At 36.8% G+C, this 72,089-nt stretch overlaps 1 non-coding gene across 1 annotated transcript; it reads right to left on the bottom strand.

The window, feature by feature from the left end:
- Positions 1-39,359: 39,359 nt before the first annotated feature.
- LOC130952867 (small nucleolar RNA R71) lies at positions 39,360-39,463 on the bottom strand. The gene has a single exon (XR_009075042.1). It is a non-coding gene; the product is annotated as a small nucleolar RNA R71 (small nucleolar RNA).
- Positions 39,464-72,089: the final 32,626 nt, after the last annotated feature.

Below are 72,089 nucleotides of genomic sequence, written 5' to 3'. Positions count from 1 at the left end.
TTTCTGGACTTTACTATGAGTTTGTGTATTTTTCTGTGATTTCAGGTATTTTCTGGCTGAAATTGAGGGATCTGAGCAAAAATCTGATTCAGAGACTGAAAAGGACTGCAGATGCTGTTGGATTCTGACCTCCCTGCACTCGAAGTGGATTTTCTGGAGCTACAGATACGCAATTGGCGCGCTCTCAACGGCGTTGGAAAGTAGACATCCTGGGCTTTCCAGCAATATATAATAGTCCATACTTTGCCCAAGATTTGATGGCCCAAACCGGCGTTCAAAGTCACCTCAAGAAATTCCAGCGTTAAACGCCGGAACTGGCACCTAAATGGGAGTTAAACGCCCAAACTGGCATAAAAGCTGGCGTTTAACTCCAAGGAGAGTCTCTACACGAAAATGCTTCATTGCTCAGCCCAAGCACACACCAAGTGGGCCCGGAAGTGGATTTTTATGTCATTTACTCATCTCTGTACACCCTAGGCTACTAGTTTTCTATAAGTAGGACCTTTTGCTATTGTATTTGTACAAAATCTGGGTAGCTATCTTCTAATTTTATGCTATCTTAGATCATTTGGGAGGCTGGCCATTCGGCCATGCCTAGACCTTGTTCTTATGTATTTTCAACGGTGGAGTTTCTACACACCATAGATTAAGGTGTGGAGCTCTGCTGTACCTCGAGTATTAATGCAATTACTATTGTTCTTCTATTCAATTCCGCTTGTTCTTTGTCCAAGATATCACTTGTTCTTCAACTTGATGAAGGTGATGATTGACACTCATCACCATTCTCACTCATGAACAAGGTGACTGACAACCACTCTTGTTCTACAAGCATCTGAGGCTTAGTGAATATCTCTTGGATTTCTGATTACACGATGCATGGTTGATCGCCTGACAACCGAGTGCTCGCCTGACAAACGAGCCAGCCATTCCGTGAGATCAGAGTCTTCGTGGTATAGGCGAGAACTGATGGCGGCATTCAAGAGAATCCGGAAGGTCTAACCTTGTCTGTGGTATTCTGAGTAGGATTCAATGATTGAATGACTGTGACGTGCTTCAAACTCCTGAGGGCGGGGCGTTAGTGACAGACGCAAAAGAATCAATGGATTCTATTCCGGCCTGATTGAGAACCGACAGATGAATTCCGCTATGACTGTGACAGGGCATATGCAATCGCTTTCAATGAGAGGATGGGAGGTAGCCACTGACAACGGTGAAACCCTACACAAGCTTGCCATGGAAAGGAGTAAGAAGGATTGGATGAAGACAGTAGGAAAGCAGAGAGACAGAAGGGAAGGCATCTTCATACGCTTGTCTGAAGCTCTTACACCAATGATATACATAAGTATCTCTATCTTTATCTTTATGCTTTATTCATCATCTATACCCAATTGAGTCTGCCTGACTGAGATTTACAAGGTGACTATAGCTTGCTTCATACCACCAATCTCCGTGGGATCGACCCTTACTCGCATAAGGTTTATTACTTGGACGACCCAGTGCACTTGCTGGTTAGTTGTGCGAAGTTGTGTTTATGCCATGGTATTGAGCACCAAGTCTTTGGAGCCATTACTAGGGATTGTTTATGTTTTGAAAAGTATTGATCACAATTTCGTGCACCACTATCCCAAACTCCTCCCTCAGTCTTGACGGCGTCACAACATGCACCGTCCTGCACGTCGCTGTGGCGGACTGTAGTTGACGGTGCGACGTCTAACCACCCACCAAGCTTCTTCCTGTGACTTTGTTTCTCTGGCGATGTTCCTTACTGGCAAAGGGAAGACAAACGGGTTATGTTTGAAAAAGGATGCCAATTGGTTTACTTGGGTTACTCAGCCATGGGTATTTTGGGGGTTTCACATTTCTTGCCACATCACACACTATACTTTGCCATATCACTAACGTCTGTGAGTAATTTAAACGGCGTCAACTTAAAGGATAAAATTAATGCAAATCGAAAACTTCTGAGATAAAATTGAAACAAATTGAAACTTAGGGGTAATTTTGAAACTTTTAGTAAACTTCAGGGACAAAAAGTATACTTTACCCTATATTATCCTATTTGTGTATGTATCTGTTTATCGTTTTGGTTGCGATTTTATTTTCTTTAAGGAAGGTTTTTCATAAAAATCGAGTTCTGTTAACCCGATTACAGGCTTGATATTATTAATAACAGTGTCGATGTGGTTTCAAGTTGTTAACACTCGATGTTTTGGTATGAGCATGTCATATTAAAAATTGAATCATTACAACCCGAACTAACCTAGCAAAGCTATATAACTCCTAATCTCTCGATGGATCTATCTAAAAGTGAGAGACTACAACAAAATCTATGCTAAGTTGAGACGCTCCCGAAACATGCTAGCTTGAGCCATCAGTCGTCGCTATCTGAAGATGAAATCTCTATGATATCAGGGTACTCTTCAGGATCCTCCTCATCGTCAGAAGTCTCTATAACCTCTGGAATTTCTTTGATGCTGCTATCACTGCCAAGATCCATATGCACAGGCTCATCAGTGAACACAGGTCCGTTCGCAGATGTCGTATCCAAAGTCGTCACAGAAAGTCTAGACTGCTCTCTAGTCTGTGCGCCAGACAAGGGTGGTGAAATCGGCTCTAGAGGAATATCCCAATTAGGTACAGGCTACTCAACTAGGTTCGGCGGAGGAACAACCTGGTCCTCGGACTATACAAGATGAAGGTGTCTAGGTCCATCAGGAAACAGATGATGTAAAGCGTCCGGATGAAGCCAAGATAAAGGAAACTCACAAGGGGCGTCAGGATCAAAGAAAGGAGTGTCGATCGGATGCTGGAAGGGATGGTCTCATAACACATATAGTCGTACTCGAGGCTCGGCAGCTACTATGTAGAAACTATAATGCACCGAGTCCTCGTAGATATAGGCGTGGTCTAACTCATAAAATAGGATCTCTGTCTCCATTTGAAGGGGAAGGTAAAAGGGTAAGAACTGAGAAGTCCTTAGTATGGGCGGAGTAGTTAGTTAAGTCTGTTTTAATACTATACCCAGTCAACAGCAACAACCAATAAACACAACAAAGCATAATAACTAAAGAACATAGAAAATCAAGCACACCACATGCACAATCACAGAAAACAAGGTTTATAGGAAATATGCGCAAACAATTATGATGCATATCTATTCCTAGTGTAGGTAATGAGCCCATTTGTCGGTTACACACCCGCTCTTGACAATATACGGTAATCATACCCGAATATGGCTTTCCAGTTAGCATACCCCTTGTACACACCCCCTGTCAATACATGGTGGCTTTCCCTCGCGGGCGTATGCTTGACATACCTCTGTGAAGACCCCCTATCGTCACAGGCTGCGGCCCCATGCCGAAAGTATGTATAACAAAACCTCTGTGAACACCCCCTATCGTTACAAACTGCGGTTCTAGGCCGAAGGTTTCCTGAAAAATAAGTCTTATTGGTCGCACTACCATCTATCTGACTGCCCTTCTGCAGCATATTCTCACATAATCTTTTTTATTATTCACCATCACTTACTCTTTTTGATTACACATCTTTAGTTCACACTTCTATTAAGAACTTCGTCACTTCTTTATTCTCTTTGTTTTCTTTATTTTCTTTCTTTTTCTTTCTTCAGTCTTTTACTTTATAAATCTCAAAATATCGAATTATGTTCGCATTATTCTCTCGCATGTTTCTAAATGTCTTATGAAAGGAGAATTATAAAACTCTTTAATAATACTCTATGTTTCTAATATTTTTAGAAAGTCATATTACTTTACTTTTCTTTCTTATTAAATAAAAATAAAGTAATAGATTTAACAAAAATATACTAATTAAATATGTATAATTACAATAATAATTAAGAAGTATTAATATTTAATATTTCTATTTTTGTTATACAAAACTATCTTTATTAAAGCTTTATTCTTATATTTTTAGAAATTATATTTTAAACCCCAAATTCGTAAGTATTTATTTTTGTCCTAATATTTTTAGAAAAATATTAATTAAATCTCACATATTTTAATATTTATAAAAGTAACCCATAATTTTTATAAAATATCCGTTCATCTTTGAACTCTTACTTTTTACTCAAAATACTTTGAAACTTATATATTTAAAAATCAATCTCAACTTTTATCAAAATATAATTCCGTTCTCAAAATAATAATGTTATGTTGGTAACAAATACAACTCTTAAAACCCAAAATTTCTTTATTAAAATCTATTCAAAAATATATATGATTTTTAACCCGTTTTCGAGCTTTAGGTTACCAATTTTTTACCCTTTTTAGTTAATCACTTAGCCATCAATCCTCATCAATTTTTTTAATAATTTCACATAAACCAACCCCAAAATTCACTTAAAACTCTTCGATTCTGGGCTGTATTCATCAAGCCCGAACCATAATCTCAATATAACAATAATATATCAACAAAATTCAATATAACTCAATTCAAACTCAAACAATAATCAATCAAATTAATATTCACTTATCACATTAATATTAATCGGTGAAAATTAACCCTACCTTCATTCGAAATCACAATAACCGAAGTTTCAGAGAAAGCTCTTGAATGAGAAATTGAAGACGAAAATGTTGAAAATTAGCTACTCTCTCTAACTCTTCAATTCGGTCGAGACATGCAAGGGGAACATCAGCTTCTCCGTCGACTTCTACCGAACAAAAGCGACGTCAACGTGAAAAAGAGGAAGATACAAACGCCTTAATGAATTTAGATTTTTTATTGGAATTACGGATTTCAAGAAATCGAGATTGAAACTTGGAAGCTCGAAGGTTTCACGGTTTCTCTCTCTCACCCACGGTTTGTTTTTCTTTCTTTTTTTTTTCCTTATGGCTTCGGTTAATGAGAGAAGGTGAGATATTTATGATGATGATTAATGAATAAGGGAGTTAGGTGTTACAAAGGGGTTGGATGTCACTTCCTTAAACTGCTGAGTCAGCGATTTAAGTTATAAATGTTTTAAACGGATAATTATGAAAACTGAGTATATTAAAACATAAGTAATAATATATATAGGATTAAATATATATGAGTTACTAATATAAATGACATTAGTAACTTAATGATAAAAGGTATATGATAGAGCATTAGCAACTCTAACTCCATAAAAAAATATCGATTTTCACTTATATCGGCAGATATCAAACTCGATAAGGATAATAAAAAAATTAATAAACCAATACTTTATGAAATCAACCAATTAACCTAGGATCAAAGCAATTATGATTATCCGACTCAACAAACAAAGTCACATGCCATCTTCCAGTGTAAACCACAAAACGAACTACAAACTTAGCTAGGCAACCACAACGAGTCTTAGATTTTGGCTTCCTTTTTCTATATTTTATATTATAATATTTTTTTGGTCTAAATTCTTCATGAGAGCACACAAATACATATTTGCTTTTGCTGTTTTTTCAAGTCTTACTCTTCCTAGCACCAAAACCAGCAAATTTTGTATAATGATTATTGTTAGAAACAAGAGACTAAACTGGAGACAGGATTTGTGTATTATTGAGTGTATTCAAGTTGTCTATTCAAATTGTCTAGAACGATACAATATAAAAGGGTATTTATAGATGCTATGAGAATCGTAATAATAAAGACGTAATATCCTATAATAAATATCCAGATATGCTAATTGATCCTAATTGATCCTAATTGATCCTAATTATATTCTAACATCCCCCTCAAACTCAAGTGACAACTTGAGTTTGAAACTTATTTAAAACAACAAAATAAAGAGAAAAAAATTGTGTAAACTGATAAAATGGGTGCAGACGAAACTGCCGAAAGGAAGCGCAGATGGAATTGCCGCTTGTCTGAAGGAAGCGCAGACGGAACTGCCGCTAGTCTGAAGGAAGCACAGACAGAACTGTCGCAAGTCTGAAGGAAGCGCAGATGGAACTACCGCTGTCTGAAGAAAGTGCAGACGGAACTGCCGGAAGGAAGCGCAGATGGAACTACCGCTACTCTGAAGGAAGTGCAGATGGAACTGCCGCTGTCTGAAGGAAGTGCAGACAGAACTGCCGAGAAAAAAAATGCAGACAAAACTGCCACAAGAAAACACAGACGAAACGCAGACGGAACTGGCACGAGAAAACGCAGATGGTACTGCCACGAGAGAGCACAAATGGAATTGCCACAAGAGAACGCAGACGGAACTGCCACGAGAGAACGCAGACGAAACTGCCGAAAGAGATCGAAAACTATATGATTTCTTCATGAGAATAGGTAAGTAGCGGATGACAATGGTGTTTGATCATTCAACTTGAAAAAAACACAAGACAAAAAAATAGACTAGTCGGTGAGGTAAAAAAGCAGAGTGACAAAAGGGTAAGAAGAATGGCATAGAAAAAAAAAATTACGGTGATTTCACCACAAGGAAAACAACATATCCTCTTCAAGGAGGATACCATGGCTCTGATACCATGTTAGAAACAAGAGACTAAACTGGAGACAGGATTTGTGTATTATTGAGTGTATTCAAGTTGTCTATTCAAATTGTCTAGAACGATATAATATAAAAGGGTATTTATAGATGCTATGAGAATCGTAATAATAAAGACGTAATATCCTATAATAAATATCCAGATATGCTAATTGATCCTAATTGATCCTAATTATATTCTAACAATTATAAAAATCAAATGCTATCTGAAGATTAGAAAAATGAAAATATTCCATCTCATGAGCACTTATATTCAGAAAATTAACCATGACAATATTTTCAATATCATTTATTCAATATACTTCATCCACCTAATGTGAAAAATTGTTCCCATCAAACATTGTTTGAAATTCTTGCTCTTTCAAACCCCCAAAATTCACAACTTTCTCATTGATTTCATCATGATACATTCCTTAAACTTGTTCTGTATCAACTACCTCTTTTATTATCTCATCAAAGTATTTTTTCTTCTACTTTATCATCCATCTCAAAATTCTACGCAGTAATTTTGTTTGCAACCGAATCATTTACCATTTGTCTCTGAAGTGATAAATTCAAATCATTTATAACTTTTTTATGCTCTTGATTTACTATTAACAAAAAGATAAAACAAATTATATTTTTTCTAATCCTTCTAAATTTATATTTTGCTTAATGCCAATACTATTCTTTCAAGCTCCAAAAAAAAGTGTTCTAATAAAATAAAGGTCCACAAACCAACAACATGAAAAAATAGAATTGTGAAGAAATAACATAGAAATAAGTAAAATATAAGGGAGAATAGTATTGGTATTAATGGTATTAAACACGAAATTTTTTTCTTATTCAGTTTTCTATGATTTTGTTATAGATGTTTCTCCCTTTTATTTTATTTAATTCACATTTTAATAGAATTGTATGTGTTTTCTATTAAAAACTTGATTACATAGATCCATAAAAAATATTTTTTTTCCTTTTTTCTTTTGGTATAATTTTGAAAAGAGCATTATAGTTTAAAAGAGTAAACATGCTCCCTTCTCCCTTATTCTTGAATTACTCTTGAAGAACAACATAACATTACAGTAGTTACCTAAAAATTTCAAGATTCAAAATAATTATCAAATTTGTTATTGTATCATCATTGTATAGTCAAATTTGTTATTTAAAATAATAAAAAAAATGTAAGTAGTAATAGTACTAGTAGGTGAATGAGATATATAAAGATAGTTAAAAAATTATTTAGAATATTAAGGTTAGTAAAGTAAGAAGAAACAACAATGGAAGAATGTTATTGTGTGGTTAAAAAGAGTAAGAAGAAATTCAAAGGAAGAGAGTGAGAATTCGGAATGAAAATGGAAAACTGGTGTAAGAAAGGAAGAAAATTTGAAATAGAGATGAGAATAGATATGGTTAGGGTTTAGGAGTAATTAGGTTAAGTTAGAGGAGTAATCTAGAGATCGTTGATAATTTTTAATATTTTAATAGTTTTGTCTACTGATTCTATCCTTTATAGTTACAAATTAGTTTTAATTATTCTATAGTTAAATTTATCAGATCTTTTATGATCAGTTTTGATATTTTACACTACAAGAAAAAAGGCCTATGGCCACGCTTTAAAAGCGTGGCCAAAAGTGGTCAATGGTCACGCTTTTATGAGGGTGACAATAGATTAGAGATTTGGCCACTTTTTTTTCTTGCTACGCTTAAAAAGCGCGACGAAAGGGGTCTACAGCCACGTTTTTATGAGGGTGACAATTGATTCGATATTTGGCCACACTTTTTTTGCCACGCTTAAAAAACGTAGCCATAAAAAGAAACAGGCATGCTTTTAAAGCGTGGCGATAGAGTTTTGTTATAGTGACATTTTAAAAACGTGGCCATTTCCTACAACTCTTTTGGTACGTTTCAAAAGCGTGGCCAAAAGATTAAAAAAATCTTTTTTTTTTTAAATTATAATAAGTGAATTACGTTACACACCCTCTTTGAGACTCTATCTTTCTCCTTCGAACCCTAAAACTCTTCTAACCCTTTGTATTCACCTTAAAGAAAAAGGCCTTTCTAAAGAACATCTCTAGAGAACATCGCTGGCGCTCCCTGTCCTGGCACACTAACCTTACCCCTTTTTAATTCACAAACCCTAACCTAACACCCACCATACTCCCCCCTTTCCCCTCACAATAGCGCCGCAGCCCCACTCCCCATGTTCCTCTCTCCAGCGCACACAATGTAACACCCTACCATACAGAGTCTTTTGCTTAAGTCATAATTCAGAGATGGCAAGGTATTACGACCTCTAAAATAAAAATTTAGTACGTATAGTAGTATGAATGATTGATTATAACTAGGAGCCTTTATAGAAAAAGGGGTAAATAAAAACCGCAACTCGAAAGCGCAACACTCCGATCGATAACGTAACGAACAAGGATAAACCAACGCGAGATTATATATATATATATAAAGGAGTGTCAAAAACAGGAATATCAAGACTCAAGATCCGGCTGCGAAGATAACCGGTCCGAGCATAACAATATATACATATGATAAAATAAGGAATACCCCAAAGGAAACCCAAAGGGACACAAATACATAAAACCTATTCTCCAAAATCTCCCATAAGAGGAGTCATCACAGTTTTTATTATTTAATGGAGATAAAAGTATCTAAGCAAACATATAAACTAAGCAGAGTCCCCAAGAACAAGGAATCTTCGCAAATCTAGAAGTCTCCAGCATGCCTCAGTGGGAAACCTCACGTCCTGCATCTGAAAACCACAAAATCCGCATGGGTGAGAACCAGAGGTCCCCAGCATGGTAACAGCTTCCACATATATAATACATAATAATAGAGGAAAGCCAAAGGCAATCCTAGAACTTCCTCCAGATAATATCAAAGCTTATAAACAAGCTAAACCATATAAGGGTATCTGACTAAAGATTCTTCAGTCTAACTAATACTTCCCTTTCCAATTCCTTCAAACCTCCCAACCACCAGCAGGAGTATAATATATCAAACACAGTTATATCGGACAAAGAATATACAAATAGGAGCAGTTAAGACATTTAGACAATTAGCAAGTAATATGCAGTCAAATAGGCAATCTCAAACAATTCACATAGTATGCATATGATGAATGCCTGTCCCTAGTGGCCGATGATATCATCTGTCGGTTATCAAGCCAACCCGACGTGTCCAGTAGCTAACCCGGGCACAGTCTCTCTGTTGCGTATTAATATCATTAGAGGGAATATGTGCCCTGTCACCATTAGAGGGTATCTGCGCCCTGTCGCCATTAGAGGGTATCTGCGCCCTGTCGCCATTAGAGGGTATCGGTGCCCTGTCACCCTTACAACTAGAGAGAAAACAGAGTATCAAGTCTCAACCTGGAGCACGTGGTGGCTAGCCAATGCTACTACCCAGGGAAACTCGTATCTCAGATAGTGGAAGTGCAAAATCACAATTATCAATAATTCAGCATAAACATGCATGAATCCTCATCCATGGATCAACATCCATATCAGCCATCCAGCTCACGGTTTAGTCCAGAACCAGCCAATATTCATAGCATACACAGCTATTCCGGCTCACGGTTAAATCCATAACCAGCCATTATTCATAGCATACACAGCTATTCCGGCTCACGGTTAAATCCATAACCAGCCAATTCACAATTAATCACGGCCCTTCGGCCAATGGCATAACAAGCACTTCCACCACCATCCTCCACATCTCACATAATCATCTTTGATCCTCATTGATCATTCATATTTCCCTTGCTTCACTCGCAAGTTACCTCATTCTCTAGCCCCTTTTTAATAGCTAGGCATGCCATGATGATTTAAGACATAAATGGTGAGATTGGAGGCTTAGAAGTATGAGATTTGGCTTTTAAAACTCAAAAATCAACTTTGGGATGAAAACAGGGCCGCGCGTATGCGCACTCCACGCGCACGCGTGGATGGCCACAAAAACTCATCGACGCGTAAGCGTCCTGCACGCTAACGCGTGGATTCCAAACTTGCCCATCGACGCGCACGCGTCACCTACGCGTACGCGCGGGTGTTCTCGTGCCCCAAGCACAACACCGGCACAGTTCTGGCATAACTCTCTGGAAAATGGCTGGGCATTGGGTGCAGCACAATCGGCGCGCCCGCGCACATCACGCGTACGCGTGGATGGTACTTTTCGGAAGATCGGCGTGTACGCGCCAGGTGCGCCCACGCGCAAGGGGTTATTCTGCTAAAAATTTTCTAAGTTAAAAGCTGCAGAATTTCACAAGTTTACACCCCAATCTTCCAACGGACATAACTTCCTCATTTTAAATCGTTTTTCACCCGTTCTTCGAACGGCATGGACATCCCGGATCCAATTTCATTTCTAAACAGATTTGGTACAAAACGGAGATCCGTAGTCCAAGTTATGTCCCGTCAAAGTATGCCCAAAAACCATATTTTCATACAAAACCACAATATGCCATTTTCAAAACAAACCATTTTCAACTCTTTCCAAAATCAATCAAAACATGCCAATTTCATCCCTTTTCTTTGAAATCAATTCAAAATGTATCAAATCCAACATCAAGCCTCCTCAACTCACACATTGACACATAACCACAATATACAAAATCACTATCTCATCATTTTAGCCCACTTCACCCAAATGGCTCAAACTCAAACATATTGACATATCATATACTATTCCTCATGCCAATTTTCAACAACACCAATCCCAATAAATCATTATTGTACACAATCAACATCATACTCACCATCCACATGGTTCAACCCACAATTCAACCATAACCAATCATCAAGCATATATCACAACATGCATATTTCTCATACATCATACCACCAAGGCATCAATAATCATCATCACATATATGACCACATCATATATCTCAATCATTCAACAACATCCACAATTCAATGCCTATCTTAGGGCCTCTAGCCTAAGTATTTCCTACCACATTACATATTAGATACGGGAAACCGAAACCATACCTTAGCCGAATTTCCCAAGCTCCACCGAAGCACTTCCAAACCACTTTAACCACAAGCTCTCAAGGCCTCAACACCTCCAAGAACAGATTTTTTTACCACCAAACCCTTTCCAAGCTTTTCAAAGTCACCAATCAAGCTCCAATATACACATATACACAACCTAAGCCACAATCATCATACCCATACACAACATCTCAAAACCCAAACATCATAAAATCACAAATTACACTAGGGTTGAGAATCTTACCACACCCAAGGTCCAAGGAGACAAGATTAACCTTCTCCTTCAAGAGAGTTGGGTCCTATAACATCAAAGAACCCAAAATCTCAACATTTCACCCATGAAACTCGAAAATAGGGGCTGAGATTTCGAACAGCAACACGTGGCTTACCTCAAGATTGATTGTATGGGTTTTGTAGAGCTCTCCGCGGTGAACGCGTGGCCGCAAACGGGGCGGCAATCGGAGCTCTAGATCAAAAGTTATGGTGATTTGAAGATCAACCAAGGGAGAGAACTTGAGAGAGTGTTCTTCCTCCCTTTCTTTCTAATTTCAGCTTGTGTGTGTAACAAATGAGGAGAGAGAGTGCTGAAAACTAGGGTTTTGGTTAAGTTATGTTGGGCCAAGGGCCCACTTTGGGTCCAATTGGCCCGGTTTGGCCCGTTCGGTCCAATCTTGGTCCGAATTCTATAAAATTGGTACCAAAATTCTCGTCTCAGTCTCCTCTATCACATTTAGCCATAAAAATCACATTTTAGGCTTTCTAGAATAAATTCTCATTTATGAGTTAATTAGCCGTTAATTAACCGGGTTTTACATTCTATCCACCTAATTGAGAATTTTGCCCACAAAATTCAAATGCAATTACCTGAGAATAAATGCGGGTAATCCGTTCGCATCTCCGACTCAAGTTCCCAAGTGTGTTCCTCAACGCCGCCTCGACTCCATGCCACTTTGACTAATGAAACCTCTTTTCCACGCAACCGTTTAATACTAGTATCATCAATTCTGACTGGAGCCACTGGAAGCGTCAAATCTTCCCTTAACTGAACCGATTCGGGTTCCAACACATGGCTAGCATCAGGAGTGTACTTCCGAAGCTGCGACACGTGAAACACGTCGTGCAGGTTCGAAAGATGAGGTGGTAGAGCCATCCGATACGCCACCGGTCCAATCCTCTCCAGGATTTGAAATGGACCAATGTATCGAGGATTCAACTTCTTTGCCTTAATCGCCCTACCTACTCCCGTAGTCGGAGTAACCTTAAGAAAAACATGGTCCCCTTCCTCAAATTCTAAGGGCTTTCGCCTCTGATCGGCGTAACTCTTTTGACGACTCTGCGCCGTAAGCATCCTATCTCGGATTTTCTTGACTTGTTCAGTAGTCTCAGCTATCATTTCTGGCCCTAACAAGCTTTTCTCTCCAGCTTCATACCAACATAGCGGAGATTGACATTTCCTCCCATACAAGGCCTCATACGGAGCCATTCCGATGCTCGCATGATAACTATTATTGTATGCAAACTCCACTAATGGCATATACCGATCCCAACTCGCCGGTTGGTCCAAAACACAAGCTCTCAACATATCCTCTAGTGTTTGGATCGTCCTCTCAGATTGACCATCTGTTTGAGGATGGTACGCCGTGCTCAAGCTTAATCGGGTTCCAAAAACCTTCTGAAATGCACCCCAAAACCTTGAAGTGAAACGAGGATCTCTATCAGAGACTATAGTAGCAGGTACACCATGAAGTCTCACAATCTCCTTTATGTATAACCGTGCTAGCTCCTCAAGGGTGTAAGTCATCCGAATGGGCAAAAAGTGAGCTGACTTCGTCAGTCGGTCCACAATCACCCAAATAGCATCAAAACCAGCCCTAGTCCTTGGCAATCCCGACACAAAGTCCATTGCAATACTTTCCCACTTCCATTGTGGAATCTCTAAAGGATGCAACATCTCAGAAGGTCTTTGATGTTCAATCTTTACCTTTTGACAAGTTAAGCACTTTGAAACATATTCCGCCACATCATTCTTCATACCCGGCCACCAAAACATCGCCTTTAAATCATGGTACATCTTAGTACTTCCCGGGTGAATGGAGAATCCGCTTTTGTGTGCCTCCTTTAAAATATCTTGCCTCAAAGTGCCAACATCCGGCACAATGATCCTACCCTTGAACCTCCATAACCCATCTTTTTCTTCCGACACTCTCCACCGTTTTCCTTGCTCAATAGCCGGTAACACCTTCCATAACGCTTCATCATTTTGATGAGCCTTTAGGAGATCGGTCTTAAAATCACTTGAGATCTCTAATCGGCTCAAACACAAAGTTCCGGATACTTCTCGAGCACCGATTTTTAGACTCTCAAATCCCTTGAGCAACTTCTCCTCTTGAAGCATCATCCAAGCCGCATATAACGACTTCCGACTTAACGCATCCGCCACTACGTTCGCCTTTCCCGGATGGTAATGCAACTCAAAGTCGTAGTCTTTCAACAATTCCATCCACCTCCTCTGCCTCATATTGAGCTCTTTCTGATCAAAGAGGTACTTCAAGCTCTTATGATCAGAGAAAACTTGGAACTTAACCCCATAGAGATAATGTCTCCACACCTTCAAGGCAAACACAACCGCAGCGAGTTCCAAATCGTGCGTAGGGTAACTAACTTCATGCGGTCTCAACTGTCGTGAGGCATACGCCACCACATTACGATGCTGCATCAGCACGCACCCTAAACCCTTCAATGAGGCATCACAATACACCTCAAATGGCTCATTCGGCTCGGGTAACACTAACACAGGTGCAGTGGTCAACTTTTCCTTCAATGTCTGAAAGCTCTCCTCGCACTCAGGAGTCCAAACAAACGGAGTGTCCTTGCGGGTTAACCTTGTCATTGGCAAAGCTATCTGTGAAAAGCCCTTGATAAACCTTCGGTAATAGCCAGCTAAACCCAGAAAACTCCTTATCTCTGTTACGGTGGTTGGTTATTTCCAATCCATCACCGCCTCCACCTTAGTTGGATTTACGGCTATTCCCTTCTTACTCACCACATGCCCCAAAAACTTTACCTCACTCTTCCAAAACTCACACTTAGACAGTTTTGCATAAAGTTTCTTCTCCTTTAGAATCTGCAACACGGTCCTCAAGTGTTCCGCATGCTCTTCCTCAGTCTTGGAATAAATCAGTATGTCATCAATGAAGACAACAACGAATTTATCCAGAAACGGACGGAAGACTCTATTCATGTAATCCATGAATACCGCAGGAGCGTTCGTCAACCCAAAGGACATCACAGTGTACTCGTAATGACCATAACGAGTTCTGAAAGCGGTCTTAGGGATATCCTCGCCCCTCACCCTTATCTGGTGATAACCGGATCGCAAATCAATCTTGGAGAAAACTCCAGCTCCTTGTAACTGATCCATGAGATCATCAATTCTCGGCAATGGGTATTTATTCTTTATTGTAACCTTGTTTAGCTGCCTGTAATCCACACAGAGCCGCATACTCCCATCCTTCTTCTTCACCAATAACACTGGAGCACCCCATGGAGAGACACTTGGTCGTATAAAATTCTTTCCCAACAAATCCTCTAACTGAGACTTTAGCTCGTTCATCTCTAACGGTGACATCCTGTAAGGAGCACTTGAGATTGGTCCCGCCCCGGGCACCAATTCAATAGCAAACTCAACCTCTCGGTTAGGTGGAAACTCATCAATATCATCGGGAAACACTTCCGGAAACTCACACACAACTGGAATCTGTTCCAACCTTTGATCATCACCCGAAACGCCCGCGGTTAACAACAAGATACCCTGACATTCGGTTCCGGAACAATTCACCATCATCGAATTCAAGTAATAATTATTCACCACGACCGGTCCTTCAGTATCTTCCGGCATAAAGTACACCGACTTTGTAGAACAATCAAGCAGGACATGGTTCTTAGATAACCAGTCCAATCCCAAGATAAGATCAAGACCAATCATCGGCAAGCAGATTAAGTCATGAACAAAATCACGCTGCTTGAATCTAAAGGAAACTTCCGGGCATCCTAGCCTAGTTACCGTGGCTTCATGGGTAGCATTGTACACTCTTAGATCATAACGTAAAGTTACAATCTTCAACCCTAACTCATGGGCTTTCTCAAATGCAATGAATGAATGTGATGCTCCCGAATCAAATAAAGCATTTAAAGTTTGACCAGTTATTTCACAGTTACCTCGAATAAGTGTCTCAGATCCCTCAGCTCCTACAGCTGAAGTGGGGAACACCCGACCAGTCTGTTGTGCCTTCCCAGCACCTTGTTTCTGCTTCTCTGGACAGTTTGGGAACTTATGTCCTGCCTTACTACAGTAATAGCACAAACCCCATCCGGCCATACACGGGGCTCCCGGATGGTGACTTCCACACCTAGCACAAGCTTGCTCATTCTGTGGTTGCTTCTCAAACCTTTTCCCATGGGAGTTATTGTTGTTGGGCCTCCTGAAAGAGCCTCCCCGCTTGAAAGGCGGACCTCTAGGTGCAAAGCTCTTCTCTCGGTTCTGTGGGAATGATCCCTTGTGACTCCCTCTCTCAGCAGCTGCCTTCTTCACATACTCTTCAACAACCCCACACTTGTTCACCAACACAACGAAAGTTCTAATCTCCATTGGTCCCTGAGCTCCATTTCGGTCGTTGCCATGGTTGTTCATCTGTTGGCCAAGGGCTTCAGCAGTGGCTTGCATAGCAGCAGCCATGTTCTCCAATGCGGTCGTAAAGTTTACCGGGTCATTAGGGTTATTCATCGGCGCACGAGCATTCGTACGACCTCTCGCACTACCTCTACCGCGTCCACGAGGCGCCATCTGGTTCCTATACACACCAAACAATCGATATTGAGTTGATCAGTCTCAATATCGGAAGTCTAGTGCTTCAAAGTCCCAAATGCATGCTCATGAACGTTTATGCCAATTATATCAAGCAGATATACTAATAGCACATAACACACACACAGAGAATGCACAGAAGCATAGTCAGTCCATTCCTCAGGCTCTACAGGAACGAACTGCTCTGATACCATAATGTAACACCCTACCATACAGAGTCTTATGCTTAAGTCATAATTCAGAGATGGCAAGGTATTACGACCTCTAAAATAAAAATTTAGTACGTATAGTAGTATGAATGATTGATTATAACTAGGAGCCTTTATAGAAAAAGGGGTAAATAAAAACCGCAACTCGAAAGCGCAACACTCCGATCGATAACGTAACGAACAAGGATAAACCAACGCGAGATTATATATATATATAAAGGAGTGTCAAAAACAGGAATATCAAGACTCAAGATCCGGCTGCGAAGATAACCGGTTCGAGCATAACAATATATACATATGATAAAATAAGGAATACCCCAAAGGAAACCCAAAGGGACACAAATACATAAAACCTATTCTCCAAAATCTCCCATAAGAGGAGTCATCACAGTTTTTATTATTTAATGGAGATAAAAGTATCTAAGCAAACATATAAACTAAGCAGAGTCCCCAAGAACAAGGAATCTTCGCAAATCTAGAAGTCTCCAGCATGCCTCAGCGGGAAACCTCACGTCCTGCATCTGAAAACCACAAAATCCGCATGGGTGAGAACCAGAGGTCCCCAGCATGGTAACAGCTTCCACATATATAATACATAATAATAGAGGAAAGCCAAAGGCAATCCTAGAACTTCCTCCAGATAATATCAAAGCTTATAAACAAGCTAAACCATATAAGGGTATCTGACTAAAGATTCTTCAGTCTAACTAATACTTCCCTTTCCAATTCCTTCAAACCTCCCAACCACCAGCAGGAGTATAATATATCAAACACAGTTATATCGGACAAAGAATATACAAATAGGAGCAGTTAAGACATTTAGACAATTAGCAAGTAATATGCAGTCAAATAGGCAATCTCAAACAATTCACATAGTATGCATATGATGAATGCCTGTCCCTAGTGGCCGATGATATCATCTGTCGGTTATCAAGCCAACCCGACGTGTCCAGTAGCTAACCCGGGCACAGTCTCTCTGTTGTGTATTAATATCATTAGAGGGAATATGTGCCCTGTCACCATTAGAGGGTATCTGCGCCCTGTCGCCATTAGAGGGTATCTGCGCCCTGTCGCCATTAGAGGGTATCGGTGCCCTGTCACCCTTACAACCAGAGAGAAAACAGAGTATCAAGTCTCAACCTGGAGCACGTGGTGGCTAGCCAATGCTACTACCCAGGAAAACTCGTATCTCAGATAGTGGAAGTGCAAAATCACAATTATCAATAATTCAGCATAAACATGCATGAATCCTCATCCATGGATCAACATCCATATCAGCCATCCAGCTCACGGTTCAGTCCAGAACCAGCCAATATTCATAGCATACACAGCTATTCCGGCTCACGGTTAAATCCATAACCAGCCATTATTCATAGCATACACAGCTATTCCGGCTCACGGTTAAATCCATAACCAGCCAATTCACAATTAATCACGGCCCTTCGGCCAATGGCATAACAAGCACTTCCACCACCATCCTCCACATCTCACATAATCATCTTTGATCCTCATTGATCATTCATATTTCCCTTGCTTCACTCGCAAGTTACCTCATTCTCTAGCCCCTTTTTAATAGCTAGGCATGCCATGATGATTTAAGACATAAATGGTGAGATTGGAGGCTTAGAAGTATGAGATTTGGCTTTTAAAACTCAAAAATCAACTTTGGGATGAAAACAGGGCCGCGCGTACGCGCACTCCACGCGCACGCGTGGATGGCCACAAAAACTCATCGACGCGTAAGCGTCCTGCACGCTAACGCGTGGATTCCAAACTTGCCCATCGACGCGCACGCGTCACCTACGCGTACGCGCGGGTGTTCTCGTGCCCCAAGCACAACACCGGCACAGTTCTGGCATAATTCTCTGGAAAATGGCTGGGCATTGGGTGCAGCACAATCGGCGCGCCCGCGCACATCACGCGTACGCGTGGATGGTACTTTTCGGAAGATCGGCGCGTACGCGCCAGGTGCGCCCACGCGCAAGGGGTTATTCTGCTAAAAATTTTCTAAGTTAAAAGCTGCAGAATTTCACAGGTTTACACCCCAATCTTCCAACGGACATAACTTCCTCATTTTAAATCGTTTTTCACCCGTTCTTCGAACGGCATGGACATCCCGGATCCAATTTCATTTCTAAACAGATTTGGTACAAAACGGAGATCCGTAGTCCAAGTTATGTCCCGTCAAAGTATGCCCAAAAACCATATTTTCATACAAAACCACAATATGCCATTTTCAAAACAAACCATTTTCAACTCTTTCCAAAATCAATCAAAACATGCCAATTTCATCCCTTTTCTTTGAAATCAATTCAAAATGTATCAAATCCAACATCAAGCCTCCTCAACTCACACATTGACACATAACCACAATATACAAAATCACTATCTCATCATTTTAGCCCACTTCACCCAAATGGCTCAAACTCAAACATATTGACATATCATATACTATTCCTCATGCCAATTTTCAACAACACCAATCCCAATAAATCATTATTGTACACAATCAACATCATACTCACCATCCACATGGTTCAACCCACAATTCAACCATAACCAATCATCAAGCATATATCACAACATGCATATTTCTCATACATCATACCACCAAGGCATCAATAATCATCATCACATATATGACCACATCATATATCTCAATCATTCAACAACATCCACAATTCAATGCCTATCTTAGGGCCTCTAGCCTAAGTATTTCCTACCACATTACATATTAGATACGGGAAACCGAAACCATACCTTAGCCGAATTTCCCAAGCTCCACCGAAGCACTTCCAAACCACTTTAACCACAAGCTCTCAAGGCCTCAACACCTCCAAGAACAGATTTTTTTACCACCAAACCCTTTCCAAGCTTTTCAAAGTCACCAATCAAGCTCCAATATACACATATACACAACCTAAGCCACAATCATCATACCCATACACAACATCTCAAAACCCAAACATCATAAAATCACAAATTACACTAGGGTTGAGAATCTTACCACACCCAAGGTCCAAGGAGACAAGATTAACCTTCTCCTTCAAGAGAGTTGGGTCCTATAACATCAAAGAACCCAAAATCTCAACATTTCACCCATGAAACTCGAAAATAGGGGCTGAGATTTCGAACAGCAACACGTGGCTTACCTCAAGATTGATTGTATGGGTTTTGTAGAGCTCTCCGCGGTGAACGCGTGGCCGCAAACGGGGCGGCAATCGGAGCTCTAGATCAAAAGTTATGGTGATTTGAAGATCAACCAAGGGAGAGAACTTGAGAGAGTGTTCTTCCTCCCTTTCTTTCTAATTTCAGCTTGTGTGTGTAACAAATGAGGAGAGAGAGTGCTGAAAACTAGGGTTTTGGTTAAGTTATGTTGGGCCAAGGGCCCACTTTGGGTCCAATTGGCCCGGTTTGGCCCGTTCGGTCCAATCTTGGTCCGAATTCTATAAAATTGGTACCAAAATTCTCGTCTCAGTCTCCTCTATCACATTTAGCCATAAAAATCACATTTTAGGCTTTCTAGAATAAATTCTCATTTATGGGTTAATTAGCCGTTAATTAACCGGGTTTTACACACAACACAATACACACACGCACCACCTCACCTTCGCGGAAGAGGAGAGCTCGAGGAAGGAGACGCTGCCTTGCTGCCAGCTCCGTCGAATACCATCCCGCCACCGCTATTGTGTCAAACCCGAGAGAGAGAGTGTGTGTGACAATGAAAGAGGAGAAGCCGTCACCAAACGCGTCACCGCCGCTGGAGGAGCTTCGCTCTTCGCCGTCGCCGAGGAGGGGAAAGAGGAGTTGCTCCCGTCGCGCCAGTCACCGTTGTGCTTCCTGGTTGCCGATGAGGGAGCCGCGAGAACCATTGCCGTCGCGGAGGAGCGGGACGCGTGAGAGGGAGCCGTCAGTGTGGTCGTCGTCGCAGCTGTTGAGTAAATCTTCGTGCTTTTTCAGTAAATCTTCGATCATCATTTCATCATTTATTTTGAATATTACAATGCCTTGTCCTTATATATTCAGTTGCTTTCCTTTGCATACTTTATCTTTTGAATATATTCTCTGTTTTCTCTTTAACTGAATGGTTCTATTTTAAGTTTTTTGAAACCACAAATTGCTTTGTCCTTCTTTGTTATTTTGTGTTCTTTCTAATTGGAATTTAGTTAACTAACTAAGCACCTTTTTCTCTTCTTGTTTAGTTCAAAATGTTGTCTCTTCTATTGTTCAGTTAATCATTACTTTTACTATGCCTTGTTTGGATGATTAATCAGTTTCTTAAAGCAATCATAGAACAAATTTCCACAACAGAAATTTGAACAAGGTTCTTTTGTTGCTCATGTTTTCTAAGATTTCATTCACATAGGGCTGTAACTTGTAACAACACCTTTCTATGGTTCCACCAATTCTTGAAAAGATACAATAACAAGGGGCCCAACCCAACTACTTTGACTCATTACATATGCCCTCTCTTCATAGGATACCCTACTTCTCTATCTACATACTTTTAATTACTAAAATGCCAGGTGAATTTTTTCAGATGATAGTTTATTTAATGCTTTATTGTCATAATGATTTCTTCCTTATTCCTTCCTCCAGCTACTTGGAACTTCTCGCAAATGCTCCAGAAACAATTATGTATGATCTAAGTGAAGGAGGTTTAGGAGGGCTAGAGGAAGGAGGAACAACAAAGGAAATAGAATTTAAGTTGTATTGTTTCTGTATTTTTTTTTTATTTTTCAGTTTTGGAATTCGAACTTGAGATTTATTTTGAAATTAAGTATTAGTTTTTTAATGTATAAAACAATTATCGCAAAAATTATGTCATTAATTATTGTTTGATTTATCTTGTACTAAAAATTGCATACTATATCTATAGGTTTGGTAACAAAAAAGAATTGAAAATTTATATTTTGCAGCAGTGAAGGTAAAAATAAGAAAAATGATTTTTTTTTAAAATTTTATAAGGCTATTGCCACGCTTTTAAAGCGTGGTCCTATCACTGGCTATCGCCACGTTTTAAAAAGGGTAGCCATATCTTTTTCTATTGGCACGCTTTTAAAGAGTACCCAAAACAAACATTCTGGGACATTTTAAAAGCGTGGCGATATGTGCACTTTTCAGTATGCTTTTTAAGCGTACTTATAGGTTAAGACCTATGGCCACGCTTTTTAAGTGTGGCAAGAGATGAAAGCGTGCCAACAAAAAAAGCGTGCCGATAGATCTACAAAAACATGGCGATAGAGCAACCGGCATGCTGGCTGATGTGATCCTTTCAAAAGCGTGCCGATAGCTCAAAAAGCGTAACGAAAAGTTATCGGCACTCTTTAATAGTTGCATTTGGATTATTTTAAAACTTAATTTATTTAAATATGTGATTTATTCTCTTTCATTTTTTTTACCTTTTTTTATTTTTTAATTTTTTTTAATTTTTTATTCCTAAATTCTGTGAGGTTCACGAACAATTTTAAAATTCACGGGTTATTTTTTTCAGAAGATAGGATAAATTACAAAAATATTATTGTATTTTTTTCCAAAAAAACTATTAATAAAAATCTAATTAAATTTTGAAAATTGCAAAAAAGCAAGTGCAATTAAACCTTTAAATTTTCAAAATTTGATTTCGACCCTTGGAGATATTGATATTTCCGGTTTACGTTATTGAATTGAACTCCATTTTTCAGCATGTGTTCTCAGCATGATTCTATTAAAAACTCGATTACATAGATCCATAAAAAATATTTTTTTTCTTTTCTTTCTTTTGGTATAATTTTGAAAAGAGCATTACAGTTTAAAAGAGTAAACACGCTCCCTTTCTCTCTTATTCTTGAATTACTCTTGAAGAACAATATGACATTACAGTAGTTATCTAAAAAATTTCAAGATTCAAAACAATTATCAAATTAGTAAAGTAAGAAGAAACAACCATAAAAGAATGTTATTATGTGGTTGAAAAGAGTAAGAAAAAACTCAAATGAAGAGAGTGGGAAGAAAATTTGAAATAGGAATGAGAATGAATACGGTTAGAGTTTAGGAGTAATTAGGTTAAGTTAGAGAAGTAATTTAGACTGTGTTTGTTCACAGAAATAGGATACCGAGATGGATATAGAGATATAAAATTGTGTTTGATAGAGGGGAGATAGATAGAAACAATATGTCTAGACTCTGAATTAGTGTATTTTATGTTCAATCCTGACAAAAAGGACACTGAGATACTAACAAAAGACACAACTTACTTTTTATTTTTTCTTTTATTATTTTTGTTAATTTTTCATAATTATATTTTTTATTATTATATTTTTTGTCTCAAATTTTTTGAATGAAAAAAAATGAGAATAAATTAAATTTTTATAATTTATTCTAGTTTATCACCAAACATAATACAAGAACACAAATTTCGTGTCTATGTCATTTATGTCTTGTTCTCAATGTCTTGTCTTGTCCTATTCTCAGAAACAAACGCAGTCTTAGAGATTGTTGATAGTTTTTAGGATTTTCGTAGTTTTGTCTACTAAGCCTATCTTTTATGGTTATAAGGTAGTTTTAATTATTCTATAGTTAGATTTATCAGTGTCATAATCTTTTATGATCAGTTTTGATACTTTAATCGAAACTGAAATGTAACCTGATCCGTACCAGCTATAATCGGTAAAACGAAAGTATATCTCGGAACCCTTAAAGCAAAGCATTGGAAAAGTAACCGTTGTGAAACACCCCCATGATCTTCGTGGAAAAATCGGCACAAACAAACTCCACTAAGAATACGATCAAATTAAATCCCGTTCATTGCGGAGAACAACGGTTCAGTGCAAACGCTCCCAAACAACAATAAATAAGCCCACCGCAAACACATAAAGGACGAAAACATAAGAAAACTATTCAGTTCTTGAATTCGAGGTTTTATAGTCTTTCTCGATCACAAGTTGACTTGAGCGTCGGAGTCCCTTTTGCAGGTACTCTCCACTGCTCGGACTGAGAAGGAGTTGGAGACACAGCGCGTGATAGGAAGGCTTTCCCAAACATCAATCCAGCTGCATCCGACCTATATCTCAGAGCCTGGTTCCAAGCAGGAACATTTGGCGCCCATCGTGGGGCCCCCACCTCACTTTAGAATTTTTATCTAACATCCTCGCTATCCTTGTGTTACTCTTCTCTGTGCAGGAAGCAAGACATGATGGATCACTCGGTAACTCCCCAAGCCAACCCAACTAACGCCGAGCTCCTGGCAGCCAACGCCGCCCTGCTCCAAGAGAATCAGCGAATGGCCGACCTTTTGCCAACACTCCAGAATGACGGCGAAGGAAAGAAGGACAAAAAGCAGGCTGCCAACGAAGCTCACGAAGAGCACCAGTTCGAATCAAACGCGAAAATGGGAGAAACACCTCTGAAAAGAGACCGACACCAGAGCGGCCCTTTCTCGAAAGAAATAATGGATTTTGAAATGCCTAAAAACTTCACATTGCCGATGACATTGGCGCCATACAAGGGGATCTGAGATCCCAAAGTCCATGTTACAAAATTTGAATCCATGATGTTACTCAATAGTGACTTTGATCCCATCTTGTGTCGCTCTTTTTCGACCTTTTTGGACAGAGCCGCTTTATTGTGGTTTTCCAATCTACCTGCAGGTTTAATTTATAGTTTTGATAAGTTTGCTAAACTGTTTATAAATCATTTTGCAGCTCCCAAAATCTACGTATGAGATTCGGACTATCTCAGCATGATCAAACAATGACATCATGAAAGTTTAAAGGACTACATGACATGCTTTACAGAAGCGGCCATAAAAATTCCCGACCTCAATCCAGAAGTGCAATTGCATGCTATCAAAAGTGGTTTCCGACCAGGGAAGTTCCAGGAAGCAATAGCAGTAGCCAAGTCAAAAATAATGGAAGAGTTCAGGGACAAAACTACTGAGCAGATTGAAATAGTGGAGCTAAGAGAAGCCCAAAGGACGGAGAAGGCTCCTCCCCGCAAAGGGGAAGAAAAGCCGGGCTGACCGGCTAGTAGCCGAGAAGGAAAAAAGCCATTTAAATTGATACCAAAGTTTGACTCGTATACACAGTTCAACACAAAGAGGGAAGATATCATCAAAGAAATACTCAACACAAAAATTATCAAACCCCCAAGCAGAACGGGCACAAACCAAAACCAAAAGTATGTAGACAAGACAAAGCACTGTGCGTTCCACCAGAAGTTCGGACACACAACCGATGAGTGTGTGGTGGCAAAGGATCTTCTCGAGCGCCTGGTGAGGCAAGGATTGCTGGATAAATATGTCACTGGACGAATGCAGAAAATGGCTAGAAACACTGGAAGAGACAATACCAACAGTGCTATGATGAGCGGATATTTTATACGCTTTTTGGGGGTAATTTCTTGTAGATTTTAGCATGTTTTAATTAGTTTCTAGTTAAATTTTATTAGTTTTTAAGCAAAAATCATATTTCTGGACTTTACTATGAGTGTGTGTATTTTTCTGTGATTTCAGGTATTTTCTGGCTGAAATTGAGGAAGCTGAGCAGAAATCTGACTTAGGCTGAAAAAGGACTGCTGATGCTGTTGGATCTTGACCTCCCTGCACTCGAAATGGATTTTCTGGAGCTACAGGAGTCCAATATATAATAGAAAGTAGACATCCAGGGCTTTCCAGCAATATATAATAGTCCATACTTTGCACGAAGATTGACGACGTAACTTGGCGTTGAACGCCAAGTTCATGCTGCTGTCTGGAGTTAAACGCCAGAAAAACGTCATGATCCGGAGTTGAACGCCCAAAACACGTCATAACCTGGAGTTTAACGCCAAGAAAGGCCTCTACTCGTGGATAGCATTAATCTCAGCCCCAGCACACATCAAGTGGGCCCCAGAAGTGGATTTCTGCACCAATTATCTTAGTTTACTCATTTTCTGTAAACCTAGGTTACTAAGTTTACTATTTAAACAACTTTTATAGACATTTCTTGTACCTCATGACATTTTCAGATCTGAATTACATACTTTTTGACGGCATGAGTCTCTAAACTCCATTGTTGGGGGTGAGGAGCTCTGCAGCGTCTCGATGAATTAATACAATTCCTTTATTTTCCATTCAAACACGCTTGTTCTTATCTAAGATGTTCATTCGCGCTTAATTATGGAGAAGGTGATGATCCGTGACACTCATCACCTTCCTCAATCCATGAACGTGTGCCTGACAACCATCTCCGTTCTACATCAGATTGAATGAGTATCTCTAAGATTCTTTAATCAGAATCTTCGTGGTATAAGCCGGATTGATGGCGACATTCATGAGAATCCGGAAAGTCTAAACCTTGTCTGTGGTATTCCGAGTAGGATTCTGGGATTGAATGACTGTGACGAGCTTCAAACTCCTGAAGGCTGGGCGTTGGTGACAGACACAAAAGAATCAATGGATTCTATTCCAACCTGATTGAGAACCGACAGATGATTAGCCGTGCTGTGACAGAGCATAGGAACGTTTTCACTGAGAGGATGGGAAGTAGCCATTGACAACGGTGACACCCTACATAGAGCTTGCCATGGAAGGGATCTTGCGTTTGGGAAGAGGATTTCAAGGAAAAGTAGAAATTCAAAGGACAAAGCATCTCCAAAACTCCAACATGTTTCTCATTACTGCACACCAAGTAACAATTTGATTCTCTTTTATTTTTCTAATAATTTTAAACACTTTGACTTCTTACAATTAAATCCAAATAATCTTATTGGCCTCCTGACTAAGATTAATAAAATAAACATAGCTTGCTTCAAACCAATAATCTCCGTGGGATCGACCCTTACTCACGTAAGGTATTACTTGGACGACCCAGTGCACTTGCTGGTTAGTTGTGCGGATTGCAAATTCGTGCACCAAGTTTTTGGCGCCGTTGCCGGGGATTATTGAGTTTGAACAATTGAAGGCATATTTTATTTCTTAGATCAGGAATAATTTATTTTTGTTATTATAGAGTCATTAAATTTTGATAGGATAATTTCTTTTCAAAAATTTCTTTTCAAAAATATTATTTTTCTTAATTAATTGTTAATTTTTCGTGAGTTTAGTGTCTTATTCTAAGTTTGGTGTTAATTGCATATTTTATATTTTCTCTAAAAATTTTCGTGTTAGTATTCTTTGTTCTTCCTTGATCTTCAAGTTGTTCTTGATAATTGGTTATACCCTTTGGAACCTTTTTCAAAAAATAATTTTTCTTGAATTGAATCTTGTGCCAAACTTTAAGTTTGGTGTTTTCTTGTTAATCTTTCATAATTTTCGAAAATTTTATTAAAGTTTTCTAAAAATTTTTAAGTTTGGTGTTCTTCCTTTTGTTCTTGGTGTTCTTGTGAATCTTCAAGGTGTTCTTGAGTTTTTTTTGTGTCTTGATCTTAAAATTTTTAAGTTTGGTGTTCCTTGGTGTTTTCCCTCCAAAAATTTTCGAAAAATAAGGAGCATTGGATCTAAAAATTTCAAGTCTTGTGTCTTTTGTGTGTTTTTCTCTTTCATCATAAAATTCAAAATTCAAAAAATTTTATTTTCTAACTAATTTTGAACTACATTTTTTCGAAAATTTTATATAAAAATTCAATTTTCAATTTCAAAATATTTTCGCTTTCTTTTATTTATTTCGTTTTTATTTTATTTTAAAAAAAATATTTTAATTTTTATAAAATAAATAATATCAACATATATACCATTTCTCTTATTCCAACATGGAAGTAAGTATGAATGGACAAGACAAGAGGACTCTGGGGTCATATGCCAACCCCACTACTGCTTCATATGGGAGTAGTATCTGTATACCTGGTGCACGAAATTGCAATAACACTTTTGCAATCCCGCACAACTAACCAGCAAGTGCACTGGGTCGTCCAAGTAATACCTTGCGTGAGCAAGGGTCGATCCCACGGAGATTGTCGGCTTGAAGCAAGCTATGGTTATCTTGTAAATCTTAGTCAGGATATCAGAAATTATCAGGATTGATTGTAAAAAGCAAAAGAACATGAAAAAGGTACTTGTTTTGCAGTAATGGAGAATAGGCTGAGGCTTTGGAGATGCTCCATCTTCCGAATCTCTGCTTTCCTACTGTCATCTTCATCAAACACGCAAGGCTCCTTCCATGGCAAGCTGTATGTAGGGTTTCACCGTTGTCAGTGGCTACCTCCCATCCTCTCATTGGAAATACGTCCCTGATGCTCTGTCACAGCATCGGCTATCCATCTGTCGGTTCTCAATCAGGCCGGAATAGAATCTAGTGATTCTTTTGCGTCTGTCACTAACGCCCCGCCTTCAGGAGTTTGAAGCACGTCACAGTCATCCAGTCATTGAATCCTACTCAGAATACCACAGACAAGGTTTAGACCTTCCGGATTCTCTTGAATGCCGCCATCAGTTCTAGCTTATACCACGAAGATTCCGATTAAAGAACCCAAGAGATATCTACTTAATCTAAAATAGAACGGAGGTGGTTGTCAAGCACACGTTCATGGTTGAGAGCATGATGAGTGTCACGGATCATCACATTCATCCGGGTTAGGAGCAAGTGATATCTTAGAATGGAAGCAAGCATGATTGAATAAGAAACAGTAGTAATTGCATTAATCCATCAAGACACAGCAGAGCTCCTCACCCCCAACCATGGGGTTTAGAGACTCATGCCGTGGAAGGTACAAGAAACGTGTAAAAAGTGTTATGAGGTCATAAGGTACCGATTACAATGTCAAAAGATCCTATAAATAGTAAACTAGTATCCTAAGGTTTACAAAAATGAGTAAATGACAGAAAAATCCACTTCCGGGCCCACTTGGTGTGTGCTTGGGCTGAGCAATGAAGCAATTTCGTGTAGAGACCTTTTCTGGAGTTAAACGCCAGCTTTCATGCCAGTTTGGGCGTTTAACTCCAAGTTTTATGCCAGTTCCGGCGTTTAACGCTGGAATTTCTGTAGGTGACTTTGAACGCCGGTTTGGGCCATCAAATCTTGGGCAAAGTATGGACTATCATATATTGCTGGAAAGCCCAGGATGTCTACTTTCCAATGCCGTTGAGAGCGCGCTATTTGGGCTTCTGTAGCTCCAGAAAATCCTCTTCGAGTGCAGGGAGGTCAGAATCCAACAGCATCTGCAGTCCTTTTCAGTCTCTGGATCAGATTTTTGCTCAGAACCTTCAATTTCAGCCAGAAAATACCTGAAATCACAGAAAAACACACAAACTCATAGTAAAGTCCAGAAAAGTGAATTTTAACTAAAAACTAATAAAAATATACTAAAAACTAACTAAAAGATACTGAAAACATACTAAAAACAATGCCAAAAAGCGTATAAATTATCCGCTCATCACAACACCAAACTTAAATTGTTGCTTGTCCCCAAGCAACTGAAAATCAAAATAGGATAAAAAGAAGAGAATATACTATAGACTCCAAAATATCAAAGAAACATAGCTCCAATTAGATGAGCGGGACTAGTAGCTTTTTGCCTCCGAACAGTTTTGGCATCTCACTCTATCCTTTGAAGTTCAGAATGATTGGCATCTATGAGAACTCAGAACTCAGATAGTGTTATTGATTCTCCTAGTTAAGTATGATGATTCTTGAACATAGCTAGTGTATGAGTCTTGGCTGTGACCCAAAGCACTCTGTCTTCCAGTATTACCACCGGATACATACATGCCACAGACACATAATTGGGTGAACCTTTTTAGATTGTGACTCAGCTTTGCTAAAGTCCCCAATTAGAGGTGTCCAGGGTTCTTAAGCACACTCTTTTTGCCTTGGTTCACAACTTTATTTCTTTCTTTTTCTTTTCTTCTTTTCTTTTCTTCTCTTTTTTTTTTGAAATTTTTTTTTCACTGCTTTTTCTTGCTTCAAGAATCAATTTTGATGATTTTTCAGATCCTCAATAACAGTTCTCTTTCTCCTCATTCTTTCAAGAGCCAACAAATTTAACATTCTCAAAACATCAAATTCAAAAGACATATGCACTGTTCAAGCATTCATTCAGAAAACAAAAAGTATTGTCACCACATCAAACTAATTCAACTAGTTTCAAGGATAAATTTCGAAATCCTGTACTTCTTGTTCTTTTGTGATTAAAGCATTTTTCTTTTAAGAGAGGTGATGGATTCATAAGACATTCATAGCTTTAAGGCATAAACTTTAATTTTATTAATTATGAATTAAGAACAAGACTCAGAAAATAGATATAAGATGAAACAAAATAAACTAAAAAAAACGAAAACAATAGGCTCCTAATGATAGAGGTTTTCACAGAGTTAGGACTCAACAACCTTGATTTTGAGAAGTGGATGCTCCCTCAGCTTGGGAGGAGAGCTTTTGGCGTTTCATCTCTTGAATTTCACGCCCCTGCTTCTCTTGTTCCTTCAGCAATTTGCAGAGCATGCAGTTTTGATTCTGCTGTTCTTCCTTAAGTTGCTCCATAGTCTCTTGCAACTTGTTGATAAATGCCTCTAGGCTGGCCCAGTAGCCAATTTCAGGGAATTCAGGGAGGAACTCATGCGCCCTCCTTTTGATAGAGTTGTCTTGCACTTGTCCTTCCATTGACTTCTTGGTGATTGGATGTTCAATGGGTATGAACTCATCTACTCCCATCTTCACCCCAGCCTCTTTACAGAGCAAGGAGATCAAGCTTGGGTAAGCCAATTTGGCTTCAGTGGAATTTTTATTTGCAATTGTGTAGATCTCACAAGCAATCACATGATGCACCTCCACTTCTCTTCCAAGCATAATGCAATGAATCATCACTGCTCTCTTGATGGTGACCTTAGAACGGTTGCTAGTGGGCAATATGGAACGCCCAATAAAGTCTAGCCATCCTCTTGCAATTGGTTTGAGGTCTCCCCTCTTGAGTTGGTTTGGGACACCCTTTGAATTGGTTATCCACTTAGTTCCAGGGAGGCATATGTCCTCTAGAACTTGATCCAACCCTTTATCTACTCTCACCATCCTCCTATTGAAGGAGTCAGGATCATCTTGCAGTTGAGGCAACTTAAAGATTTCTCTTATTTTGTCCAGATGGAAGTACATAACTTTCCCTCTGACCATGGTTCTATAGGTATGGTAAGCGGTTCCAGTCATTCTCTGCTTATTTGTCAGCCACAGATTTGAGTAGAATTCCTGAACCATGTTCCTTCCAACCTTTGTCTCAGGATTGGTTAGAACTTCCCAACCTCTGTTTCGAATTTGCTCTTGGATCCCCGGATATTCATCTTCTTTCAGATCAAATTTTACTTCCGGGATCACTGACCTCAGACCCATTATTTGTGATAATGGTCTTCATGTTCTTTGGTTAAGAACTTCTCTTGATTCCAAAGATTCTTTGGATTAGTCTCTTTCTTTCCTCTTAAATTGGTTTGTTTTCCCTTAGGAGCCATGATTTTGATGAATCTTGGCTTAGTGATCACGGAAAAGCACACCAAACTTAGAGGTTTGCTTGTCCTCAAGCAAAAGAAAAGAGAGAAGAGAGGGGGAGGAAGAGGAAATTCGAATGGTGTGATGGAATGAGGGAGCCAAACGTGTATTTATAAGGTGGGGAGGGGAGTTTTCGAAAAAGAAGAGAGAAATTTGAAAGGAGATTTGAGAAGATATGGAAAGAAATTGAGAAAAGGGTGAAATTTTTGAACAATGTTTGTAATTGATTTGAAATAAATTTGAAGAGTGGTTTTGATTTTTGAAGATTTGAAAGTGAATGATGAATGATTGAAGTGTGATTTTGTAGAAAAGTATGGGTGAGAAAAGGAAAGTTTAAAAAAAATTGAATTGAAAACAAAATTGTGGTCCCCCCACCAAGCTGGCGTTAAACGCCCAGAATGGCACCCATTCTGGCGTTTAACGCCCATTTGCTACCCCTTTTGGGCGTTTAACGCCCAGCCAGGTGCCCTGGCTGGCGTTAAACGCCAGAAATCCTTTGTCACTGGGCGTTTTTCAGAACGCCCAGGATGCTGCACACCTGGCGTTAAACGCCCAGAATGGTGCCCATTCTGGCGTTTAACGCCCAAAATGGCACCATTCCTGGCGTTAAACGCCCAGAATGGTACCCATTCTGGCGTTTAACGCCCAAAATGCCCCTTACTGGCGTTTTTTCGCCAGTAAGCTCATTTTCTCTGCTTTTTGAGCTGAATCCTTCTGTAACTCTGTGAATTCCTTTATTTTTGATACTTTCCTCTGTAAGAACTAATCATATACCCTCCTAATGACTGGGTTGCCTCTCAGCAAGCGCTTCTTTACTGTCTTTAGCTGGACTTCTGCTAAGAATCACTCAAGTCTCAGTTTTGAGCATTCCTGCTCAAAATTTCCTTCAAGATAGTGCTTGATTCTCTGTCTATTAACAATGAACTTCTTGTCAGAATCAATATCCTGAAGCTCAACATATCCATATGGTGACACTCCCGTAATCACATACGGACCCCTCCACCGGGATTTGAGTTTTCCTGGAAACAATTTGAGCCTGGAGTTGAACAGCAGAACTTTTTGTCCTGGCTCAAAGACTCTGGTTGACAATCTCTTGTCATGCCACTTCTTTGCCTTTTCCTTATAAATTTTTGCATTTTCAAAGGCATTGAGTCTGAACTCCTCTAGCTCATTTAGCTGGAGCAGTCTTTTCTCACCAGCTAACTGAGCATCCATGTTTAGGAATCTGGTTGCCCAATAGGCTTTATGTTCCAGTTCCACAGGCAAATGACAGGCCTTCCCATACACCAGTTGGTATGGAGAGGTTCCTATAGGAGTCTTGAATGCTGTTCTGTATGCCCACAGAGCATCATCCAAGCTCTTTGCCCAATCCTTTCTTCGGGCCATCACAGTCCGTTCTAGGATTCTTTTTAGCTCTCTGTTAGAGACTTCTGCTTGCCCATTTGTCTGTGGATGATACGGAGTTGCCACTTTATGGCTGATTCCATATCTAACCATAGCAGAGTATAGCTGTTTATTGCAGAAATGAGAGCCCCCATCACTGATTAGTATTCTGGGAACACCGAATCTGCTGAAGATGTTTTTCTGGAGGAACTTTAGCACGGTCTTGGTATCATTAGTGGGTGTAGCAATTGCTTCTACCCACTTAGATACATAGTCTACTGCCACCAGAATGTAAGTGTTTGAGTATGATGGTGGGAATGGCCCCATGAAGTCAATTCCCCATACATCAAACAATTCTATCTCTAATATCCCTTGTTGAGGCATGGCATATCCGTGAGGCAGGTTACCAGCTCTTTGGCAACTGTCACAGTTACGCACAAACTCTCGGGAATCTTTATAGAGAGTAGGCCAGTAGAAGCCACACTGGAGGACTTTAGTGGCTGTTCGCTCACTTCCAAAATGTCCTCCATAATGTGATCCATGGCAGTGCCATAGGATCCTTTGTGCTTCTTCTCTGGGTACACATCTGCGGATCACTCCGTCAGCACATCTCTTAAAGAGATATGGTTCATCCCAGAGGTAGTACTTGGCATCTGAAATTAATTTCTTTCTTTGCACTCTGCTGTACTCCTTGGGTATGAACCTTACAGCTTTATAGTTTGCCATATCTGCAAACCATGGAGCTTCCTGAATGGCAAAGAGTTGCTCATCTGGGAAAGTCTCAGAGATCTCAGTAGAAGGGAGGGACGCCCCAGCTACTGGTTCTATTCGGGACAGATGATCAGCCACTTGGTTTTCTGTCCCTTTTCTGTCTCTTATTTCTATATCAAACTCTTGCAGAAGCAACACCCATCTGATAAGCCTGGGTTTTGAATCCTGCTTTGTGAGTAAGTATTTAAGAGCAGCATGGTCAGTGTACACAATCACCTTTGATCCCACTAGGTAGGATCTAAACTTGTCAATGGCATAAACCACTGCAAGTAACTCTTTCTCTGTGGTTGTGTAGTTCTTTTGTGTGTCATTTAGAACACGGCTGGCATAATAAATGACGTGCAAAAGCTTGTTATGCCTCTGTCCCAACACTGCACCAATGGCATGATCACTGGCATCACACATTAATTCAAATGGCAATGTCCAATCTGGTGCAGAGATAACTGGTGCTGTGACCAACTTAGCCTTCAGGGTCTCAAATGCCTGCAGACACTCATTATCAAAGATAAATGGAGTGTCAGCAGCTAGCAGATTACTTAGAGGTTTGGCAATTTTTGAAAAATCCTTTATAAACCTTCTGTAGAATCCTGCATGCCCAAGAAAGCTTCTGATTGCCTTAACATTGGCAGGTGGTGGTAATTTTTCAATTACCTCTACCTTTGCCTTATCCACCTCTATTCCCTTGCTTGAAATTTTGTGCCCAAGGACAATTCCTTCAGTCACCATAAAGTGACATTTCTCCCAGTTTAAAACCAGGTTAGTCTCTTGGCATCTTTTCAGGACAAGTGATAGGTGGTTAAGACAGGAGCTGAATGAGTCTCTATATACTGAAAAGTCATCCATGAAGACTTCTAGAAATTTCTCTACCATGTCTGAGAAGATAGAGAGCATGCACCTCTGAAAGGTTGCAGGTGCATTGCACAGACCAAAGGCATTCTCCTATAGGCAAACACGCCAGAAGGGCAGGTAAATGCTGTTTTCTCTTGGTCCTGGGGATCTACTGCAATTTGGTTGTAGCCTGAATAGCCATCCAAAAAGCAGTAATAGTCATGACCAGCTAGTCTTTCTAGCATTTGGTCTATGAATGGTAAAGGAAAATGATCCTTTCTGGTGGCTGTATTGAGCCTTCTGTAGTCAATACACATGCGCCACCCTGTGACTGTTCTTGTGGGAACCAGTTCATTTTTTTCATTATGAACCACTGTCATGCCTCCCTTTTTGGGGACAACTTGGACAGGGCTCACCCAGGGGCTATCAGAAATAGGATAAATAATCCCAGCCTCTAGTAATTTAGTGACCTCTTTCTGCACCACCTCCTTCATGGCCGGATTTAGCTGCCTCTGTGGTTGGACCACTGGTTTGGCATTATCCTCCAATAGGATCTTGTGCATGCATCTAGCTGGGCTAATGCCCTTAAGATCACTTATGGACCACCCAAGAGCTGTCTTGTGCGTCCTTAGCACTTGAATCAGTGCTTCCTCTTCCTGTGGGTCTAAAGCAGAGCTTATAATCACTGGAAAAGTGTCACCCTCTCCTAGAAATGCATATTTCAGAGATGGTGGTAGAGGTTTGAGTTCAGGTTTGGGAGGTTTATCCTCCTCCTGAGGAATTTTCGAAAATTCCTTTACTTTCTCTAGTTCTTCTTGATCAGGTTGAGCATCTTTGAAGATGTCCTCAAGCTCTGATTCTAGGCTTTCAGTCGTATTGATCTCTTCTACCAGAGAGTCAATAATGTCAGCGCCTATGCAGTCATCTGGTGTGTCTGGATGCTGCATTGCTTTCACAGCATTCAACTTGAACTCATCCTCATTGACTCTCAGGGTTACTTCCCCTTTTTGTACATCAATGAGAGTTCGTCCAGTTGCTAGGAATGGTCTTCCTAGAATGAGAGTTGCACTTTTGTGCTCCTCCATTTCCAGCACCACAAAGTCAGTGGGAAAGGCAAATGGCCCAACCTTGACAATCATGTCCTCTATTATGCCTGATGGGTGTTTAATGGAGCCATCAGCAAGTTGGAGGCATATCCTGGTTGGTTTGACTTCTCCAGCCAACCCAAGCTTTCTGATAGTAGATGCAGGTATTAAATTGATGCTTGCTCCAAGATCACATAGGGCTGTCTTGGTGCAAGCGCCTTCTAATGTGCATGGTATTATAAAGCTTCCAGGATCTTGAAGCTTTTCTGGTAAGCTTTTTAGTATGACTGCACTGCATTCTTCAGTGAGAAACACTTTTTCAGTTTCTCTCCAATCCTTCTTATGACTTAAGATCTCTTTCATGAACTTAGCATAAGAAGGTATTTGCTCAAGTGCCTCTGTGATGAGCGGATAATTTGTATACTTTTTGGCATTGTTTTTAGTATGTTTTTGATATCTTTTAGTTAGATTTTAGTATATTTTTATTAGTTTTTATTTAAAATTCACTTTTCTGGACTTTACTATGAGTTTGTGTGTTTTTCTGTGATTTCAGGTATTTTCTGGCTGAAATTGAGGGACTTGAGCAAAAATCTGATTCAGAGACCAAAAAGGACTGCAGATGCTGTTGGATTCTGACCTCCCTGCACTCGAAGTGGATTTTCTGGAGCTACAGAAGCCCAATTGGCGCGCTCTCAACGGCGTTGGAAAGTAGACATCCAGGGCTTTCCAGCAATATATAATAGTCCATACTTTGTCCAAGATTTGATGGCCCAAACCCGCGAAGCAATCCGGCCTCAGAAATTCCAGCGTTAAACGCCGGAACAGGAATAAAAGTTGGAGTTAAACGCCCAAACTGGCATGGGGGCTGGCGTTTAACTCCAGAAAAGGTCTCTACACGAATTTCCTTGATTGCTCAGCCCAAGCACACACCAAGTGGGCCCGGAAGTGGATTTTTATGTCATTTACTCACTTATGTACTAGTTTTCTATAAGTAGGACCTTTTACTATTGTATTAGAGAGCCTTTTGATCATGTTTTTATGATTGAACTCACTTTGGAGGCTGGCCATTCGGCCATGCCTAGACTATGTTCTTATGTATTTTCAACGGTGGAGTTTCTACACACCATAGATTAAGGGTGTGGAGCTCTGCTGTACCTCGAGTATTGATGCAATTACTATTGTTCTTCCATTCAAATTCCACTTGTTCTTTATCTAAGATATCACTCGTTCTTCAACCTATGAACAAGGTGACTGACAACCATTCTTGTTCTACAAGCATTCGAGGCTTTAGTGAATATCTCTTGGATTTCTGATTGCATGATGCATGGTTGATCGCCTGACAACCGAGTGCTCGCCTGACAAACGAGCCAGCCATTCCATGAGATCAGAGTCTTCGTGGTATAGGCAAGAACTGATGGCGGCATTCAAGAGAATCCGGAAGGTCTAACCTTGTCTGTGGTGTTCTGAGTAGGATTCAATGATTGAATGACTGTGACGTGCTTCAAACCTGTAACCTACTGGGCGTTAGTGACAGACGCAAAAGAGTGATTCTATTCCGGTAGGGGAGGGAACCAAACCGGTGATTGGCGGCACTGTGACAGAGTGCTCTGCATTAGCTTTCACTGCACGGATGGGAGGTAGCTGCTGACAACAGTGAGACCCTACACAAGTTTGCCATGGAAAGGAGTAAGAAAGGATTGGATGAAGACTGTAGGAAAGCAGAGAGACGGAAGGGAAGGCATCTTCATACACTTGTCTGAAGCTCATACACCAATGATATACATAAGTATCACTATCTTTACTTCTATGTTATTTTCGTTCATCATCATCATACATATCTGAGTTTGCCTGACTAAGATTTACAAGATGACCATAGCTTGCTTCAATACTAACAATCTCCGTGGGATCGACCCTTACTCACGTAAGGTTTTATTACTTGGACGACCCAGTACACTTGCTGGTTAGTTGTGCGAAGTTGTGTAATGCCATGGTATTAGGCGCACCAAGTTCTTGGAGCCATTACCGGGGATTATTTGAGTTGTGAAAAAGTATCGTTCACAATTTCGTGCACCAAGTTTTTGGCGCCGTTGCCGGGGATTGTTCATGTTTTGAGCAAGCTTGTGGTAACATCAGATGCCAAGATCCGGCAACAACATCAAGTTCTTGGTGTTATTGCCCGGGATTGTTTAGGCTGGACAACTGACGGTTCATCTTGTTGCTTAGATTAGGTATTTTTTTCGAAATTCTTGAAGGTGAATTCTAGAGTTTCATGATGATTTGTTGAAATCTGGCTGGCTGAGAAGCCATGTCTAATCTGATTGGACCGAGGTTTCAACTTATCACCACAAGAGCTTGTTGATTTCGTATCAATCTTGCTCTTGGAGCAGTGATTTGCTAAGATTTGGCTGACCTTTGGTCATGTCTAGTGTTTTGGACCGAAGCTTTCCTTGGAAGCTTGGCTGGCTGTGAAGCCATGTCTAATTCCTGGACCGGAGTCTTAGACTAGCATTGCACTGATTCCTGGAATTCTCATTAAGAATTTTGATGCCTTTTTCCACTTAATTTTCGAAAAACACAAAAAAAAAATTTATAAACCATAAAAAGACCAAAAAGATTTTATGTTTCTTGTTTGAGTCTAGAGTCTCATCTTAAGTTTAGTGTCAAATGCATGTTTTTGTTATAATTTTCGAATTCATGCATATATTTCTTGTTTTGATCTTTGAATTCTATTGACTTGAAGTATTTTGTGTGTCTCATATGCATTCTCATATTGTTAGTGTCAGTAGTGCACAAACTGCTAAGTTTGGTGTCTTGCATGCATTGTTATTTGATTCTTGTTGCATTTTGATTAATAGAAAAATCCAAAAAAATTTTTAATTTGAGTCTTTTCAAGTCAATGATACAAGGAATTGAAGATTCAGAACCAACTGCAGAGGAATTATACAGAAAAAGCTGAGCATTCAAAAATGCCCAGTGAAGAAGGCAGACTGGCGTTTAAACGCCAGCCAGGGCACCTGGTTGGGCGTTTAACGCCCAAAAGGGGTGCATTTTGGGCGTTAAACGCCAGAATGTATACCATTCTGGGCGTTTAACGCCAGGATGGTGCCAGGGGGAAGATTTTGTTTCCAAAATCAATTTTTCTTAGTTTTTCAAATCAAATCTTTTTCAAATCAAATCTTTTCAATCAAATGTTTTCAAATTCAATTTCTTTCCTTTTAAAAAGATACTTACCAACAATTAATGATTTGATTGAACATCACAAGATTGTTGCCTTTTCTGTTGAGAGAGGTTTAAATGTTTCAATCATATCTTTTCTTGTTAGGCAAGTCATCAATTTTCAAAATCATATCTTTTCAAATTGTTTTCAAATCATATCTTTTAAAAATGTTTTCAAATCATATCTTCTCAATCACATCTTTTTAAACCCATAACTTTTTAATTAAATCTTTTTAACCACATCTTTTTCAAAATAGTTCTCAATCAAATCTTTTTAATTTCTAATTTCAAAATCTTTTTCAAAAATCACTTTATCTCTTTTCCACTTTGATTTTCGAAAATCAATTAACATTTTTCAAAATGTTTTCAAATTTTTTAATTGAATTTTCGAAAATTCTCTTCCCTCCTTCCCACATCCTTCTATTTATGGAGTACTACTCCTTCTAAATGCACAATTCGAATTTTATCTATTAAAATTCGAATTCTCCTTCTCCTTCTTCTTACTATTTCTCTTTTCCTCTGACATTTCAAGGAATCTCTATACTGTGACATAGAGGATTCCACATTCTCTTCTTCTTTTTCTATTTCTTATGAGCAGAAGCAGAGACAAAGGCATTCTTGTTGAAGCTGATCCTGAACCTGAAAGGACCTTGAAGAGAAAGCTAAGAGAAGCCAAAGCACAACTCTCTTTAGAGGGCTTGACCGAATTCTTCAAGGGAGAAGACATGGCAGCCGAAAACAACAACAATGCCAACAATGCAAGGAAGGTGCTTGGTGACTTTACTGCACCTACTCCTGATTTCTATGGGAGAAGCATCTCAATCCCTGCCATTGGAGCAAACAACTTTGAGCTTAAGCCTCAATTAGTTTCTCTAATGCAACAGAATTGCAAGTTTCATGGACTTCCAATGGAAGATCCTCATCAGTTTTTAGCTGAGTTCTTGCAAATCTGTGACACAGTCAAGACTAATGGGGTTAACCCTGAGGTCTATAGACTGATGCTATTCCCTTTTGCTGTGAGAGACAGAGCTAGAATATGGTTGGACTCTCAACCTAAAGAAAGCCTGGACTCTTGGGAAAAGCTAGTCATGCCTTCTTGGCAAAGTTCTTTCCTCCACAAAGATGGAGTAAGCTTAGAGTGGAAGTCCAAACCTTCAGACAGAAGGATGGAGAATCCCTCTATGAAGCTTGGGAAAGATACAAACAATTAATCAGAAGATGTCCATCTGACATGCTTTCTGAATGGAGCATCATAGGTATTTTCTATGATGGTCTCTCTGAACTATCCAAGATGTCTTTGGATAGCTCTGCAGGAGGATCTCTTCATTTGAAGAAGACGCCTGCAGAAGCTCAAGAACTGATTGAAATGGTTGCAAATAACCAATTCATGTACACTTCTGAGAGGAATCCTGTGAACAATGGGACTGGTCAGAAGAAAGGAGTTCTTGAGATTGATGCTCTGAATGCCATATTGGCTCAGAACAAAATATTGACTCAACAAGTCAATCTGATTTCTCAAAGTCTGTCTGGAATGCAAAATGCACCAAACAGTACTAAGGATGCTTCATCTGAGGAAGAAGCCTATGATCCTGAGAACCCTTCCATGGAAGAGGTGAATTACCTAGGAGAACCCTATGGTAATACCTATAATTCTTCATGGAGAAATCACCCAAACCTCTCATGGAAGAATCAAGAGAGACCTCAACAAGGTTTCAATAATAATGGTGGAAGAAACAGGCTTAGCAATAGCAAGCCTTTTCCATCATCTTCTCAGCAACAGACAGAGAGTTCTAAGCAGAATAATTCTGACTTAGCAACCATGGTCTCTGATCTAATAAAGACCACTCAAAGTTTCATGAATGAAACAAGATCCTCCATTAGAAACTTGGAAGGACAAGTGGGTCAGCTGAGCAAGAAAATTACTGAACTTCCTCCAAGCACTCTCCCAAGTAACACTGAAGAAAATCCAAAAGGAGAGTGCAAAGCCATCAATATGGCGAATTCTGGGAGGAAGAAGAGGCAGTGAACGCCACTAAGGAAGACCTCAATGGGCGTGCACTGGCCTCCAGTGAGTTCCCCAATGAGGAACCTTGGGAATCTGAGGCTCAAACTGAGACCATAGAGATTCCCTTGGACTTACTACTGCCTTTCATGAGCTCTGATGAGTATTCTTCCTCTGAAGAGGATGAGTATGTCACTGAAGAGCAAGTTGCTAAATACCTTGGAGCAATCATGGAGCTAAATGACAAGTTATTTGGAAATGAGACTTGGGAAGATGAACCTCCCTTGCTCACCAAAGAACTGGATAACTTGTCTAGGCAGAAACTGCCCCAAAAGAGGCAGGATCCTGGGAAGTTTTCTATACCTTGTACCATAGGCACCATGACCTTCAAGAAGGCCTTGTGTGACTTAGGGTCAAGTGTGAACCTCATGCCCCTCTCTGTAATGGAGAAATTAGGGATCTTTGAGGTGCAAGCTGCAAAAATCTCCCTAGAGATGGCAGACAACTCAAGAAAACAAGCCTATGGACTTGTAGAGGATGTTCTGGTTAAGGTTGAAGACCATTACATCCCTACTGATTTCATAGTCCTAGAGACTGGGAAGTGCATGGATGAATCCATCATCCTTGGCAGACCATTCCTAGCCACAGCAAAGGCTGTGATTGATGTTGATGGAGGAGAGTTGATCATTCAAGTGAATGAAGAATCCATGGTGTTTAAGGCCCAAGGATATCCCTCTATCATCATGGAGAAGAAGCATGAAGAGCTTCTCTCAAAACAGAGCCAAGCAGAGCCCCCACAGTCAAACTCTAAGTTTGGTGTTGGGAGGCCACAACCAAACTCTAAGTTTGGTGTTGAACCCCCACATTCAAACTCTAAGTTCGGTGTTGGGAAGGTCCAACACGGTTCTGAGCATTTCTGAGGCTACATGAGAGACCTCTGTCAAGCTAGTGACAGTAAAGAAGCGCTTGTTGGGAGGCAACCCAATGATTTATAATTAATTATTTTCTTTTGTTATTTTATTTTTTGTAGGTTGATGATCATAAGAAGTCATAAAAATAATGAAAAAGCAAAAACAGAATGAAAAACAGGAAGAAAAACAGCACACCCTGGAGGAAGATGCTGCTGGCGTTCAAACGCCAGTCAGCCTAGCAGATGGGCGTTTAACGCCCAGTCTGGCACCTTTCTGGGCGTTTAACGCCAGAAAGGGGCACCAAACTGGCGTTAAACGCCAGTAAAGGTATAAAACCTGGCGTTAAACGCCAGGAATGGGCACCAGCCGGCGTTTAACGCCAGAATTGGCCCAAAACGTGGATTTTGGTGCCAATTGGTGCAGGGATGCCTTTTCCTTGACACTACAGGATCTGTGGACCCCACAGGACCCTACTACAGGATCTGTGGACCCCACAGGACCCTACAATCACTCTCTCTTCTTCCCCATCACCTCAACACCTCTTCCCCAAAAACCCCTCACCTATCAAATCCCATCTTTCTCTTCACCACTCACATCCATCCTTCATAAAACCCCACCAACCTCACACTTCAAATTCAAACCACTTTCCCTCCCAAACCCACCCTCAAATGACCGAACTTTCATCCCCCTCTCTCCTATATAAACCCCTCTTTACACCCTTCATTTCCACACAACCTAAACACCACTTCTTCCCCTTTGGCCGAATACACCTCCATCTCCCTCTTCCTCATTTCTTCTTTTCTACTCCCTTCTTTCTTCTTTTGCTCGAGGACGAGCAAACATTTTAAGTTTGGTGTGGTAAAAGCGTTGCTTTTTCGTTTTTCCATAACCATTATGGCACCAAAGGCGGAGAAACCTCTAAAAAGAGGAAAGGGAAGGCAAAGGCTTCCACCTCCGAGTCATGGGAGATGGATAGATTCCTCTCAAAGGTGCATCAAGACCACTTCTATGAAGTTGTGGCCTTGAAGAAGGTGATCCCCGAAGTCCCTTTTTCACTCAAAAAGGGTGAATATCCGGAGATCCGCCATGAGATCCGAAGAAGAGGTTGGGAAGTACTTACCAACCCCATTCAACAAGTCGGAATCTTGATGGTTCAAGAGTTCTATGCCAATGCATGGATCACCAAGAACCATGACCAAAGTGTGAACCCGAATCCAAAGAATTATCTTACTATGGTTCGGGGGAAATACTTGGATTTCAGTCCGGAGAGTGTGAGGATGGCGTTCAACTTGCCCATGATGCAAGGAGATGAGCATCCTTACACTAAAAGGGTCAACTTTGATCAAAGGTTGGACCAAGTCCTCACAGTCATATGTGAAGAGGGCGCACAATGGAGGCAAGACTCAAGAGGCAAGCCGGTTCAATTAGAAGGCATGACCTCAAACCCGTGCTAGAGGATGGTTAGAGTTCATACAACGCTCAATCATTCCCACTAGCAACCGGTCCGAAGTTACCATAGACCGGGCCATCATGATTCATAGTATCATGATTGGAGAAGAAATAGAAGTTCATGAGGTTATAGCCAAGAACTCTACAAGTGGCGGACAAGACCTCCACTTTGGCAAGGTTAGCCTTCCTCACCTCATTTGTCACCTCTGTTATTCAGTGGGAGTTGACATAGAGGGAGACATCACCATTGATGAGGACAAGCCCATCACTAAACAAAGGATGGAGTACACAAGGGAGCCCTCTCATCATGAGATCCCTGAGACACCTCAAGGGATGCATTTTCCTCCATACAACTATTGGGAGCAACTGAACACCTCCCTAGGAGAATTGAGTTCCAACATGGGACAACTAAGGGTGGAGCACCAAGAACACTCCATCATCCTTCATGAGATTAGAGAAGATCAAAGAATCATGAGGGAGGAGCAACAAAGACAAGGAAGAGACATTGAGGAGCTGAAGCACTCCATAGGACCTTCAAAAGCAAGGAAGAGCCGCCATCACTAAGGTGGACCCATTCCTTGATTCCCTTGTTATTTGTTATTCTGTTTTTCGAATTTTATGCTTTATGTTATCCATGTTTGTGTCTTATGATCATTAGTGTCTTAGTGTCTATGCCTTAAAGTTATGAATGTCCTATGAATCCATCACCTTTCTTGAATAAAAATGTGCTTAATTGAAAAGAAGAAGGAATTTTGAATTTATAATAGTTTAATTATGATGATGTGGTGGCAATGTTTTTGTTCTCTGAATGTATGTGTAAACAGTGCATATGTATCTTGAATTTGTGGTTCATGAATGTTGGCTCTTGAAAGAATGATGAAAAAGGAGACATGTTACTGAGGATCTGAAAAATCAATAAAATGATTCTTGAAGCAAGAAAAAGCTATTCAAAAAAAAAAAAAAAAAAAATCGAAAAAAAAAAAAAAAAAAAAAAAAAAAGAAGAAAAGAAAGAATAAAGTTGTGATCCAAGGCAAATAAGAGTGTGCTTAAGAACCCTGGACACCTCTAATTGGGGACTTTAGCAAAGCTGAGTCACAATCTGAAAAGGTTCACCCAATTATGTGTCTGTGGCATGTATGTATCCGGTGGTAATACTGGAAGACAGAGTGCTTTGGGCCACAGCCAAGACTCAATAAATAGCTATGTTCAAGAATCATCATACTTCACTAGGAGAATCATTAACACTATCTGGACTCTGAGTTCCTAAAGAAGCCAACCATTCTGGATTTCAAAGGAGAGATTGAGATGCCAAAACTGTTCAGAAGCAAAAAGTTAAAAGCCCCGCTCATCTAATTAATACTGATCTTCACAGATGTTTTTGGAATTCATTGCATATTCTCTTCTTTTTATCTTATTTGATTTTCAGTTGCTTGAGGACAAGCAACAATTTAAGTTTGGTGTTGTGATGAGCGGATAATTTGTATACTTTTTGGCATTGTTTTTAGTATGTTTTTGGATATCTTTTAGTTAGATTTTAGTATATTTTTATTAGTTTTATTTAAAATTCATTTTCTGGACTTTACTATGAGTTTGTGTGTTTTTCTGTGATTTCAGGTATTTTCTGGCTGAAATTGAGGGACTTGAGCAAAAATCTGATTCAGAGACCAAAAAGGACTGCAGATGCTGTTGGATTCTGACCTCCCTGCACTCGAAGTGGATTTTCTGGAGCTACAGAAGCCCAATTGGCGCGCTCTCAACGGCGTTGGAAAGTAGACATCCAGGGCTTTCCAGCAATATATAATAGTCCATACTTTATCCAAGATTTGATGGCCCAAACCCGCGAAGCAATCCGGCCTCAGAAATTCCAGCGTTAAACGCCGGAACAGGATTAAAAGTTGGAGTTAAACGCCCAAACTGGCATGGGAGCTGGCGTTTAACTCCAGAAAACGTCTCTGCACGAATTTCCTTGATTGCTCAGCCCAAGCACACACCAAGTGGGCCCGGAAGTGGATTTTTATGTCATTTACTCATCTATGTAATAGTTTTCTATAAGTAGGACCTTTACTATTGAGTCAGAGAGTCTAGAGAGTCTAGAGAGTCTGGAGACGACATCTAAGTAGCTATCTTTGTTTATGCTATCTTAGACCTTTGGGAGGCTGGCCATTCGGCCATGCCTAACCTTGTTCTTATGTATTTTCAACGGTGGAGTTTCTACACACCATAGATTAAGGGTGTGGAGCTCTGCTGTACCTCGAGTATTAATGCAATTACTATTGTTCTTCCATTCAACTCCGCTTGTTCTTTATCTAAGATATCACTTGTTCTTCAACCTATGAACAAGATGACTGACAACCATTCTTGTTCTACAAGCATTCAAGGCTTTAGTGAATATCTCTGGATTTCTGATTGCATGATGCATGGTTGATCGCCTGACAACCGAGTGCTCGTCTGACAAACGAGCCAGCCATTCCATGAGATCAGAGTCTTCGTGGTATAGGCAAGAACTGATGGCGGCATTCAAGAGAATCCGGAAGGTCTAACCTTGTCTGTGGTGTTCTGAGTAGGATTCAATGACTGAATGACTGTGACGTGCTTCAAACCTGTAACCTACTGGGCGTTAGTGACAGACGCAAAAGAGTGATTCTATTCCGGTAGGGGAGGGAACCAAACCGGTGATTGGCGGCACTGTGACAGAGTGCTCTGCATTAGCTTTCACTGCGCGGATGGGAGGTAGCTGCTGACAACAGTGAGACCCTACACAAGTTTGCCATGGAAAGGAGTAAGAAGGATTGGATGAAGACTGTAGGAAAGCAGAGAGACGGAAGGGAAGGCATCTTCATACACTTGTCTGAAGCTCATACACCAATGATATACATAAGTATCTCTATCTTTACCTTTTCTGTTATTTTCGTTCATCATCATCATACAATTGAGTCTGCCTGACTAAGATTTACAAGATGACCATAGCTTGCTTCAATACTAACAATCTCCGTGGGATCGACCCTTACTCACGTAAGGTTTTATTACTTGGACGACCCAGTACACTTGCTGGTTAGTTGTGCGAAGTTGTGTAATGCCATGGTATTAGGCGCACCAAGTTCTTGGAGCCATTACCGGGGATTATTTGAGTTGTGAAAAAGTATTGTTCACAATTTCGCGCACCACTCACCACCCAAGAGCACAGAACCAACAGATCCTGGTGCTAATAACCCAACACCCCCAAGAAATAATCCCACTACTACATTCAACTCTAATCCTAGTCAAGCTACTATTGCAAAGCCTGTTAGCAATACTCATCCAATTATCCAAAAAACTAAACCCAATTCAAATGCCAACCCAAATCTGAAATCCAATACTACATCATCCTCCAAGGCCAATGCCAACCCGAAGAATGCCTCCAAGCCCAAGCCCAAGTCCAACAGAAATTTTGTGTCCAAGCCCAAACCAAATTCAAAGTCCAAAATCACTACTAAAGCATATTGCACAAGGTCTGCTTCGAATGTGAGGAAGGTACAGCAACATGACAAGAAAAAACAAGTGCTGAAGTTGTCTTCTTCTGAAGATGAACACACCACGGAAGACAGTTCATATGATCCTGGAATAGATGATAGCTCAAGTGATGATGATGTCATTGGAAAAAAAATGTGAGACCAAGAAAAGAGAGTATGGGTTGAAGCATGCACCACCTGAGGGACTAGCAAAGTCTAAGAGGAAGTTTCTTAATGATGATGATGCATTGGTGGTGGATGATGAGGAGTGTGAGGTGGACTTAAGTTTCTTAGAAGTTCCTGTCACAGGAGATGAAAACCTGGACAATGCTTTGGATCCTATAGCAGAGTTTGATGGGGCCAACTCTTGGCACTCGGAGAAAATGAAGACTCCTCCTCCTTCAGAAGATGAATTTTTTGAAGAAGAGCCTGATGAACTATTTCCGGTATTTAGAGATGGTATTCGGTTCGGTGATTTAAAACTTGAGGTAGGGATAAAGTTTAATACAAAGTCTGAGTTCAGAGAGGCAGTGAGAGAGTTTACAATTCAGAGATGCAGGGCTGTCTGTAAGGCTGAGGAGTGCAAGTGTGGTATATGCCTCATGGGATCATGAGGAGACATATTGGCAGATAAAACTTTCAATGATGACCACATATGTGCTAGAGAAGCCACCAATCGAGCTGAATTACCTGAACAAGTGGCCTATGGACTCGTGGACAAAGTCAGCATTCAGTCATGCTCCTAAACTTGATAATATCTGCAATAACGCATGCGGGATCTTTAATGCAAGAATTAAGAAAGTAAGGGCCAAGCCAATCATCACGCTACTTGAGGAGGTCAGAATGTTTATCATGAGATCAATCGCTAAAAACAAAGTGAAGTTAGCCAACCATGTGAGAAAGCTACCACCAGTGGTTCAAAGTAGGTTGAACAAGATCAGGAAGGAGTCTAAGAGTTGGATGCCAATCTGGACTGGGGATGATGCGTACGAGAAGTTTGAAGTGCACGGTCATCCAACTAACATGATAGTGGATTTGGGCAAACGACTGTGCACATGTCAATTTTGGATGTTAACAGGTAATTAACCAGCCTTTAAGACCTGTGTATTTGTGATTTATTAAATACTTTAATAACACATTACTTTGTTAATTACTTCAGGAATGCCCTGTGTGCATGTGTGTGCAGCACTTGCAAGGGTGAATAATAGACCTGAAAATTTCTGTCATAAGAGGCTCACTATGGACGCATATAGAGACACTTATGCACATTATATAAATCCATTGCCTAGACAATCTCTTTAGAAAAAATCTTAGCAGAATAGACCACAAGTACCAAACAAAAAGAAGAATACCAGACCACTAACAAGAAAAAGAGAAAGGATGCAGATGAGGGTAATGGAGGAAGCAAGAAATCTAAGGTGACTAGGACTCTAAAGAGACACCTTAAACCATTTACTTGCAGATACTGTCTACAGAAGGGGCACACAAAGAGGGGTTGTCCAAAAAAGAGAGCAGCTGATTTTGCTCAAGCTGTTGCTGATGCAGCTGCAGCTGCCGCTGCTGCTAAGACAAAGGCCAATGCAGAAGGAAATGCTCCTCCAGATGCACCTGGTCAGGCTCCTCCAGAAGCACCTTCTCAAGCTGCTCCAGAAGTCCCTGCTCAGTCACCTGCACCAGTTGATGCCCAGGTGGTTGAGATCGACCTCTCCAGCCAAACTACTCCGATGCACAACAGTCCTAACAAAGTCAAGAGGTAGTTACATTTAGTTTCACAACTCATAGTTAAAATTGTTGTATAAATTCAACTAAATTTATGTCCTACTGAAACAAGATCCACCTACGAGGTCATCCAAGTTGCAGACCAGAAGGAGGTCCTCCACACCACCATTAGGATCGGTTACTATGGATCCACTACAAGGAGCAAGCTCAGCCACATCTTTCAGACTGGCAAACTTCCTGAAATTTGTCCCAACACCTGGCTTCAAGCCACCAAGGAAGAAGAAATGAAGATGTACCTGATCTGTGCAGCCTATTTTGGATGAAAGTGCGAATCTTTTTGTGAATCATACTTTTTGTTTTGTGGACTGAATTTAAGACAGTAGACTTTTAATATATTTGAATACAATATGACAATGATAGCACTATGTGTCCTTTAGCTAGAGTGTATTTTGGAATTAGCACTACTCTTTACTTGTCTGGAAATATGACAGGATTATTGTTACTTTTGTTAAAACTTATTGATATGCTTATTATTATTATGACAATTTGTTCCACCTTCAATTATGCTACTTTAGATTTCTTTTTTACAATTTTTTTCAATAATTTCATTGAATGACAGAAAACAACTAGGAAATTTGAGAAGGAGAATTTTTCTTTCTTCTACTACACATTAACTGTGAACACAGTAACACAAACTCATCTTCAAGCAAAAACAACGAAAACTTATCCCGAAAGGGCAGAGGTCGTAGAAGAGCAAGTCCAAGAAATTTCAGAAGTCGGATTCATAAGGGAGGTAAAATACCTGTTATATCTTGCTAATATGGTATTCAATGATCAGTTAAGACCAATGAATATTGGCTGTTGTCGAAGCAACGTTTATTGGGTTCTAATTTTTAAAAAATATTCAACAATTATTGGCATCTAATGTAATAATTAAGTACCATGTAATAAACTAATAATTGACAAATGCTTCCCCCTTCTGTATATAACTTGTCACTGCAAATGCCAAAATTTCAGCAGGTAGATAAGGGAACTGAACCTCAAACTCAACAAACCAGAAAGAATAAAAAGGGAAAGAGTCATATATAGGTACAACAATATTATAAAAATCGACAAAAAAAATTATATCATCCGGAGTTTCAACTTACTTAATGCCGCAAATTAGTATAATTTGGATTTATTATAAGTCAAAATTAACCTCAATTATAATCATCTAAGATATCTCAAATTTTCAGTAACATGATAAGATTCCTCTTTTGAACTCAACACCATTGTTTCTTACTTCCATCCCAGATTTTAATGCAACTTCTTCCACCCGTCATATTTTTCACATATGTAACGGCAATTTACAATAACAAAACTCTTCAAAAACACATATAATTGAGGTTTCAAATTTAAGTCAACAACTGTAATTAGCAATGCAAGTGCATAGCTTAGAAACGATGCAATTTTCACCGTATTTTATATGTAAAATAGAATTTCTCTTCGCTATCAAATCAGAGAGTAACCGAAAGTTAAAAGGTCAACACAGTAAAAATAAATGCAAATCTGAGCTGAAAATGAAATAGTGAGAAGGAGAATGAGAGAGAACTTGCAAGGCGTTGACGAAGACCTTGCTGCGATCCATGGAATTCCCTGGCTTAATCTATTTTTGGCGAATCAAAACCCAAAACAAAACCTATAACCAGAAACAATACACATTCAGAAGCGAAAACCTCCAACTTAAAAACCATAAAATCAAAATCCTAAACCGCAGGACACCTTCTCACAAAAACACAAAGTCAATTCATCACAAATTGAATAAAAAACAAAATTAGAATTCAACACTAATAATAACAAGTAATGCTCATATGCGATTCTCACGAGAAAGCTTCTAACATAGACAACACGACAGAAATTGAACCAGACATAGAAAAATCCTAACTAAATATGAAATTGTGATATAGAATCCTAATAAAATTTAACATGCGCTACTGATTAGGGAGTGGGGATTAAGAACCCTAATTGCCTAAATTAGGAAAAAAACTAAAAGCCTACCTATTGTGATGAAGGAAAGCGAATCGAGCAGGGATGGATGGAGCATAGGTGGCACGAGTAGCAAAGGAGACACGGAGCACAAGAAAGCAGCGGCGAACAAAGAAGCAAAAGAGCAGGAGAGGCGGTGGTGCGACGTAGGAGAGCTACGAAGGTGGTGCATTGTAATAGAGCCGCGGTAGTGGTGTGGCGTAGCAAAGCTGTGTGAGGATGTGGTGCATGGAGAAGAGGAAGGTATGGACGAGGTTGAGGAAGAGAGAAAAGAACTCTCTCTTAGCTTTCTGCGAAAGGAGAAAGAGGGTGCAGGTGTGAAAAGGGAAAAAAATTCCCAAGTGTTATAGCCGCATATATTAGGAAGCGCTTATAAAGCGTACCCAAAACCTAACCATTAGAGTGCTCTTGAAAAGCATCCTCTTTTGTGAGAAAAGTGTATCTATAGATATTAAGATAAGGCTACGATTTAATTTATTATATGTGTTAAATTTTAGTTACTAGAAAATATCTTTAAAAAATACGTTTTAGACGTCTTTATCTAAGTGGCTCCCATTATAAAAACCATAAAATTAACCAATCCAAAAATAAAAAAACCTAGGGATTCAATAATATAGAATCGTAGAGCGAGCAGCAGTAGCAAGGCACAATGCAAAGGATGGATGACAAGTAGCAGAAAAGCAAAAAGCTAGGCAATTAATGATGTAAAGCACTGGCAGACACCTATATGAAGCAGGAAGATGTGACGGAAGTGAGGCGGAGGAGATGCAAAGCAACAGCGCGAGGCTGATTGAGGCACAATGACTCAAAGCTGGAGGACGGGTGAAGGTGGCAGATTCAGAGTGAAAGCATAAGGGGAGCTATTGAGACGTGAGAGTATTTGTTTTTTTCCCAGAGTACTTGTTGTTTTAGTTTGAAGAATGTTAGAGAACTTTCAAAATTTATTATTTATTGTCATTAATTAGTTATTAATATTAAAAATATAGATTAAAATATATTATTAAATTATTAAACTAAAAAAATTGTATTAATAATTAAAAAAAATAACAAAAAAATTATAAGGGTTCAAAAGGTACTAGCAAAAGTATTTTTAAATTTTTTATTTTAGTAGAAATTTTTTATGGCGGCATTTATATTGGAAGACTAAATAGTAAAAAAAGTAGGTCATGTTTTTTAAGAGTTGTTTAAAAATAAAATACTAGTTACACTTTAAAAGTGTACCAATTACACTCTATCGCTATATTTTACAAGCGTAACAAAATGTGGTTAAAACTCATAATAAATGCTATCCTCACAAAAATGTGATAGATGATTCTTTTAGGCCACATTTTTAAGTGTGGTTAGAAAGAAAGTTGGTGAGAGACCATATTTTTATAATGGTAGTATTTTTTAGGTATAATTATTTTGTTGGTCTTATAGTTTTACTAGATATATAAACTTTTCATATTTTTTTTTCAATTAGGCCTTTATACTACTTTTAATTTTATAATTACTAATTAGGTAATTTTCATATAAAAAACATCAAAATTAACGAAATATTATTCTCAAAAAATATTTGATTAAAGACTTAATTAGATATTTTTTTGTGACTAAAGAATTAATTAGATATTAAATTAGGTACCTTTAATTTGTGAATAAATATTCTATTAATTTTAAATTTTTTACACTAATAAATTAATAATATAAAATTTTAATTAAAAAATATATAAAAAATTAATTATAAATTTAATAAAACGATAAAGATCAACCAAATAATTAAATCTAATTTTAGCTACCCTAATAGCTAAGCTAGCTAGTTGCTATAATTTGCTTACTTGCTAGGTAATTTATACGTACTGTATATAAAGTTATAAACAAATATTTATTTTTTTTATCTTTCCCTCACGAACTTTATATAGTTTTTATGGAATACTACCCTGTACATAGTAGTACCAAAAGTTGCAAGTAATTAAGTAATTAACTACTAGGCTTTAAAGGTTTCACCTTTAATTTCTTATCAAATTCATTTACTGATTTCAGCTTTAATTTCTCTCGCATACATGTTCAGGAGGAATCTTAATTACACTAAGATCTAAATTTAAAGTGCTTAACTAAAAAAGTAGATGATCATATTATTGATATTATATTTTTTTATTAAAATAATAATCTATCTTTGCTAGGTCGTTACTATTTATTTTCAGTTTTATCCAAATATTTCCAATTTCATTCTTTTTTATTTTTTAGAATAAAACCCAACTCTCCTGAAAACCACAATGAGTGATGAGTCCACATACATGAATGATGATAATCCAATCCCCAAAATAACATCAATTAGAGTAAGACAAGGTCCTGATTTCCCTCATACCATGCACTTCCCAATATATCTATATACTGGTCCTTCACTTAGAAGAAAGAGTAGTTTTTCACATACACCTTCCCATAGTAGATCACTTTAACTTTATGATATTTTAAAGTTACTATATATTGCTACAAAGTAGTGATTTTTTTATTCTCTTCCTCAACACAGCATTGTCTTCATTATTAAAACTTTTTTCTTTTATTTATTATATTATTTTAGCCTTTTGAGTTTTGTGATTTATTTTTCTATCAGAAATATAATTATTTATATTATTTTTTTATTAGTTTAAATTTTTAAAAGAATAATTTTATAATATAGTATCAAAATTTTATATCCAAAAAATAGAATTTGAATCTTGGTGAATTCTAAAAATAAAAAATAGTATAAAATAAATAAAAATTTATGCAAAAATTAAATAAACCTAAAAAAAATTTTATTTGAGACAGTATTAGAAATATAAACATTGATGTTACTTTTTTTTATTTGATGTTTAAGTTTTAGAAAAAGTAATTTTATAATATTATTTTTATTTTACCTACTGTGTTGTTTTTTCGTTCATCCAACAAACACCATACATGATAATGTATATGATTTGGTTATGATAGAGTTGCACAGTTTTTGAGCTTTTATAATAATAGAGTTTTACTATAGATACAAATAAAAAATTGTTAAAAAATTAAGCATAAAAATTAAATAAAATATTTTAAAGTAACTATATGTTTATTCATATTTTAAAACTTAATGTTAAAATTGAAAATGCTAAACTTGTCATAAGAAACATATGAAGTAGAAAAGGATTTTAAGTTGTTATAGGGAAATATATAACTGAGTAAAATGTAAAATATTTTTAAAAATTGCAAGAAAAGATATGTATGGTTTATTCATATTAATTAAAATTAAAATTATGAAAACAGTTGAAATGACATAATATTTTTGGCACAAGATGAAATTTTAAATCACACTGAAAAAGGCATATAAGGCATATATATATATATAATATATATATATAATATTGACTTATAAAAGTTGCATGTAGCGATAAAATTAGACATTCGACGACGTCTGCATCCATTTTCTATCATTTTTATTTTTGGGATAAAATTTCTCCATTGTTTTGATATAATATACTTAATTTAATTTCTCCAAACTAAATTGGTTTGGTCATATGAAAAGGTTACCATGTGCAAACATTATTGAAATTTGGAGACAAAAAATGCTAAAATACTGAACATACTGAAAAGTGTTACTCAATACTCAAAGCAATAACGTGGTAAAACAATTTATATATAAGATTATCAAGTAAATAGCCATTTTTTATTATAAAGATTTGACTATTGATAAAACTAATTATAAAAATTTAAACTAATGCTGTATTTATAAAAAATAAATCATTTGACAAAATTAATCAATTGTTAAAACTAAAATTGACTCTAATAATTTTTAAAAAAATTTTAAATTATCTTTATCTCTATTATGTTATTTTCAACCTCTTTTTTTTGTTTTTACTCATGAATAAAATCAATCATTTCCAAAATCAAAATCAAAATCAAAATCAAAATCAGTCATCCCCTTTACCTCCCTCGTTCTTAGTTTCTCACTATTTTTGCCATCTTAATCTCACTTAGCTTACTCAGATCTACTCCTTATCTCAACTCCTCTCTTATTCTTTCTCGTTGCCAGCCTTGTTGCCGCTAGATCTACTCATTTTTCCTTTGTCTTGTCTCGTCGTTGACTGCTCTAGTGACCAAGGCAGAACGCACGCGTAGTGGGAGAATGATGCCAGAGATGTAAACCTAGTGGGCAAGATGTTCCTCATCATCGCACCCTCTTTTCCTTTATCTTCTTCGTTTTTTCTCTATTTTCCTCTCTTTCTCGCTCGTCTTTCTTTGGTTTCACTTCCAGAGTTGGTGGCGCATCGACTCTCTTTCGTCAGCGACGTGTTTTGCCTTCTCTATTCTTTTTCCATTCTACTTCTTTTTTCTCTCTTTTCTCTCTCTATGTATATGACACTGGGACGTTGTTTGGGTCATTAATCTTGGCGAGGTTAGCAACCTCACTATGGTAAAAATAGCCATAAACCCACCTTAGTTGGTTAAGCCAAGGATGCGCCTCTTATTCTCAAAGGGCCTAGAAAAAAAATAAGCACACAGCTTATTTTATACTCAAATCAACTTCAACTCCATTTCATAAATAAAAGGTACTTGAGTTATTTATACTAGTGGGAGAAGAAAAAGCTCATAACACAAAGTTCACTATTCTAAACAATATGGGATTTGTATTCCCTTATTACAATTAACTAATACAATTAACCTACTAACACTACTTGCTCCCGTGTCAGTGTATATGTCTTGTGTTGATGGCAGTATTGGTAATGGTGTTGTAGAAGTGGTGTGGTTGTCGCATTTTTTTTCCTGCTTCTTTCTTCTTTCCTTCTCTCTCTTTATCTCTCCCACATCTCTCTCTGTTTCTTTGTTATAATTATTTTATATAATATTTTTAATTTATGTTTAATATGTTATGATAGTTTTATCTTATTTTGTGTTGAAGTTTATGTTAGGTTAATTTATTAAATTATTGTACTTTAATTGTTGTTATTATTAATAAAAAATTAGTTTATTTTAAATTATTTAATTTTATTTATTTAATTTTATTTTAGTTTATTTTATTTTAGTGTAGTTTGATGACACAAAACTTGTTAAACGACGAAGACATTATGTATAAATTTTAGCAACTGGTATAACATCTAACTTATATCTTTTATGTGTTTAAAATTTGTATTATTAGTTGGAGCCTCAATTTTATAAGTATCACTTTTATGTTAAGGTATTCGGGTCTTATGAATGAGAAGAAATTTACGGACGTCGTCGAGCGAGGACATTAGGACACACCTCAGACGTGCTGAATTACCATGACTGGCATTAGTTTTTGCTTTGATCAAGAGATGGTGCTCTGAGTCCCATACTTTTTACCTGTCCTGTGGAGAGTTGATCATTACCCTGCTGGACGTGACATATCAGTTGGGGTTTAATATTGATGGAGATCATGTACGCGGCTGCATCGGTAGATGAGAGCAGTTCTACGAGGGATATTCTATTGAGGACTTTTGCCATCAGCTACTAAGAGTTGTACCTGGCCCAATGACAAACAGGCACAGAACAAGTGGATTGTCAACCTCTCACGATTTTGAGATATTGTATGTCGAGAATTGGAAGCAGAGTTGTCAAAAGAGCACCTGATACAATGCACCAGAGGATAAATCATGCAGATTATTAGAGGCATTTATTTCCGGATGCATCTAACTCTCTTGTTCACAGGAGGTGGTTGCCTTCTGTTGGAGGATTTTAATAAATGTGGGAGATTGTCTTAGTGTTCAATTGTGCTGGCGTGATTGTGCCGTCAGATGTGTCGTGCCACTAATTATAGGCAATAGAACTTAGGTAGATGCAGTGGTTACTTCTCTTTGGGCATATCATCATACCCATGTGTCGATCCGACAAATTTGACCAGCGCTGATTTTCTCTAGTTGAGAAGTATTGATACCTTTTTATTGGTTTTATTATTTTTAGGTTAATGTTTATAGTTGTGTGATTTCTAACAACTCATGATATCGTAGGTGGGTGGGTTTGGAGCTACTCAATGACAGAGAGAAGACTAGGCTTTGGCAGTGGAGATGGGTCCTCAACGATATTTATTTATAATGTAAGTATTATTTAAATTATAGTTAAAATTTTTTAAGTCCTTTTTCTTGAAGTGCGTGATAAAATTGATCGCAATATGTCTTGTACAAAAGACTTGGAAGGCACGTGGTGGTTTTTAACCACTTCCATCAGTGTTCAATCCAGCATCAATCAACTTGTGCCAGTCCAAAATTACCAATAGACTTGGCTGAGGTGTGACATGCTACCTGAGATAAGACAGAAATTTGATCAAGTCTCCTTTGTGTCTCTCTCAACCACGGCAAATGCAATAGGCATATATTTGAATTGTCATCTTGGACGATAGCCATAAATAGAGTGCCTCCATATTTGTTATACAAGTAGTGTCATCAATAGATATAAGTGATTTGCAATGCTTGAAAGTTTCCACATAAGGAGGAAATGTCCAGAACTCCCAATAAAATATGGCAATATCAACATCATCACGCTAAGACTATATTACAAGTTGCACCCAATGACCTAAATTATCATAGTTGTTAGAACATATCAATATTTAATTAAGTATATGTAACTAAATAAAACGTAATGAATCTTACTGGGTAAGTACATCTGCATTACGAATAACTACCTAGGAAGCTTGTTGTATGATTCCTTCTAATCTCCATATATCCCAACAATGACTCTCTATTTTGTAAACCAAACCTTTATGTATGACATTTTGTAACCAAGTGATTCTTAACGGATCCTAGCAAAACTCTCATGTCAATTATTAGATATGCTTTGATCATTGTGAATGTGTTGAGTTATCATCTTTGAGTCCAATCTTTTATGGTCTTGGCCTATTGATGTTTACATGCAAGAATGATTAAGGGTGGCAATGGGTAGAATAGGCGGGTAGGGTTTATATCCATTCCTAACCTTACTCGCGGATTGAGACTTGAGAGCAACTCAATCCTAACCCTATCTGCGAATTTTTACAAATATGCAATATTATTATATAACCTAATGAACATAAAAATTAAAAATTTAATACAAACAATACAATCATCCCATAAACAACATAACTATCAAATGTTCAATTTTATATGAAAATTTTGCTTAAATTAATAACATAAACACAAATAAAATTATTGTAAGTCCATGAGCATTCCATTTGCTATAATAACATCATCACTAATACGACTTCAGATACAACATTATTATCATCATCATTTGTAATTTGATAATAAGATTTTTTACCTAAAAATCAAATATATTATTTATTAATCAATCTATATAAAAATTTAGCATTAACATAAACAAATAGAAAATTCGAATCATAAATAATTTCTTTCTCGATATGTTGCCCACAACCAGTTTTGATTACGCATAAGAACCTCCATGGTATCTTCATGAAGACTATCACGGTAAGGAGTAATTACTCGACCACTTGTGTTGATAGAAGACTCAGAAGTAATAGTAGACACGGGGATAGATATCTCTCGCAATTCTTTGAAGGGTTGGATACGAATGTCAAAGATATTAGCAAGCAGCGCTGATAAGGAGAGTGGGGGCAGACACAGAGTTGCAGAGAGATTGAGATTTGAGATAAGAGAATTAGATATTAGGGTTCTTGAGAAGTTTGAAGGATTGTAAATATGTGATCTGAGTGTAGGGTTGTGATATAATGTTATATTTATATACTAAAATAGAATTGGTTTTTATATAAACAAAATATTAAATTATCAATTGATGATCTTGACTCAGTAGTAAATACCTTTTGCACTAAGTGAGACTCAACTCGTACCCTACTCGACTCGGACTCAAACCCGCTCCGTATTCAACTCTACCGCAATGAATCAGGTTGGCAACCCTATCCGACCGGGTTGGGTACCCACGGATAAGATGCATGTTGCCACCCCTAAGAATGAAGACTATTGTATGTCCTCACCTCCTATTTTTTCTACTTTCAGCGATAAGAAATGCGTATGCTCTATTGATAACCTAACCCAAAATGAGTGCACTATACATCATATTTCAATTGGTCACTCTCTAATATCTTATACTCTACGACCTTCCTAATGCAATATGTCTTAACTACTATAATAACTTCCTCCTTGTTTTTAAAAAGTTGCCCAATCTCAAACCCGTTGGTAGGATCACCCTCAAAGTCTTTTGGACCAAACAAATAATCTTGATTCATTGTCTCGAGATTCAATGTGAAAAAGTGAGCAAAATGATCGTATGTCGAGAAATAGCAGGCTGTGTTGATGCGAGTTGTGAGTTTGTGAATTAGTTAATCTCTTCCTCCTCCTCATCCGGAATATCCATGGTTTCAGCCTCTACATCTTCACTATTAGATACAGGGTTAACTTGATAGGAATTTGTCATTGAGTCTCTGATCGCAGAACCCTTATGGCTTTCAAAATCTGCTTGCAACATCCCATAATTAGAATCCTCGATATTTGAGCCCTCTTGACTACCCTTAGGTGACATACTTAGGTCAACCATTAATTTTCTAACATTTGTTCTGGCTGTCCACTTGAGGAGGTATCATAACCATATGCAAAGAATTCTCTCCACACAGGTCGACCAGAAAACAAATAACACCAAGAGATGGATATTTGTCCAACGATTATGTCAACTCCTTATTAGATGTATGCCCTCATCATCACATATCTGATACCTAGATCACACAAAACCTTATTAGAATTGTAGTAACATAATAAAATAATAATAAAAATGTCACCTATGAAATATAAAATAATAAAAAAAATACCTAAATACACGCATGAATAATAAGATTATACCTTTTGTAAAAAAAAAGTATCATCTACTTCCATCGGGTATCTATAATAGTTCTTTTCACTCTCTTTGTGTATTGTTGACCAATGACATGTACTATAAAATTCTTCAACGTTGTTAGACATCTCACTTCAGCTGGCATGTATATAAAAGTTAGTTGAGTAGAATTAAATGCAATAGATCTTTTTAATATATATTTCACCATCATAATGAATAGATAACAATAGTATGTCAGACATTTTAAAGCATAAAAATCAGAAGAAAAAAGAGTAGAATGAGAGGTGAAAATATTTTTTTTATTGAGTAAGCTTCTCACTTGATGATATTTATAAAGAGTTGGGGGCAAGTTCATCGAATCCTATGTAAATCTTGAGAATGGTATAAAGTTCGCCTAAGACTTAGGTGATTTTTGTACGATTTCAAGTAATTCACGAAAAATTTGGATGAACTTTAGAGTATTACTAAAGTTTTTGAGAGAGAGTTGAACGAACTTCAAGAAAACTCTAATAAAAAATACAGATCCTAAAAAAAAAAAAATATTTAATTTGTTCTAGAAATTAAAATTTTTTTAATTTTATAATAGAACAAAAACCAAAAGCTGACACATGTTGCAAATTTCTTATTTCTTAATAATGTGAGAGCGTTTTTTATTTATTTTTGCAAAATAAAATTATTTTCTTTTAAATTACAATATTCCATGACAATGATCATTCATATTAAAACATATAGTTGTGGTTAGGGCTGGAACTGAGTCAAGCCAGCTCATGAGCCAGCTCGAGCTCGATAAGCTAAGCTCATGAGTTGGTGAGCCAAGCTTGAGCCTGGAATTGAGCTCATAAATTAAATGAGCTGAGGTTGAGCTTGGATAAGCTCAGCATTAGTTCGTGAGCTGGCTAGATATATATATATATATATATATATATATATATATATATATATATATATATAATACACATATCCTATATGCATTAGTCTATACTTTTAATATTATATATACATATGAAATAGTAATATATAATTATATTAATGATCTTAATTATTTAAAATTTTATATTTATTACATATAATTTTGATGTAAGACATAAATAAAAAATTTATATTATTGATAGATAAATAATATAAAATTGTTCTTTTTAAATATTTTTTAAAATATATAAATTACAATTTATTGATATAAAATTATAGATTTTGTATTTATGTTCCTATCACACCCATTATAATCTTTAATTTTGATCCAATAAAATAAATTGCATGCGCCGTTCCACCATTTTAAGCAGAACATTAATTCATATTTTATATATTGACTGATGATTAATTTATAGGCATATCACTCATCTAAATCTTGTTAGGTGTGACCAATGCGTTTTAATTGTTCAAACAAAAGAATGTTTTCAATGATTAACAAATATATTTAAGAAATTTATCCACCACGAGTTAGTTGAGTATATATGTTTATATATTATATACGTAGAAACCTTGCCTTTAAAATAAATAAATAAATAAATGTTTAGGTGTGTATCAGTCTTTATGAAGCTATTATTAAAATGATTAAATTACTCTATTATTCTATGTAATTTTATTAAATTTATAATTAAATTTTTATTCTTTACAAATTTTAATTGAATTTATTTATAATTACATCATTACCATTAAAAAAATGTTAATTAATTGAATATATTAAGGCATATTTATTAGTCACTAGTGTTATATGAGGGATAAAAACATTTTTACAATGTTTACTATTAAAAAAATTATATAAAAACAATTAAAAATTTTTAAAATACAGAAAAATAATTACAAATTTGAAAAAAATTCCAGGACTAAAGAATAATTTAACTTACTGAAATCCAATAAAACTTCCGTTTCTATATCTTATGCTTAGCTTGTTCATTTCATAATTAGCACTAGTTTGTAGAATTAAGTATAAGATTTAAGATTTAAAATTAAAATTCATATTAACTAAAAATAATTAATTTTCTAATTGAACTCATATGTTAAATTTATGACAAATTATACTCGTATATCTTTTGAAATTTGTTAAAATTATAAAAGTTGCATAAGTCATTTTTAACTTCTACAAATTCTTTATCTATAAAAAAATTCATAATGATATAGAAGAACAATCACAAAAATTCTTTTCTTAACATTATCATGAATGACATACATTTTTGTCATTAACTGAAGCAAATAACATAGAATTAAAAAACGTTAATATAGAAGTGACAACAAATGCATCTAAGAATCTGTTGTTTACTTTAACACGATATAGATAGAATTATTTATACATATTTTTTATTAACTTAAATTTTATAAATAAAAAATTTTGTGTTATAATATCAGAATTTTTAGCTATGATTAACCATAAAGAGTTTGAATTATTATTACTACTACTCCAAAAGAAAGCAAAAAAAAGAAACTAAGGTAAGATAAACTAAAAATATAAAAAAATAGATAAAGTATTAAATTGATTCTTTACGTTTAGGTATAATCATGTTTTAATTCTTAAGGTTTAAAGTGTCTTATTTGAATTCAAAAAAGTTTTATTTAATTTAATGTAGTCCCACCGTAAAGTCAAGTTAAATAATTAACGAAATATCCTATATAACAGCAGTACAAAAACAAAGTCAATAATCTGGAGAACAAGAACAAATTCTAGAGGCACAAAATCAACTGTGAAAATATCAATACATTTATTTATCATTCTCTTTAGTTCTATAAAATATATTTTATTTAAATTGTAAGAAGAATAATAAATAAATATATTGATGCATCTACGGTTGATTTTGTTTCTCTAGAGCTTGTACTTATTCTAAATTATCTACCTTGTTTTGAACTGCTGTCATATAAGATATTATGTTAATTATTTAACTTTGACCTCATAGTGAGACTACATTAAAATTAAATGAAATTTTTTTGAATTCAAATAAGACACTTTAAATCTTAAGGATCAAAACAGAATTATATCCAAAGTAGGAACCAATTTAATACTTTACCCAAAAAAATTTTATGCATAATTGTATTTTATGTTTCTCATTTTATTAATTAAATTTTAAGTTAAGTAATTTATGATAAATGTTAAAAAAATTAAAATAAATTTTTTAATTTTAAATTAGCTAACGCAGAAGAGATGAGTGTTTACTTATCAAAGAAATGAATAGTGTGTGTGCAATTTTGATAAATTTTAGAGAATGTGAGTTTACATTCACCTTGAATTTATTGGTTAAATTTTTGTGTGTCAATTGTCAAAGAATATTAGCAACTAAAATTTAACATAACGTCACGGTTTATGAGCTTTTCTTCTTTTGTTGTATCCAAGATGATATAATAAGATACTTCCTACTTCTTTTAATCCTTAACTTAATAATAGAAGAATCAAATGATTACTATCTCAATTATTCCATATTTATTGCTATTACACAATACACACCTTGAATTTTATCAGAAAAAAGAAGACACGTTGCTACTTACTAGTGACCTTAAAAAAGTATTGCACCCACCAAATTAATCCTACTAAATATACCTATGAATATAAGACAGATTGAATTATGTTAGTTTAAATTTGGGTTAGACAGATTGAACTTGATTAATCCTAAAAAATGATAGGTTAAATAGATTATTAGTAAATTTTTTTATATTTAAAAAAATTATCTGGTCAATACTTTTATTTGACTTAAAAATTCAATCCATCAACAAAAAATACTGTTTATTTAAAATTTTGAACTAAAAAATGTATTTTTTATTAAAAATATCTTTTTAAAAAATAAAATAAAAAATTAAGCCTATCGAATTGACTAAACAGTCCAAACTAAAAAATTATGACTCGTAAACAAAATAGATTTAATCGTATCATGAATTTAGCAAACTAGAACTAAATAGGTAGAGTAGGTCATTTAATAGTTCTAATATTACATAGGTAAAAAATGATGTTCTTTTCATTTATGGATAAAATACTATTTATTATTGAAGTTTGCTAAAAATATTTTTAATTTTTATTTGATTTAATTTTGTCCCAAAAATTCTCAATTTGTATCAAATATATTTATGACTAATTTTTAAAAAAATTTAAGATCAATTCAAGAATAAATTTACAAGAACAAATTTTAACACAAGCAAGCCAAATATAATATCTTACATTATTACTAGATTGATTCTAAATTTTTTAAAAATTCAGCTATCATAGTTATTTTGATACAAATAAAATTTTTTTAGGAAATTAAAACAAAATAAAATTATTGATATTTTTAAAATTTTTAATAAATTTAAAAAATATATACTATTATTCTTTAATTTTTAGGATATTTTTCAACTAAAATGTCAAGGATTATCCACTGCAAATTTGAACTAATTTTATGATTTATCACTGATTATTAAATTACTATATATAAAATAAGATGCAATTTTTTTACTTATTTAAATAAATAAATAACTATCCCACCTAGTCAAATTAGTTAAAAATGTTATGTTTATTAAGATGAGAACACAACTTCTTGCAAAACAGTTATTTGGTAATAAAATACATTAGTAAAAATATTGATTAACATTACAGATTTCTGAAGGGGTTAATTATCTCCAAGTTTAGGTTAATAAAACTTTACTAATAAATGATTAGAAAGAGAAAATAAAATAAAAAAGAAATTGGTGTTTAAGAATGAAGGACACACATACACCACAGGGGAGGTTACTGTCTCTCTTTCTCTCTCTTCTGCCCCTAACTTTCTCTCTCTATCTCTTTTGTGATTTTTTCTCTCCTCTGTAATAATTTATAAATAAAAATATATGATACAGATTTAAAGATATAATGATCTAACCACACATCCTAAAGCTACACTTTTCACTCAAAACCGTAACTCTGCACAAAGAAAAGCATCACCTAATGGAAAAAAGTAAATTAGAAGATTTAAGAGAAGAAATAATTAAGTTATCAAATTAATAGATCAAAATTAATGATTTTAACTAATGTTAATTGTAATGACACCGAATTCTTAAAATCAATACAATAATTTTTCTCAAATTTTTATTTTACTATAAGTTTTATTGAAGGACTTCAAAAACCTGAAAAAACTTATTTTCACACGGAATTTCTAAAAAATGTTATCATGGAAATGATTCTCCACATCTTTATCATACCTTCAACCCACAATTAAATTCTATAGTAGATATGCTCGAAGAAATATTAGTATGTATAAAATTTCAAAGGGATAAGGAAAAAGAGAACCCAAAGAAGAAAAACTTCAAATAATCAACATAACAGATCTAAAAGTAAAACCACCATTGAAATTATGAATATTGAAGAAAATTAGAAGAAGTTACAATGCTTTTTAAACAATTAAAAATGGCTCAAGAAAATAATATTATGGAACAGGTTTTCAAATAGAAGAAGAGTTAGTTAATTCTGAAAATATAGAAATAAAGAACACATTCTAGATTATTCAAGTGACGAAGAACCAGCAATTCCAATACAAGTAAAAAATGAAGCTGGAACATCTAAGGATAATCAATCTCAATTTAAATGGGAAACATTTTGATAATTATGCTTTTAAAAAAGGGGTTTATAAATAAAGATTCAAAATATACAAAAATACCATCAAAATACGTTCCTAAAATCCAGGAAATGGAAGGAGAAAGAATGCTCGATTTAGACTGCAAAAAGAACGAAAAAGAAATTTTCGAAAACTGGTTAAATTCCTTCGGGTAAATACCCTTTCCGGCCCCTGAACATTTTAAAGTGGGACATATCGCACCTTTATCATCCAGAAACCTCAACCAGGTCCTCAACCATCAACATAAGTGGACAAATCGACCCCTGTGACCGGTTGCCAACAGATTGTCTGGATGACGTGTCAGGTGGAGGCTGAGTTGTCAACCAGATGCCACGTGTAAGTAGAAGTTGTTGCAGGGACTCAAAACCCCCTCCCTGCAACTGAAACGGCGTCGTTGCATTGAGTTAACTCAAATGCACCTACTCCCGACCCAATCTCTCTGTCTCTGAAAAAACAAAAATCAGCCTTCATGAGCTCCTCCGACCTCTCCTCTCTCTGGCTCCCTCCGCCACAATCCGCCGCCTCCACCTCCACCTCCGCAGCACCACTACCACAGCAAACAACAACAACCACCCTCCGCCGCCGTTCAACCAGGAAACCCTTCAGCACCTCCTCCCTTCCATTTTGCCGGCTTCCTCCCTCTTCTCCGGCTCAACAGCTCCTTCACCACAGAAGCTTCTAAATCCGAATAAATCCGAATGATCTGAATCTCCGCCTCCGCCACCACCAGACTTCACATTGGAAGCCGGCAAGATCACGCCGGAAGTAAAAGACAGTATTCCATCCTCAATGCTGCTCCGCGAAGTAGGGGATCTCCTCTTCTTATTCTCATCGGATACAAACTGCGACTGAGACTGAAACAGAGAACAAATTGTTTCCACCATTATTATTGTTTACAGACAAACTCAGAATCTCACCAGATTCTGTTTGTTGTTGGCAACCGTTTCGATCCCACCTGCCGAGAAGAAGGGTCGTTGAGCCACAACGAAGAAGGATCGTTCTCTCCTTGATCACAACGCAGCTTCATGCACTTGTGGTGAAGCTTGGGGTTTCTGAGTGTGGTTAGAGTCTGCAATGCTTATATGGGGTTGAAGACTGGTGTGTCTTGGACTGTGGTCTTGGAAGGTGTGGTGAAAGGGGAGGGTTTGGAGAATGGGCGGAAGGTGTTCGATGAAATGCCAGAGGGAATGAGGTTGCTTGGACTGTGATGATTGTGGGGTATGTTGAGAATGGGATGACTAGGGAGGCTTTTGAGTTTTTGAGGGAAATAATTTTTGGGTGTGGGTTTGTGTTGAATGATGTGAGCCTTTGTTCGATTCTTCGGCTTGTTCGCAGTCTGGGGATGTGAGCTTGGGGAGGTGGGTTCATGGGTATGCTGTGAAGGAAATTGGGTGGGATGTGGGTGTCATGGTGGGGACTGGGTTGGTTGACATGTATGCAAAGTGTAGTGGCGTGGAATGCCATGATTGGTGGGTTGGCCATGCATGGGAAGGGAAAGGATGTGGTGGAGGAGTGCTGGGGAGGGGTGGTGAGTGGAGGGTGTTGTCGGTGGGGATGAGAACAGTTTGGGCAGGAAAGGGGTTTTAGTCCCTGCAACAACTTCTTCTTACACGTGGCATCTGGAGTTGACAACTCAGCCTCCACCTGACACGTCATCCAAGCAACCTGTTGGCAACCGGTCACAGAGGTCGATTTGTCCACTTTATGTTGGTTGAGGACCTGGTTGAGGTTTCTGGATGATAAAGGTGCGACATGTCCCAATTTAAAATGCTCAGGGGCCGGAAAGGGTATTTACCCAATTCCTTCTTATTAGAAGCCTTTACTAATCCAAAACTTAGTGAATTGTCTGGAAGAGACATTTGGAATTACATAGAGTTTCATACTAAAGGAACTATAAGAGATTATATGACATCAATAGAAAACCAAAATAGAAGAATTAGAAAAAACAACAGCTTATAAGATATATATATAATGATGATTCTATATAAAGAATTTTTTGGAAAAAATATTAGATCATAAACAGAAGTCTATAATAAAGAATATCAAGAAGCAAAAATCATTTAGCTAATATTCAGATATATGATTTATGTAATGTGGAATCTTATTATGTGAATATAGAATACATTATTACAAATTAAAAGAAAAAGATAAAAATTATTATCTTATGTACATAACAAACTTCCATATCCTGCTAATGAATTATAATGGGAAGATTTATAAGAGAAATAAATAGAGGAACAATGAAAATAATTTTGGTGGAGCAACCTCTGCAATAAGAGAGGAAATAAAAGAACGTTGTATGCAAGAAGCAACTCAAAAAGATTTGCAAATATAATCAGAATTTGCTGTCAGGATAATGAAGAGATACCTCAAAAATATGGTCTTAATAAAAATTTTCAAAGAAAAAGAAAATATCAATTTAGAAAAAAAAATACTATCCAAACTGGAGAAAAAAGAGATTTTAGAAAAGAAAATAACAATAAAAACAAAAGACAAAGAAATAACTATTGCCCGAATAAAAAAGAAAATTGTAAATGTTGGTATTGCCAAGAAGAAGGATACTACGCAAATGAATGCCCGAAAAAGAAGGATAAAAAGGATCTTACTAAACAAATAGAAATTGCTAAGTCTTGTTTCATGGAACCATTAGAAGAATCTGATGATAACTTAGACTATATTTTGAATATGTCTCGGAAACAGACTCAGAGACTGAGTAATAATGCTACATTTTACTATAAAAATAACAGAAAAGTTTATAAATACTTTCATAGATTCTGGGGCAACACAATGCTTTGCTAGTTCAAATATAAAACTTAATTGGAAAAAATTAAAGAAACCATTAAGAGTTAGAATAGCTGACAAATCAATACATAAAATTGACCAAAAAGCAGAGATGGTTGAAATTTTTATTCAAAATTATAGGTTCATTGTTCCATCTATATAGACTCTGGAATGGATTTATCATAGGAAATAACTTTTTAAAGCTATATCATCCATTCATTCAAGAATTAACATATATAGTTTTAAAAGCCCCCACGATTCTTCAATAAATCAAAAATCAAACGTATAAAAATACCAACTACTACTATAGATAAGATGTTAAAATTTAAAAAATTTTCTATATTAGAAACATGTTATTTAAATCTATACTTTCAGATAAATATTCCAAAAATAATCTTGAAATAAGATAGAAGAACTTTGGATGAAATTTGTGCTGAAAATCCTTTAGATATTAAAATACAAATAACGAATTAGTAAGCATTAAATTAAAAGATCCCACAAAAGAGATAAATGTTCCAAATAAAATTCCTTATTCCGCAAGAGATAGAGAAGAGTTCTCATTAGAATGTAAAGATCTTTTGGAAAAAGGAATTATAAGATTAAGTAAAACTCCTCATGCGGCTCCAGTTTTTTACGTTGAAAACAATAATGAAATTAAAAGGGGAAAACGAAGAATGGTAATAAACTATAAGAAAATGAATGAAGCAACTATTGGTGATGCTCATAAACTTCCAAGAAAAGATTCTATTTTAGAAAAAATTAAGGGAGCAACTTGGTTTTCATCTCTTGATGCAAAATCAGGATATTGGCAACTTCGTTTAGACGAAGAAACAAAGAAATTAACTGCTTTTACTTGCCCAACAAAAGAATCAACAAGTGTGTTGCTTTATGAATGGAATGTATTACCATTCGGATTAAAGCAAGCCCCAGGTATTTATCAAAGATTTATGGAAGAAAATCTAAAAGAATTAAATGAATTTGTTTTAGTATACATTGATGATATACTAATTTTTACAAAAACAGGATAAAGAAGATCATCTTCAAAAGTTATTAATAGTTTTAGAAAGATAAACAGAAAGGATTAGTTCTTAGCAAAAAAAAGCAAGAATAGCAAAACAAGAAATAGAGTTTCTTGGATTAATTCTATCCACTCAAGGAAAGCTAAAACTTCAACCAAATTTCTAGAAAAGGTAAATTTATTTCCTAACAGAATAGAAGATAGAAAACAATTACAAAGATTTTTAGGGTGTATAAATTATATTTCGGATCAAGAATTTTTAAAGAATATAACAGAATACACTAAAAGCTTATTTCCAAAAATAAGTACTAAAAAAGAATGGAAATGGGATGAAAAAGATAGTATACAAATTCAAAGAATTAAAGAATTATGTGAAAAACTTCCAGAACTTTATATTCCAGAAGAAAATGACTACTTAATAGTAGAAACAGATGCTTCAGACATAACCTGGTCAGGATGTCTAAAAAGCTAAGAAAGCTATAAAAAGTTTGGAACAAGAAAAGAATCACTAGATTCTAAATATCCCCCAAAGGAATTACTTTGCAGGTATATTTCAGGACTTTACTCTAACAGAACAGAGATATACCACTCATGAAAAGGAAACCTAGCAGCAATTAAATCTCTTAAGAAATGGAAAATTGATTACTACCCAAAGAATTTACATTAAGGACATTTAAGTTACCTAACAGGTTTCATACGATATAACTTAAAAGTTGATTATAATCATGGACGATTGGTAAGATGGCAATTATTTCTTTACAATATCCAATAAAAATTGAATATTAAGGGTGACAAAAATGTTATTGCAGATACATTAACAAGAGAATGGAGTTCGTCTAACGCATTAGATCAAGAAATTCAAAAATACGAACAAGAACTCGAAAAATGCAAGCATTGTCAGTAAATAAGGACACAGATCCAATCCCTCAAGAAGGTCATCGAAGCAATGAAACCAACACAACAACCAAACCATCAGAGTTCAGCCAGCTAAGCGTGGTGGACAAATCAGGTGAAGAAAAAATTCCAAAAAATAAAACAATTGCTGAAATTATCAAAAAATCCACCCAAGATAAAAATATTATGTAATTTATAATGGCCCCATGAAAGGGTATATGATGCCTGGGAGAAAGCAGCACCATTTACACATCAATCAAAAATAATTCATAAAGGAGGGTTTTTAACACTGGAAGAAGCAAAAGAATCCTTCAGGGAATATGAAGCTCTTCATCCAGAGCAAACCCTAAAAGAGCAGATAAAGCTCCAATTCAAACCCAGAGAACAGGAATAATAAGAAACATTCTACAAAGGCTGAAATCAAGGAAAAGAAAAGGGTCTGTAGATCAAATCTCAAAGAAACCCTTAACATAGTCCTGAATTGGACTGAAGAAAAAAGGACAATCTTGGGATTATCCTATTGCCAAAGAACAGCTAACAAAGCTGGTGGTATATTTCCAGATGCTTCCCCATCTGACACCTATCAGTTTTTCCAGTATGGATTAATTGATACAATTTTAATTTTTAATGATTTGAAAATTATTAGTGAGTTTCCTGCAGGATTCGTTGATGCAGTAAAGAGATTTAAAAATATGATTGACAACGTAAATCCAAGGGATATCCCTAAAATTTACAAACAGTCAACCATTTTTAATGAAGAAGAAGAATGCTTGGTTCCAGCACACCAAGTATATTCATGTCCGTCTTCCCAGGAAATTTTCAACCAATTGATCAGATACAGATTTAACAATTTACAGTCATGAAGGAAGGCTAGCCAGTACATTAGCAAGGGTTTTGAAAGAAGTCAAAAATAACAAAGGAATCTCACACAAGGATTAATTATAAAAGTAGAAATACTATGCTTGTGTCCAGTAAAAGGAATGAAATTGAAGAAGAAAGAGAATGACTCTTAGTGGAATTTGAATCAGCATTCTACAACTTATCTGGACTCTTAGAAAAGCTCCCCGAAGGGTAAAGAGGAATCTCTGCTATTTGATAAAAAGACAGAGAAGACCACAAGTGCCAGCTATGTGTCTCAGTTATCTGAAGAAAGTATAATGCAACGGAATCAACCCACATTATAAAGAAGAACAACGCATCTGAAGGTCACATGATGAAAGAGGAGGACAGCACATCTGAAGCATCTCTCAACATTATTGCATAGTGACGTAAGCACTTAGGTCATAAAGCACCAACAATGTAGCTGGTGCAAGATAGCAAACAATGACGTAAGCAATGACGTCATAAGAAGGGTAAGGATGGGAATTGTCCATCAACCCAACTAGTATAAATAGGTTGCTTAGGCAATTGTAGAAGTATTAGACAATAGAAAGTAGGAGGCTAAGAGTACTCATATGCTAGGAGAGCAAGGAGGAAGTTGCCGAGGCGATTCTATAGTCTGAAGAAGAATTCCCTTAGGAAAAACCAATTCTAAACTCCCCTCTGGAGTTAGTATCTACAATCTCCCTCTGGAGATAAAAACATCTTATGTAAATATTCTAAATAAAGGAAGTTTTTCTCCAGAAAGGTACGCCTTTATCCTAATCTCATAGTTATGAATTTTAGAAAGTTTAGAATTAACGGAAGAATCTGATTATTATAGATTATCTGCCTTACTAGATAATGAAAAACAGGCTTTTCAAAAATAGAATTAAATCTCAAATCAAATGAAAATTTTTAAATAAACAAAATCTTTAAAGAAGTTTTTAATAGAAAAAATATAATATACTATGGAAAAATTCAACTTGAAGCCCCTATAAAGATAAAATCCGCCAATGGAGAACTTGAAATAGCTTTGATAAATGATGAAGAATTGAGTAAACAGATTGAGAAAATTAAGGATCAACAAAAAAGATCTAAAATTGGATGGATTCATATTAGTACTATACAAGTCTTAATCAAATCTACATATATGAAAGGAATTAATTCACTAATAAGCTTAGCAATCTGTGACAAAAGAATTACTGATGACCAATAGATCAAATAATTGGAATTTTCATGGAAACTTGGCAAAAAGTAAATGTTAAATTCAATGCCCATCTTGGATGCTATACCTATCAACTGAAAATCTTGGAAGATCTATAAGTTTGGCTATAAATTTCACAGAAAGAATCTAATGGAACAAGACGATGAACCATTTTCAATTACATATGCAATAAATTATGCTTTAACAATAGCCATCATAGTATAATATTTAAAAATAGAGAAAGAATTTATGTCGATGAATTATTTCAGAAAATTGTAAAGACAAATACCAAAATATAAAGCTATTGAAAACCCAGTTCTTTTACTAAAGAACCATCAGGAAAATTAGTTTCATCAAATTTTCAAATAAGAGAATCCAAAATTAATAGTCCGTTAAGTTTATCTAAGTTAAAGATCAAGAAGAAAATTCTGAAATAAAAGAATTAACAAAAAAGGTCGAAAAATTAAATGAAACCCTAAACACTAAGTTATGACATAAATAAAGAAAAATATATGTAACCTATCAAGACAAGAAACAAGAGCTCTTGAAAGAGAAAATCGGTTGAATTATTTACAGTTTTCTGAAATAAATCAAAGAGCATTTAAGCTCTAAAAATAATCTATGACAAATTGAAAGAAGAAGTTGAAGAGTTAGAAAAATAGAATCTCTAGAAAATAGTAATAAATCGATGATAGAATTTGCAGAAATTCTAAGATAAATATGAAGTATACAAGATTGAAAGACCAGAAAACAAAAAAAAAAAAAGGGCGAAAAATTAAAAAGTAAAAAAAAAGGAGTATAAAAGGGAATTAAATAATCTTCAGTTCGAAATCAATGACCTTATAATAAAAAGGATAGAAATAAGAACAAATATAAACAAGTTGGAGCTAAACTTAAAAAATTTATAAATGCCTGGAAAACCATATGACTTAAAAGAATTAAAGTGTTGAAAGAAAAATGGAGAATGAAGTTGAAATTAAAATGATATTTAGAAACAACAGAAAGTGTAAAAATAAAAGAGGTTTTTGAGGATTTGAAAAATTATATTAAAGAAAAAGACAAACAGATAAAAATTTTATATACAATAATCCATGCAAAAAAGAATATTATAAACTAAAACAAGATTGAAAAACTATAAAATGAAATCAGAATCAGTAATAATAGAAATGGTCAATACTTTTTATGAAA

Source organism: Arachis stenosperma, chromosome 9 (genome assembly GCF_014773155.1).
Source record: "Arachis stenosperma cultivar V10309 chromosome 9, arast.V10309.gnm1.PFL2, whole genome shotgun sequence".
In the NCBI taxonomy this organism is placed as follows: Eukaryota; Viridiplantae; Streptophyta; class Magnoliopsida; order Fabales; family Fabaceae; genus Arachis; species Arachis stenosperma.
The sequence above is the reverse complement of the archived record's forward strand: the minus strand, read 5'-3'. Positions and strand labels throughout refer to the sequence as shown.